Source organism: Lynx canadensis, chromosome C2, assembly GCF_007474595.2.
Source record: "Lynx canadensis isolate LIC74 chromosome C2, mLynCan4.pri.v2, whole genome shotgun sequence".
NCBI lineage: Eukaryota > Metazoa > Chordata > Mammalia > Carnivora > Felidae > Lynx > Lynx canadensis.
In genome coordinates, this window is record NC_044311.2 from 147184836 (window position 1) to 147256397 (window position 71562).

Genomic DNA, 71562 nt, shown 5'->3' on the forward strand with positions numbered 1-71562 from the left:
TCAAGTTTTCATTTGGAAGAGTTTAATTCATTACGTTTTTATCTCTATTAAAATGTTTGCGGAGCTCTAATCTGTAAAATCATTTTTTGATATAATAGTTATCTAAGCAGAATGTGACTATTTAGACAACAATTAACTGTCTAAAAACAAATAACAGGGGCACTTGGGTGGCTCATTCGGTTAAGCATCCAACTCTTGGTTTGGGCTCAGGTCATGATCTCCCAGTTCATTCAGGTCATGGTCTTCCGGTTCGTGGGTTCGAGCCCCACGTCAGTCTCTGTGCTGACAGCTTGGAGCCTTCGGGGAATTCTTTCTCTCTCTGCCCCTCTCCCACCCATTCTTTCTCTCTCTCTCTCTCTCTCCCACCCCCCAAAATAAATAAATAAATTTAAAACATTGTTTTAAATTTAAAAACAAATAACAATTTAGTGTAGGTTCCTCGTAGTGTACGGAAGCCCTTTGGACATTAAACTATTAAAATGGGGTAAGTCCAGGGTCACTGTGAGCCGGGAGAGACATAAGCACTGGGTGTGATCACACCTCTTCTTCCCCAAGGTCACCTGCTGATCCTGTCCTGGGTTGGCCCCAGAGTCTAGTTCTAGAGTCCAGAGTTTCTTAACTTGAGGGACCTTTTATGTGGCATTGGGTAGAACTGGAGCTTGCGAGGATTTCAAAGGCAATGAAAAGACAAATAACCCAATTTGAAAATGGGCAAAGGGTCCATAAGACGTTCCTCCAAAGAAGATGAACCAATGGCCAAGGTGCACACGAGAAGTTGCTCAGTGGCCATCAGGGAAAGGAAAGTCACACCACAGTGAGATTCCACTGGATACCCTCCAAGATGCTATAAGGAAAGAGACACCCAGTAAGTGTCCGAAGAGATGGGGAGACCTCAGAACCCTCATGTCTTGCTGGTGGGGTTGTGAAACGGGGCGGCCACCTCAGAAAACGGTCTGGCCGGTCTTTCAAAGATGGCGCAGAATCGCTATGTGACCGGGTGATTTCACTCTTAGGTATGTGGCCAAAGGGAGAGGAAAACCTATGTCCATACAAGAGCTTGCATGTGTAGTAGCCAGAAAGTAGAGAAAACCCAAATATTCATCAACAGAGGAATGGATAAGTAAAATGTGGTATATGCGTGCAATACGGGGAGTGAAGGATTAATACATACAATGGCAGAGATGCGGCTTGAAAACACACGCCCTTCTCATTGCCTGCAGGCCCTACACACTACTGGCCTGGCCTTCTTGTCTCTGCATTCATATGCTCTGTCCTCATGGCCGTGCCTGGAATGTGCGAGCATGGGTATGTCCCAGAGCCTCTGCGCCCGGCCTTCTCTGTGCCCAGAACACGCTCTGCTTATACAGCCTACTCATTTCATTGCCTTTCTGCTGCAATGTCTCCTCTGGGGAGAGATCTTCCTTCTCACCGTCTCTCATCCTGCTTTTTCTTTTTTTTTCATAGCACATATCACTACTTGACACGATATTAGGCCATTTCGGTTCAACAAATATGTCTTTGCACATTTGTCTGGGTCCACGCTAGGCTCTAGGTTCCACGAAAGCAGAAACTTTGTGCGTCTTGTTCACTGCTGGATCCCTAGCCCTTAGAAGGGTGCTTCTTAGCACTTAATAGGTGTTCAAGATCTACTTGTTGAATACATGAATGAATGAATGAATGCCCGGGGTCATCCAGTAAATCAGTGGCAACTTCAGGTCCAGAGATAAAGTCTTCTGTGGCCCTTTTCCCGGTGGCTGTATTACTTCTAGGATTTCCCATCTGCAGAGTCTTGGACAACACACGTACCTGATTTGGAATCAGCACACATACAACCCCTCCTAAATTGTTCGATTTGTGACTCAATTATACCTGTACCCACAGCTAGGACTTTTACAGCATCTGTTTCTTCCCTGTGTGGAAATGTTCGCACTTTCCCATCAATTCTCTTTCATTCGTTCTAAAATGCAGAATTCGTGGCTGAGATTCTACCTGCCTCCTTCCTTTCTCTCTCCTGGCCATGCCCCTTTGCTCCTGCCTTCATCACAGGAGTCTACCTTGCATTAGGGTTTTGGTTTTGGTTTTGGTTTTAAGATATAAGGCAGCTGAAAGTCAGCCTGTGGCAGGAAACGGTCCCAAGCGAGCCTGGAACATGTGCGAATTCTCCTGGGAGCCACCCCTGCCAGCTGCCCACCCCCCGCCCCCCTCCACCCCGCACCTGGAGAATGGACCTCAGGGGATGGAAGAAGAAAGTGGAGCAAAGGGGTCCTTTGCCCTCAAAGGTGTAGACAGTCCAACTTATTCGTTCTCAGACCTTCAGACCACACCGGGGAGCTGCCCTGCTCAGAGATCTTCAGTTGTCTGGAGAAAGGGCAGGGCGGGGCGGGGGGTGGGGGGGGCGGCGCCTAGGTGGCTCAGTGGGTTGAGCGGCTGACTTCAGCTCAGGTCATGATCTCACAGTTTGTGAGTTCAAGTCCCAGATCGGGCTCTGTGCTGACATGACAGCCCACAGTCTGGAGCCTGATTCGGATTCTGTGTCTCCTCTCTCTCTCTCTCTCTCTGTCCCTCCCATGCTCACGTTCTGTCTCCCTCTCCCTCTCTCAAAAATAAACATTAAATGAAAAAGAGAGAGAGAGGAGAGGGAGGGAAGGATCCCTTCCAAGAGCAAAAGGCAAAATCCTTCATCCATTCCGGCAAGCGTGGCCAGCTGGATCCCCCTGGCGCTTTGGATCCTCAGTGAGGAGTCACCTCCGCGGGAGGTCATCAGTTCGCCAAGAACTGCCAAGAACTACCAGAGTCGGTCCACCGAGAGACAGTCCCGAGAAATTCCCGGAGAATCCAGGGAGCGCTCCGGCTGCCAAAGGCTCTCCATGTGCGGTCCACCAAATGCTGGGGGTGGGGGAGGCCACTCATGTGGGATCTCCCAATCGGATGGGAGCCACCAAATGTGGGGTGACCCAACGGGGTGGAAGCCCGCGGGCAGGCGGTGCAAGAATTCACCCAAGGTAGAACATAGGAGACAGAAATCTATTGATACACTGCAAGGAAGTGGCGGGCGAGACAGCAAAGCAGAGACGGCCATAAGAGACTGCTCTCATTCCATGAGTCAGGCTTCCCTCCTTGGCCGTGAGGTTAGAGATGCTGGAAGAAGCATCTGAGAAACTCACCCCCAGGCGCTCTGGGAGAGGGAGGTTGAGTGCCCGCCACGGAGGAACAAAACTTCACATTATATTGGAATCTGATGTGCCACGGGCGATATACTCTCTCTCTTTTTTTTAAGGGGGATGAAATTCACATAACATAAAATTAACCACTGAAACGTGTACAATTCAGTGGCATTTAGTACCTTCACAATGTTATGCGACCACCACCCATTTCGAGTACCACCATTTTCGTCACCCCCCCCCCAAAACCCACACATTAAGTAATCGCTCCTGTACTCCCCCATCCCGTCCCTGGAGACCACCTATCTACTTTCTGTCTCTATGCATTTACTTATTCTGGGTAGTTCATATGAATCGAATCACGTAATATGTGACCTCTTACGTCTGGCTTCCATCCACTCATCCACCAATGGACATTTGGGTAGCTGTAGGCAATGTTCTTTTGAACAGGCTTGCAAGATAAATCTAAGACTAGAATCCAGTGCTTTCTGACTAGCAAAAGGACCCTAAGCTAATAGTGGATCGAAAGACACACTGGTGCGGTCGTGGCATGGGCTGCCTAGATCTGGAAGCGGGAGAAATATCACAAGTGTGTTCATTTTACAATGCGTTGGGCAAGTTCACCTTCCAAGAACAAGCATCCCTTATCGTGTATTTGTCATTAGATAAATTACATTTCTCCACCAAGTCCTGTTTTTCTCCTCCTCTTTCGCCTTCCCCCCTCCCCCTCCTACCTCCTTCTTCTCCTTTTCCTTTCCTCCTCCTCCTCCCCCTCCTCCTCCTCCCCCCATTTCCCCTTCCCCTTCTCCTTCTGTGAGTGAACCTAAGCAAAAGATTTGTAACAGAGGCCACATGGACCATGGCCCATGTGACATAAGCTATAAGGAACGTGCCCCACCCATCTAACAATGTTTCATGTAAAATCAGCTCTAAACTTCTTTTTCGTACCTTGCTCTTCAACACAGCAACTGAATGCCACAATGTCTCTTCTTACATAAAACTGCAGGATAGGGGCGCCTGGGTGGCGCAGTCGGTTAAGCGTCCGACTTCAGCCAGGTCACGATCTCGCGGTCCGTGAGTTCGAGCCCCGCGTCGGGCTCTGGGCTGATGGCTCAGAGCCTGGAGCCTGCTTCCGATTCTGTGTCTCCCTCTCTCTCTGCCCCTCCCCCGTTCATGCTCTGTCTCTCTCTGTCCCAAAAATAAATAAACGTTGAAAAAAAAATTAAAAAAAAAAACAAAAACTGCAGGATATCTCATGATTAGGGTTAATGGCAGAGCCTCGACCCTCCAGGTCCCCACCATGTGATTAGGCTTTTCGGGTGGCCCTCTTGACTATCGACTGCTGGCCACTCAGCTGACATGGTTCCCTTTTTCTCTCTCCGTCCTTGCTGGCATCAGTGTCCCCAGAACTTCCCAGAAACTCCTCAGGGGACCTCCGTCTTTATTCTGGAAATACAACGCAAATGCATCAGGATTAAGGAAGAGATCAGAGCTTTGGCTTCAAAGCCTGTCACTTTACGTGTGTAACAAGTGTCCTGAAAAGACTGGAAACGAATCTCCACCGTATGCGCAAAACATTCGGATGTGCTAATTAAGTGTTACATCTGAAAAGAATGAGACTGGGGCGCCTGGGTGGCGCAGTCGGTTAAGCGTCCGACTTCAGCCAGGTCACGATCTCACGGTCCGTGAGTTCGAGCCCCGCGTCGGGCTCTGGGCTGATGGCTCAGAGCCTGGAGCCTGTTTCCGATTCTGTGTCTCCCTCTCTCTGCCCCTCCCCTGTTCATGCTCTGTCTCTCTCTGTCCCAAAAATAAATAAACGTTGAAAAAAAAAATTAAAAAAAAAAAAAAAAGAATGAGACTGCTCCTTGGTGTTTAAAATTAAATGTTGTAAATTTAATTAAACAAAAATTAAATTAAATTATTAAAATGAGGGGGCACCTTCTTGGCTCCGTTGGTGGAGCACACAACTCTTGATCTTGGGGGTTGTAAGTTCGAGCCCCACACTGGCTGTAGAGAGTCCTTAAAAACAAAATCTTTTTAATTTTTTTAAAAAATTAAGTTAAATGAAGTTAAATGACGTGGACCACCTTCCGCTGCCTCTGCCTGCGGTGCGATGCCCAGATCCAAGCACGACAAGAAAGTTTCCTTCACCAAAACTGCCAAGAAAGGCTTAGAACTGAACTAGAACCTGACAGGAGAGCTTTGGAAATGTATGGACATGTACGAGTACCGTTTCAGCGTCTCCGTGGCTGGTCTCCAGGGATCCAGCCGGCGGAAGGACATCCAGAATGCCGGGCAACATAGCCAGACGTTCTTTGGCAAAAACACAAGTGATGATGGCTGCCTTGGTATGAAGGCCATCTGACCAGTACAAAGACACCCTGCGTCAGGTCAGCCGGAGGTTCAGGGGTGACGTCTGTCTCCTTTTCACCTACCGCAGGACGAGGTGAAAGTGGTTCAGGAGACACGGGGAAATGGACTTCGCCAGAGCTGGAAGCAAAGCAACTTTCACCATGACCCTGGACCCCGTGGGGGGGGGGGGCACCCATGGAGCCACAGAGGAGGCAGCTGGGCCTGTCCAAGATGTGCAAGGAGGGCGACGTGCTGACCCCAGAGCAGGCCCGCGTGCTGAAGCTTTTTGAGTGTGAGATGGCTGAATTCAAGGTAACCATCAAATACACGTAGGATGTGCAGTCCAGGAGGTTCCAGCGGCCGGGAGATGACTTGGCTGAGAGCGCGTCCCAGCTGGCAGGAGAATCAGAAGAATCAGAGGGGGTAAGACTATGGCTGACAGGGGCTTGAGGCCGGGACGCAGGGAACCACTGCCCCGCTGGGGGAGCAGCTGTCTAACTGTTTATTTTGCTGTGAATGCAGACAAAGGAGGGCGAGGGACAGATTGTTATTCTACAAGAAATAAAAGTGCAGGGTGGCTCCCTTTGGACAGCAAAGAGGACTTTTCTTAGAATAAAGGCCTTGGCTTTGGGCTTTTGTTTGGATTCCCAAGATTCCCCTCTGTGTACTTGGAGCCAGCTTCCAGCACTGGGCTCCTGCGTGGTGGCCGGGGACGTGACGGTCATCACTTCTCTACCTGGGCCCTCCACACTGCCACCCTACTGGAAAAGAGGGTTTGCGTTTGCCCAGAAATACAGGAACCCTGGCTGCCCCCTCTACCCCTTTCTTTCTCTCCCTCCTCCCCACACTCCTTACCATCCCCCCCTTCTTCCCTCCCAAGCCAGGGCCAAGAGTCTTTTTTTTTTTTTTTTTAATGTTTACTTATGTATTTTGAGAGAGAGAGAAATGTGAGCAGAGGAGGGCCGGAGGAGAGGGAGACAGAATCCCAAGCAGACACCATGCTCAGTGCAGAGCCTGTCACCGGGCTGTATCCCTCAGCCATGAGCTCATGACCTGAGCCGAAATCAAGACTCGGATGCTGGGACACCTGGGTGGCTCAGTCGGTTAAGCATCCGACTTTGGCTCAGGTCAGGATCTCACAGTTCGTGAGTTCAAGCCCCATGTTGGGCTCTGTGCCGACGGCTCGGAGCCTGGAGCCCGCTTCGGATTCTGTGTCTCCCTCTCTCTCTGCCCCTCCCTTGCTCACACTCTGTCTCTCTCTCTCAAAAATAAATAAACATTTAATAAATTAAAAAAAAAAAAAAAGAGTTGGATGCTTAACCAACCAAACCACCCAGGCATCCCCACGGATGTAAGAGTCTTACAGAAGACAGGAAGCTTTTACAGAGACAAGAGTAAAGCCACTGCTGCAACTCTGAGTGGATATAAAAACTGTTCCACAACAAAAAATGAACATGAAAACTCAAAACTAAATGAATTAGGTTAGTATTTCACTAGGTTCAAAGAGCAGCCAATGTAGAATATGCTAGCCCAAAGATGACTATATAGGTAGAAAACTCTAAATATCCTATCATCACTAATAAATTACCTTGACAATCTACTAGCTTCAAATAATTATATGGAAAACTACATAGATCGTATTAGAAGATCCCTTGAAGAGAACAGACTGTAAAATATAATCGTCTAAGCTAGGGGAAGAAGAACATCAACGCCCTACAGCAATTGTTCCGGAAGTGTGTTCCCTGGACAAGAACAATCCCCCGGAAACTTACGAGAAGCACAGACTTTCTGGTCCCACCCAGATCTGCTGGATCAGGGACTCTTGGGGTGAGGCCCAGTAGTTTAATCTGTGTTTTAGTAAGCCCTCAGGTAATCTTGCTGCACACCAAACTTTGAGAATCACTGCCTGAAAATATACCTACTTTGCTAATCGAGTATAAAATTTGCAGGTTTTTGTGTTACTGCGGCTTTCTGGCTTTTCAGGAGTAGAAAAGTACCTTGTTATAGTAGAGATAAACAGATATGAAACCCCATCATCAGCAGAAGGGATTCTTTGTGACAGCGGGAGCCTACATTTCAACTAGTCCTGAAGATTTGTGTTTGTTGTGGTTTAACAGTCTAAGAGACAACTCTGCAGGTTCTGGGTGTCGAATTCTTCCTGCCACAAGCCAGATCGAACACATTCTAAGAAGCGCAAGAGTGGCAATTTGTTCCTCTTGATCAATATCTCCTAATGAACTTTTAGAGAGAGGAGAGTAGGGCTTTTGGTGTAAAGAGGTATGGGAAGGGTGTCAACCTTCGGCCCATATTCCCATTGACCTTAATTGGGTAACTGCCCCACTCCCTCACAACCAAGAAGATCCTGAGATGACCGTTGAGATCACGTAGTTTTTCTGGGGGGTGCAGGACAGCACCAGAATGGGAGGGGAAGTGATACCCGGAAGGGAAAACTGCCAATAAGGCAGCTCTCAAGGTGGGTGAGTAAATCTTCATCCCGCGGCGAAGCTTAAGGAACTGGCATAGAGCACATTCCTCAGAAATGGACTGGCCAAGGGGTGAGGGAACTGGGGTATTTATACCCCCACACGTCATTCCTAAGAACTTCTGGCACACGTCCAACAGAGGTCCAGGTACTTGCCACCAGAAAATGCTGCCTGACGTACACAGACAAGTAAAGGGGATCCCAGGTGTCATGGATTGATCTCCCATAGCATTAGTACCTGCAAGGTCGAACGACAAAGTCGGGTCCAGGTCTAAAACTGGAAAATGAAGAGTCACTGCTTGAGACGGAGTTTTATTTTGTTTCATTCCTGAAGCAGCAAATAAGCTTTTCGAATGATGGAAATCAGATAAGAAACAGATGGGTACACATGTCTCACCACTGCTTCCTTTGTGCCTCCAGCTCACAATTTTGTGGTCTCAGCAGTTGTACTGAGAAGAGCCTACTATTGGGGTTGATGACCTTTGATTGCCTCGGACACACAATTTGTCCTGCTAAATAAGACATCAGTTACGGTGCACAAGCATCAGGTTTGTGGGGCTTTTGAAAAGGAAAAAATAGCCTTTGGCCTTTACAAAATATTTTTTTAATGTTTTTTTATTTTTGAGAGAAAGAGACAGAACGGGAGAGGGGCAGAGAAAGAGGGAGACACAGTATGTGAAGCAGGCTCCAGGCTCTGAGCTGTCAGTACAGGGCCCGATGCGGGACTCAAACTCCCAAGTGGTGAGATCATGACCTATGCTGAAGTCGGATGCTTAACCGTGGCTCCCCAGCCTTTGGTCTTTTTAAATATAAATGGACACCTAAAAACCACGAGACAGTGAGAAAAACTAGCAGCATAAGGCAGAAAGACAAAAAAAATAAGCAAACAGAACAAATTGACTCTTGAAGAATTAGAAAGTTGGAAAGAAGAGAATGTCACAAAAACACAAATTCTAAAAGACCTGACATGGTAGAGTATCCATAAAACAAAGACAGGATGTTATTTTTTTAAGAAAAGAACAATAAGGAAATACTTTTGAAAATTAAACACATAATTGCAGAAATAAAATTTTCATTAGAGGTCAAGGAAACCAGAATCAAGAGCGAAAATACAAAGAGCTAAAAACTAGAGAGAACAGATTAAGAGACATCAAGGGCGAATCAGGGAAGTACAGCGTTCTACTACGAAGGAAAAAAGCAGAAAAAATGGAAAGGAGAAAGTATCTAAAAAATAGTACCGTCTGGGACACCTGGGTGGTTCAGTCGGTTAAGCATCTGGCTCTGGCCATGATCTCATAGTTCGGGGGTTCGAGCCCCACTCCGGCTCTCTGCTGACAGTGTGAAGCCTGCTTAGGATTCTCTCTCTCTGCCCCTCCCCCACTCCCACGCTCCGTCTCTCTCTCTCAAAATAAATAAACTTAAAAAAAAATAGTACAACAACGGGGCTTCTGTTTCTGGCTAGTGTGGAATAACGCAGGCCAGATTCACTCTCCTGACTTAAATTATCAATACGCAAAAAGACAAAATATATTTTAGATAGATAGTTGTTAGATAATAATAGGCAGCTCAAGACAGCACTGCTGAGAAAGGAAAAACAAACAAGATAAGCTCTGTAATTGCCCAAGCTGACTTCCTGGAGATAATTTCCAGCCCTCGGCACAGGAGGGAGGAACCCAGAGTCTTGTGAATTGAGAATACGGAGTCCAAGCAAGCTGAGACAGTTGGATCTGACAGGGCAGAGTGCCAGAGAGGACAATGCCGCGCCCAGAGAAAGCTCTGGAGGTCTGCAAAGGGTCCCCCGAGGTATCTGGTCACATGAAGTGATCAGAGCATGTATTGTGAGGAAACTGGAAGCGAGGGAAAGAACCACCCCCCCAAAAACAAAGATGACCAACCCAACAGGCTCTTACAGGATGGGAATAGTTCACCGGCCGGAGTGAAAAGCCTCATAATTCATGGGGCATTGGGAAGAGTACTCAGGAGAATATGAGTGGGGCAAATTGAGCCCCACATTAAACACTTCCTTGGGGGCGCCTGGGTGGTTCAGTTGGTTAAGCCTCCAACTTCGGCTCAGGTCATGATCTTGCGGTCCGTGAGTTCAGGCCCCGCATCGGGCTCTGTGCTGACAGCTCGGAGCCTGGAGCCTGCTTCAGATTCTGTGTCTCCCTCTCTCTTTGCCTCTCTCTGACTCATGTGTGCACACACGCACACACTCTCTCTCTCTCAAAAATAAATAAACATTAAAAAAAAATTGTTTTTAAATAACACTTCTCTGGTACCACCTAACAAAAGCAAGCCTCAAGAGGACAAAACTATTTCCAAGTAACTTAACTACATCCCAGAATGAAACTGAAGCATATTTGTAGGAATACAGAAATTTCCAATACCCAATAATGTAATATTTACAGTGTCTGTCATCCAATCAAAAATTGCCAGGCATGCAAAGAGGCAGGCAAATACAACACAGAATGAGAAGGAAAAGAAGTCAATAGAAACAATAAATAGAATTAGCAACTCAGAATATTAAAACAGTTACTGAAATCATATTTCATATGTTCAAGAAGGTAGAGGAAAGCATTAGCATGTTAAAGAGAGACATGAAAATTTATTTTTAAACTTATTTATTAAATAATACGTTTAGTTTTAACTTATTCATTAAATAATAAGTTTATTTTTTAGCTTATTTATTAAACATAATTTATTTTGGGGGCACCTGGGTGGCTCAGTTGGTTGAGTGTCCGACTTCAGCTCAGGTCATGATCTCGCAATTCATGAGTTCGAGCCCCGCGTCAGGCTCTGTGCTGACAGCTTGCTCAGAGCCTGGAGCCTGCTTCGGATTCTGTGTCTCCCCCTCTCTCTGCCCCTCCCATGCTTACGCTCACTTGCTCTCTCTCTCGATAATAAATAAATGCTAAAAAAAGAAATTAAAAAACAAAACATAATTTATTTTTAAAAACCCAAATCAAACTTCTAGAGATGAAAAACACAACGTCAGAGATGGAAAATATACTGAGTTAGGGTTAACAGAGATTAGACACTGCAGAAGAAAAGATCAGTGCGCTGGATCACATCGAAACAGAAACTACCCAAAACTAAAGCCAGGGAGGAAAAAAAAGAAAAGAAAAGAAATGAAAAGGATCCCAGCGAGCTACACCAGAATTTCCAGCAACCTAATATATGTGTATTTGGAAAGAGAAGAAAGAGAGGGCGGGAAAGAAAAAAACATGTTTGAAGAAGTCATGGTAGATAATTTTCTAAACTTGATAAAAACTAAAAACCCACAGATCCAAAAAGCTCGCAAGCTGCGTTTCCTTCAGCGGAGGAGGGACTCCAGGTTTTCAAATGGGAAGGGCCCGCTGAGTGATGTCAAGCAATCAAGTGTCCAGGGAGTCAGCTAGGACAAGAGCCCAAGTGCAATAAAAAGCAAGGCTGTGTTCATGTCCTGCCCCAGGCCAAACAAGAGAGGCGCACCGGCTTGCAGTGCTCCCTTTTCCCCCAGAAGTGCTCAGGGAAGTGGAGTAGGTGAAGCACCCGGGGTGGGAGAGCTCTCTCACCGACAGAGGCTTCCGAGCAAAAGAGACTGGGGAGAGTGGAAAGGGAGTGAATCCACCTGGAGGTTTCTGGATTACAAATATGTATCTGAGCCTGGCTGTCCTGGGGCGGCCCGAGTTTTTGTCTGCAACGCCCTCTCTCAGACTGCAGTGCCCTGCTGTCATCAGGGAATGCCACCAAAAAGGCATGACCACCCACTGACCCGTGAGCTGGACCAGGCCTCTCAGAGGCTCCTTGGAATGTGGGTTTGGCTCGCCTTGCTCCAAGGACACAGTCTTGAGATCGTGACACACTATTGAAAGCCCCCGCATGGTGTATGGGACTGAACCCAGTTAGGGCCTCTTTATCAAGATTTGGTTTCAGGGCGGGAGTGTGGGGATCCATTCATCTTGCTGCCGTCCAAGACAAGCCTCGTTTGTAAATCCACCTTGCTTATATTTTTTGAGAGACAGAGCACAAGAGGGGGAGGGGCAGAGAGAGAGGGAGACACGGAATCCGAAGCAGGCTCCAGGCTCCGAGCTGTCAGCACAGAGCCGGGTGCAGGGCTCGAACCCACAAAACCGTGAGATCATGATCTGAGCTGAAGTCTGTGCCCGACCAACTGAGCCACCCAGGCTCCCCAGTTCCAGTATTCTGTTTCAAGGATGCTTAGTTACCAGCTGGGAAAGGCAGGGCTGTCCTCCAGGGTATCACATACAACTGGTATCTTTTTCTCCATGTGGGCAGTGAATATGCAGGCAGTACCCTTACCTCAAGCTACACTGAACACAAGGCTTCAAATATGGCGTTCCCTTTGCTTGGAACACTTCCCTCTTCTTTTCCTCACTGGCTGCTACTTATACACCCAGTCTCCACTTGAACACCTCTTACCCCAGGTCTCCTGCTAAAATCCATATCCTTCACCACCAAATCAGTTGAGTGTCCCTACCGTTTGTTTTAATGTTATTTTCTTATGTAACTGTCTGCCTGCTGGGATAAGGAAAGGAGTAGGGTGATAAAGCATTCACGAGAAAGGCAATTCTGAAGCTTCCAGAGCAGGGCTGCTGAGATTCCTCCCTGCCCATCCTGGAGCTAGTATTTGGATGCTCTGAAAGTTCGCTCCACTGTTGTTCAGCTAGTCACTGCTCAGCTAGGTTCCTGTACCATCCTCTCTGCCTAAAGTAAACTCATTCTTCTGGAAGATTCTAGAGCAGCAGTTTCTAAGCTGGGGTTTGTGTTGGAATAGAGGGCCTACCGGGGTCCGATGAAATTCGATTTGCCTTGTTAAATAAGAAATAAATTAAGCTTCGCTACTATTTGATATGTGGTCTAGCACAAGTACCATCACTTAGACCAAACGTCAGAAGATCATATGTCACATTCAGTGATGTGTGACAACCTGAAAGCGGACTGGGAGTATCACAGAGTGGAAATGTGCAGTGATGCTTTCCTCCATTCACTTTTTTTTGTTTTAAGTTTATTTATTTTGAGAGAGAGAGAGCAAGTGGGGAAGGGGCAGAGATAGGGAGAGACAGAATCCCAAGCAGGCTCCGCACTGTCTGTGCAGAGCCTGACGCAGGGCTGGGACTCATGAACTGTGGATCTTGACCCAAACTGAAATCAAGAGTCAGAGCTTAACCGACTGAGCCACCCAGGTGCCCCGCCCCTGCTCACTTTTGAAGTTTGTGACTATGTCTAGCTGTTTACTTGGCCTCATTAAGTGTGTGTACAGATTACATTTGCTAGCTCTAACTAACTAGTTTTAACGAACTCAGGAATGGATTCTTGCAAATAAACTGGAATTAAAGATAATACTATTAACACAGTGAATAAGATAACGTCAGAACTTCCTCTTCCATTGGTGGTATGAACTTTTTTTCTTTTTTTAGCACCACATTATGTTGCAAAAACAATGACAATCTGATCAGACCCTTAAAGGAGTTAGGAAAAAAAAATCATCACAAAGACTATTTGAAAAATGTCTTTTATGCTAATTTTATTAACCACTCACCTTGCCCTAAATCATATTAGCCAATTGACAGTGTGAACCATTGCCTTAGGAAGGCCATAAAAGCAAACCTCTACAAGTGTTTCAAGAATATGTTTAAGTCATGTGATACTTGGTCACTCCAGGTCTTTGCAAAGTTTCATAATTGAGGACAATGTTTAGAAGCTGCCTTCGATGTTCTCATTTAACAGCCAAAAAACAAAAAGCTGCATGTCATAGGGAAATATTTGCTCTGCTTGCCACTGTATGATGATGCCTATTCCTTTGTCAGCAGATCTATTAGAAGGTGTCTAGAAAATGTGGCTGAAGGCTTGAAGAAGCAAAAATTAAACTTCATCATGTGAAAGTTTGCCATATAACTCCCTGGTAGGGGTACCTGGGTGGCTCAGTCCGTTGAGCATCCGACTTCTGTTCAATCTAGCTTTAAATGTAAAACTGCTCCAAAAAATAAAATCTATTAGTTAAAAAAAAATTGTAACAAGTAAGGATAGTGATGAACTATAACCTCTGAGAACACCGCACAATTTATGCAGTACTCCAGCCAGGACTGTGTAATCTAAATCTAATCTTTACAAGCATCGGACAAGCCCAAATTAGGTAGCGTTCTATAAAATAATTGGCCTGTATTAAAAAGGGGGGGGGGCAGTGTTGTGAAAAACCAAGAGCAGGTAACAGATCAAAGAAAGCATAAAGAAGTTCAGGGAAATATTCCATTTGAATTGGAGAGAGAGAGTACAAATGTGGCAAAATGTTAACAATTTGGTGAATCTGAGCAAAGGGGTAGGGAGGTATTTTCATTACTTTTGTGACTATTCTTGTAAATTTGAAATTATTTCAAAATAAAAAGTTAAAAAAAATGTTTTATGGAAGAACTCCCAGTGTAACCTCTGACGAATCATTTTGACTTGAATAAAGGGGGTGGAGGGCAAGTTCTGGGTTAAGGTCACAGAACTGGCACCACAGGGGAAATTAATTCATGTTTTATCCATAGACAAACCCCTACAGCAAGTAAGTCAAAATGAATACTTAGAATATTCCTTACAATATATTGTATTAAGATGGGGAAAGATGCTGAAAATCTTCTGTGCAATGCAAATGCTGTCAACTTAAAGATGAATTATGGGGGCGCCTGGGTGGCGCAGTCGGTTAAGCATCCGACTTCAGCCAGGTCACAATCTCACGGTCCGTGAGTTCGAGCCCCGCGTCAGGCTCTGGGCTGACGGCTCAGAGCCTGGAGCCTGTTTCCGATTCTGTGTCTCCCTCTCTCTCTGCCCCTCCCCTGTTCATGCTCTGTCTCTCTCTGTCCCAAAAATAAATAAACGTTGAAAAAAAAAATTAAAAAAAAAAAGATGAATTATGTATTTTTTTTAACCTTCTCTCTGGCAACTGGGTAACACTAGCATGTTCTGTAGCAACACTGAAAAAATGAACCATTAAATCCTTTAAAACTGCTTTTATTGGGAGCAAATGAAAATCAAAAGAAATTATATAGGCATATACTATATATAACTCTTGCATTATTTTTTTATGTGTACTTATTTTGAGAAAGAGACAGTGTGAGTGGGGGAGGGGCAGAGAGAGAGGGAGACAGAGAATCCCAAACCAGGGAGACTGATGGGGGGTGGGGGTGGGGGAGGGCTCGACCCCACAGAACTGAGTAACTCTTGCATTTTAAAATACATTTGGAAAAAATAAAAAATAAAATAAAATAAAATAAAATAAAATAAAATACATCTGGAGTGTTTCCATATGGATGTGATTTATGTTGCCAAAAATGCTGTGTGCATCTGTAAAAAAAACTCTAGCTTCCCTTTTTTTTTTTTTTTAATTTTTTTTTCAACGTTTATTTACTTTTGGGACCGAGAGAGACAGAGCATGAACGGGGGAGGAGCAGAGAGAGAGGGAGACACAGAATCGGAAACAGGCTCCAGGCTCTGAGCCATCAGCCCAGAGCCTGACGCGGGGCTCGAACTCCCGGACCGCAAGATCGTGACCTGGCTGAAGTCGGACGCTTAACCGACTACGCCACCCAGGCGCACCTCTAGCTTCCCATTTTTAAAAGTGGAGGAGGGGCATCTGGGTGGTTTAGCCTATTGAACCTCTGACTCTTGATTTCTGTTCAGGTCTTGGTCCCAGTGTCATGGGAGCCTGCTTAAGATTCTCTCCTCTCTCCCTCTGCCCACCCCCTCTGAAACATTAAAAAAAAAAAAAAAAACAGCTAGGGTAGGGGGGACCTACCAACATATTTTAAAATATTTCAGATGGACTGTTTCAGTTCATGAAATGTTTTGGGCCCATAGTTTTAAATATACAACTGCAACCTATTCCAACCAGTTTGCAAGAACAATTTGGACAACAGGAAATGGAAATTTTAATAAAAACCTTAAGTCAAAAAGTCATTGTAAAGTCTTTAAAAATAAGTATGATTTAGTAAGTGCAACCAGGAATTTCCCTTTTCCATTTGGCCCCACATATTCTCGTGGGTTATTTTTCCATCTACCACATCCTTAAAACAAAGAACTGACTGGGACGCCTGGTGGCTCAGTCCCTTAAGCGGCGACTTCAGCTCAGGTCATGATCTCCCAGTCTGTGAGTTCCACCTCTGTTAGGCTCTGTGCTGACAGCTCAGAGCCTGGAGCCTGCTTCAGATTCTGTGTCTTCCTCTCTCTATCCCCTCCCCCACCCTCAAAAATAATAAACATTTAAAACAAAACAAAACAAAACAAAGAACTGACAAACTCAGAATTAAACCTAAGTTTCCTGAATCACAAAGTAGTAAGTTTTTGGTGTAAAAACAAAAATGAGGCTTAACAACTGGTTAGACTTACTAAAAATCATTTCTCACTTAAAATGGCTGAATCTCATGGTATGTAAATTATACTTCAACGTTGTTCACAAGGCAAATACCAAGTGCATTGTTCTCTACAAATATTCATTTTATCACATAATTGATAATATCCTTTAGTTGTAACTAACAGCTAGCTTTGCTTATTTCATCTCTCATCCTTTATATTTTTCGTTTTGCGTATTTCAATAATGTACATAATCTGTTATTAAAGCATTTAAATAACCATTTAAATGGTGGACCCACAGTGTTTACAGCTAAGGGAAAACGATCGATCAAAAATGCTTAGAGACCGCTGTCTTGGAGACCACCCCAAGCCCGGAGGCCGTCAGGACTCTCTCCCAGGGTCTCGGGGGCCCCTCGGCCAGGTCGCCCCGAAAACGAGTGCTCGAGACATCTTGGTTTACCTATGGACACTCTTGCCCTTCGTTCACAGCGCTCTGCACGGAAACGGCCTGGCCCGCTCAGCGGCTTCCTCATTCCTGCCTCCCTGAACCCCCAAGCCGCCCTACGCGGCATTTCCAAGGCCTCCCGCCGCAATAAGAGGACCAGAGGCTGGATAACTCCTGGGCCCTAAGGCCAGTGCAAGCGCGCGCCGCATTCTTGCGAGGGTCAAGGCCTCCAGTTGGGCGTGGTGTTTCCGGAATGAGAGGTTGAGCCGCCATGGGCGGTCACTGGCGGGAAAAAGGAGGAGTGAGGAGCACAACATACTGCCCACCGCCACTCGAGGAGCGAGCGTCCGGCCCACCTCCCTCCTCGCGGGAGTCCACCAGCGCCCCAGACTCGTAGCAGGGGGACCCCGCGCAGAGGGCGGGGCGAGCGTGGGGGGGGCGGGGCGAGCGCGCGTCGGGGGCGGGCGCGGAGAGGCGGGGCGGGCGCGGGGTCAGGGGTGGGAGGCGGTCGCGGACAGGAGGTGACTGTGCAGTGGGCGGGGCGAGGGGCGGAGCGAGAAGCCGCTTTTGCGCCGAGGGTTGCCTTGCGTTGTGGGGTTCTGCCCGAGGTGACCGAGGATGTGACTGGCCCGGCCGGCGGCGGCCAGCGGAGGATGTTCTCCCTCCTGGGCGCGACGACCCTGATGCTGGTTGCTGGAGCGCCGTGGACTTTGCCCGCAGCCGCAGGTGAGAGACGAGGGGTCCGGGGTGGGGGGTGGGCATCAGGCTGGGCGGTAGGGGCGTTGGAAGCCTCCGCCCTTGGAGGCCGGTGGAAGGGGCTGATGTCTGGGAGACCTCTGCTCGTCCGTGGTCACAGCGCTCAAATCGAAAATCAAGAGGAAATAGTGTTCGAGGATCCTTCCACGCCGCTTGCTTGGGAGCCAGCGCCCCCGTCCCCCGGCAGGGGACGCCCTCCCCGCCATCCCTCCCCGGGTTCCCACCCCCGCGGTGCTGGGTGTTTAGAGCCTTCCTGTCGCCTTCGTGTCTCTTTGAAAAATCCGGCAGCTTGACTAGAGCCTTAAAAAATAACCAGGGCTTCTGAAACCGTGTCTCAATTCAGTAAACAGTTATTGAGATCCTAATGTTGCTCTCTTTCAAAGTCATAAAAATATTCATACTTTTTAAACCTAGTAAATGCAATTCTGGACCCTAGCTTCAGAAAATTATCCAACATGTGGGAGGAAATTTAATATGGGAGGATGTATGTGTTTGGATTTATGTCAGACTTAAGAAGATAGTAAATCATTTCTGACCATCAGTAGGCATGTGAAAAGCTGGAAGCGACCAATTGTGTAAATTGTACACGGTACAAAGGTGAAATAGACTTGTTGTCAAAAGGAGATTGCTGACAGTAATAGGACAAAATCTGAAATCGAAGATGCTACTTAATGACTATTTCCAAGTCCTTTTGCATTTTTCAGTCAATTATTTGGTGGTCTCCCAAATGCCAAGATGCCCCTAACTTCAGGGTCTCTCTCCTTCAGCAGTAGAAGCACTGCATCCCAGAGGAAATCCCTGGTTCTACCCCATCAATGTCCTCTTGTCTCAAGGCTCAGAATTGCTGGCATTAGACTGGTCTAAACTGGAGACTATAAATGCTTTCGGATCTTTTATTGATTCCCATAAACCCAATCACTGCCCTTTGGCTGCATAGAATCCAGAAAATTACAACAAACGGGATGGGAATAAAGTTTAGAGGAGTGCAATAAGGAAAAGTAGTCTCAGTGATGAAGTCACAGAGAAAATGAATATAAAAAAGAAAATTGAGGGAGGGGAGACTCAATAAGGAGCTCCCCAAAGTAAAAAAAAAAAAAAAAAAAATTTCAGATGTTTTCTAAGATGCCTCCCCTTTTGACTGCATACCATAATATCTCCAGCTGGAAAATAGAGGAAGCAGTCCCAATAAAGAAAGTTCTACATGTGGACTCCTATGGTCGAAAGTCTGCAAGGAGATAATTGCTTGCCTTGAGGCAGAAGTAAAGGCTAGAAATACGGTAGGAATACATTTTAAAGCCAGTCTTAACGAAAGATCAGTCCTTTGTGATGTTGAAGAAATTCCTGTGAACTCAGCATTACGCTACTGAGAAATGCAGGTTAAGTATGAAGCTATATAGACCCTGCCCTTAAGGAATTTGTAATCTGATGGCAGATACGTGCGTGACACAAAGAAGCAATTGAGTTTTGTTTTTTAGTTTGTTTGTTTGTAACATCTTCTTTCAATGAGTTTTGAGGTCCTGCTAGATGTCAGGTACTGTATTGAGTATCTACTTTAGTGTGAAATTAAGCAAATGGATTCCTGTTACAGCATATAAAGAGCAAGGTTAGTATGGGCCGCAGTATTTGAGCTTCAGTATTGGAGCTTCCGTGAGCTGGGTCTGGAGTGTGAGAGGAAGAAAAATTCAGGTTGGAGGGGCCAAAAGGGAAAAATAAGAAGACAGGAAATCCAACTGGGGGAAGATTTGTACTCAAAGCATAAGAAATAAAGCAGATCTCTAGATAGAAGTCCTTAAAAATAAACAGAAGAGGGGCGCCTGGGTGGCTCAGTCGGGTAAACATCCGACTTCGGCTTAGGTCATGATCTCGCAGTTCACGAGTTCGAGCCCTGCATTGGGCTGTGCTGACAGCTCGGAGCCTGGCGCCTGCTTCAGATTCTGTGTCTCCCTCTCTCTCTGCCCTTCCCCAGCGCATACTTTCTCAATAATAAATAAAACATTTAAAAAAAATTTCTTAAAAAAAAAAAAAACAAAAACAGAAGGGTTCAGGCTTGTTAATGAACACCTTTGCAAGTTCCTGTAGGGCTCGGCTGACATGATCAACATTCATACCTCTATCTCTCGATTTTGTCATGTGAATATTTGGTTTCTGTCAGTAGCTGTTCATTTTGAATCACACCTGTCTCATTCTCTATCAGAATATATGAAGCGTGAACATAGAATGTGAAACCAAACTGAGGCTGTTACACAGTGGAACCCTGTATCCTCTCATTGCTTCTAAGATCAAAGAAAATGTTTATACAGACTATTTTTTCTTTTTTTTTTAACCTTAACTAAAGAATACTTTTAGTGCTAAAAAATGCCAACTGTAATCTGAGATTTCAGCAAGTTGTAATCTTTTTGCTAGTAGGTCTTTTTTTTTTTTTTTAATGTTTAATTTATTTTCGAGAGAGCACAAGTAGGGGAGGGACAGAGAGAGAGGGACAGAGGGAAGAGACTTGAACCCACAAACCACGAGACCGTGATCTGAGCTGAAGTCGGACGCTCAACCGACTGAGCCACCCAGGCGCCCCAAGGTCTTTTTTTTTTTTTTAATTAATTAGTTTGTATTTATTTATTTATTTTTGTCATCATGATGAGGGCATTAATCCCCATCTCCTAGTTCACCCATCCCCCACCTACCCTCCCTCTGTTAACCATTAGTTTGTTCTCTACAGTTAATCTGTTTCGTGGTTTGTCTCTTTTTTCCTTTGCTCATTTTGTTTCTTAAATTGCACATATTAAAAGAAGGGGCGCCTGGGTGGCTCAGTCGGTTGAGCGTCCGACTTCAGCTCAGGTCATGATCTCACAGTCTGTGAGTTCGAACCCCACGTCGGGCTCTGTGCTGACGGCTCAGAGCCTGGAAGCCTGCTTGCGATTCTGTGTCTCCCTCTCTCTCTGCCCCTCCCCTGCTCATGCTCTGTCTCTCTCTGTCTCAAAAATAAATAAAAACATTTAAAAAAATTTTTAAACTTGCACATATTAATGAGATCATACGGTATTTGTATTTCTCTGCCTGACTTACTTCGCTTCGCATTATATTCTCTGGCTCTCTCCGTGCAAATGGTAAGATTTCATTCTGTTTTACAGCTGAGTAATATTCCATTATACCTACACACCACATATTCTTTTTCTGTTCAGCTACTGACAGACACTTGGGCTGCTCCCATAACTTGGCTATTGTAGATAAAGCTGCAGTAAACATAGGGGTGCGTGTATCCTTTTGAATTACATTTTCACATTTTTTGGGCAAAGAGACATTTTTTCAAATAAAAGACAATTTCCCTTTGTTTCTTTTCTCCAGCTTTACTGAGATGCATTTGCCATATAAGGCTAACTTTTTGCAGATTAAAAAAATCTCAGCCTTTCTCCAGCTTTCTCAAATGCAGAGATATAATTAGCAGCCTCCCTGGGCCGCAAGCACTCATTGGGTTTTTGTTTTAGATTTTTGTATATGCTTTATTATATTTGAATGCATTCACTCTTTGATCAGTGATGTGAAAGGAAGACTCGCATTTTAAAGAATATGCACGGTGTATATGTAACTGTGTTCTTTTTTGTTGCCTTTATGTATAGGGGGAACAAATCTAAAATCTCCTGAAAATGTAGAGGTCCACATCATTGATGATACCTTCACCCTGAGGTGGAATGGGAGCGATCCAGCTGGCGGGAACGTGACTTTCTCAGCAGATTATCAAGTGTATGTGACTCTACTGATTGGTTTGCAAGAACCACCTGAATAATTTCAAACCATTGTAACCCTGTCATTTACTTCTCAGGGTTGGGAAACCATTGGCTTTTCCGTCTTCTAGAGGAATTTTATGTCTGTGTGATATTTATGCCTTCGTTTCTACAAATTCATCTTTGGGTGTTTCAGCAAAAGAGGTTTGGGGCATAAGGACGGCAGACAGCTTCTGTAGACCACGCTTTTCTCTTCTAGACGCTCCGCCTTCTTTGAGTATAAATTAGGGTCGGAACTTGAACGTGTCTTGAGGACATGGGAGAGGGCCCCAAAAGGTCTATCCATGGTCTTGGAATAGGCCACCCGCACCCTGCCGGTCAGGCTTTACTATCTCCATTAGGCACAATGTTTTCATTTTAGATACAGGACCTCGCATTTCCACAGACCCTGTTTCTGGAGTTTCTGTCTCCTCCCTGGTGCTAATTTCCTACATAATAGCTGCCAAGATAATTGGGCAGGTGGGGAGTTGGAGAAGAAAGGATTACAGAAGGAACACAGCTCAGGAAGCACAGTACTTTGCTTTGGGTGTCCTGGGTGTTAAGTGATCCCTGTCCGGGGTGATCTGTGTCCAAGAAAGAGCGGCCGGTAATTGGGCGGTGAAGAAATGGGGTGCAGGACCTCCAGAACCAGGACGCTCCCACTTCAACCACAGCCCCGGCACCCTCCTTCTCCCATTGATTGTTCTTTGGAGTTTTGTTTGTTTTTTTAGGTTTATTTATTTATTTTGAGAGAGAGAGAGAGAGAGAATGAGCAGGGGAGGGGCAGAGAGAGGGGGCAGAGGATCCGAAGGGGGCTTCTGTGCTGACAGTAGACAGCCTGACACAGGGCTCGAACTCACGAACCGTGAGATCATGACCTGAGCTGAAGTTGGACGCTTAACCGACTGAGCCACCTGGGCACCCCCTCCAGTTGGTTGTTAATAGAACTGTGAGATTAATCCCACAACTTTAGTAATTAGCATGTGTGTACTTGTGCATGTGTACATATATGTGTGTGTGCGTGTACACACACAAACTTGTATACGTACATACGTGGTTTTTCTCGGAATTAATTATTTAAGAATTTAGCTCTAGAAACTCTTGGGGCGCCTGGGTGGCGCAGTCGGTTAAGCGTCCGACTTCAGCCAGGTCACGATCTCGCGGTCCGTGAGTTCGAGCCCCGCGTCGGGCTCTGTGCTGACTGCTCAGAGCCTGGAGCCTGTTTCCGATTCTGTGTCTCCCTCTCTCTCTGCCCCTCCCCCGTTCATGCTCTGTCTCTCTCTGTCCCAAAAATAAATAAACGTTGAAAAAAAAAAATTTAAAAAAAAGAAACTCTTTAAGTTGAACTTGGAGTTTTGTCACTTTTGTTCTTTGCTCTCGTTGAGAACTTTCTCATGAAACAACTGCTTTCAGTATAACAAAGGTCATTTCGGATACTCTTTTTTTTTTTAATTTTTTTTAACGTTTATTCATTTTTGAGAGACAGAGACAGAGCATGAGCAGGGAAGGGGCGGAGAGAGAAGGAGACACAGAATCCAAAGCAGGCTCCAGGCTCCGAGCCATCAGCCCAGAGCCCGACGCGGGGCTCAAACTCACGAGCCGCGAGATCGTGACCTGAGCTGAAGTCGGATGCTCAACCGACTGAGCCACCCAGGCGCCCCTAGATACTCTTAATTAAAGTTACCCTTTTAATAAAGAATAGTCATAGACAGCGCTCTTGTACTGTCGTTCCTCCGCATCCTGTTGCTTATCCTGAATTCTCCAGCCCATAATAGCCTTTTACCCTTTCTGACTTTAGCATCGAATGCATTATTTCACGGTGTTCTTATTCTACCCTGTTCTACTAGCTTTATAAATAATCGCCTTGTAAAAATATGCCAGACCAACAGTTTAAGGAGACAGTGTGGCGATGGTGTAGTGTCATGCGGACTTGGGCCAGGCTGCTTGGGTTTAGAGCCGTCCCATGCTACCTATTCTGTCCCGGTTTTCTTGCCTGTTACGTTGTGATAATAAAAACTAATATGACCATATATGTTTATCATCCAAACCAAGACATTTTTCGGAGTTAGAAGGGGCAGTTCATTTTAGATAAGCGAGAACAACAAACTACAACCAGCACCACCCCAGGCACGCTGAGATGGGGCACCCCTATAATAATGTATCTAACTCTGAAGGCTGTTAGAAGTATATAGAACAGTTGTATGGAAGGTGCCCAGAGCACTGACATGGAGTAAATGATCAGTGGAAGTGTAGTTAATCGCAGCAGCAAACAAATATTTTTTAACGTAGTGTTTCTCAGAACATAGGACACAGGCACTGGTGATAAATGCCGCATAAAAAAGCTGTTAGGATTCCAGCGTCTGTAGAACACATGCTAAGACATCAGTGTTTGTGACCTATATCTACAGTTCATTATGATGTATGTAGTGTTTAGTATTGATTCTTTCATTCAATAAACACTGAGTGCCTCCTGTGCCGAATCCTCCTGTGGGTGCTTAGAATATATCCGTGAATAGGAAAGACAAAGGTGGCAGGTGATTATGTTATGACACTGGTTTTATGAAATGAGTTTTGTGTTGGTTACATAATCAGTTTCAAATTCTGTTTTGTTCCGATCTAAATACTTTTATGATAAAGTTGAGTTCGGGGTTTGTTTTTTCTTTAAGTAACATAAAAGCAGCTACCTCTGCATTAGCTCCCTCGTCTACAGAAGCATTGGAATCAAGGATGTAAGTGCATCTCCTGGAACAGGAAAGAGGTAAAGAGTGAGAGTGGGTTAGAACCATGTCAAGACTTGGTTTTAGAAGTTTTATAAGGTCAGGGCCCCTGGCTGGCTCAGTTGGTTAAGCGTCCGACTTTGGCTCAGGTCATGATCTCACTGCTCGTAAGTTCAAGCCCCACATGGGGCTCTGTGCTGACAGCTCAGAGCCTGGCACCTGCTCTGGATTCTGTGTCTCCCTCTTTCTTTGCTCCTCCCCTGCTCATGCTCTCGCTCTCTCTCTCTCTCTCTCTCTCTCTCTCTCTCAAATATTAAAACAAAACAAAACAAAAAAACCCACAAAATTTTTATAAGGTTTTCTGTTTATATTAAGAGTTTCTGGATTTTTAAAAATAGATTCTGGGGATGCCTGGCTGAATCAGTCAGTTGAGCATCCAACTTGATTTCAGCTCACATCGTGATCCCAGGGTTGTGGGATCTAGCCCTGCGCCGGGCTCCATTCTGAGTGGGGAGCCTGCCTAGGATTCTCTGTCTCTGTCTCTGTCTCTCTGTCTCCCTCTCTCTCTGCCCCACCCCCACTCTTTCTCTCTCAAAATAAAAAATAGATTCTGGTGTGGAGAAGTGTCTCAGGAATGGTATCATTAAATGCCAGCTCTACCCTCACAGCTCAAATGAGTAAAATAAAAAAGGGAAACCGGCTAGGAATGAAGCTTTCCACATGCTAGTGTATGTTTTTGGCAGATTTTTCAAAGGTTTCTTTTTTGAAAAATGAGATAGACTTGTATTGGGGTCCTCAAAGAACTTATGTGGATAGATCACCCCTGGAGTCTGTTGTCTTAAAGCATTTTTATTTCCATGTATTTCCTTTATTTATTTATTTATTTATTTATTTATTTATTTATTTGAAAGAGAGAGAACGTGCACCCAAGTGAGCTGAGCGTGGAGCCTGACGCAGGGCTCAATCCCACAACCCTGGGATCGTGATCTGAGCTGAAATCAAGAGTCAATTGCTCAACTACCTGAGCCACCCAGGTGCCCCTTAAAGCATTTAAAAAAAATTTTTTTTTTTTAACGTTTATTTATTTTTGAGACAGCGAGAGACAGCATGAACGGGGGAGGGTCAGAGAGAGAGGGAGACACAGAATCTGAAACAGGCTCCAGGCTCTGAGCTGTTAGCACAGAGCCTGATGCGGGGCTCGAACTCACGGACCGCGAGATCATGACCTGAGCCGAAGTCGGATGCTTAACCGACTGAGCCACCCAGGCGCCCCCTTAAAGCATTTTTAAAATGAAATCTACAATATTCTCCTTCCCTCCTCATCCCCCTCCCCTCCGAGGAGCAGCTTAGGCTGGAGCCATGAATTCATCTTGACAAAAATGCCTTCTCACCAGATAGTTCCTCTGCCTGGTTGAAGGTAGACAGGGCTTCACATAGGCAAAAAATTTCGAAACCTGGCAAGTTTCCTCTCACCTTCCCGTCAGCCTCCTCGGTAGGTCAGGCAAAGTGACATGTGGCAACGTGACCCTTTCCCTTTTAGGCCCTCCTTGCCAACTTGATTTCTTCATGTTTTTTGAAGAATCCAATATTGATCAGTTCTACTTTTGAATGGACTAAATCCACTTCAAAGAATTTGTTAATTTTTGTTAACATTTTAAGTTCTTTGTCTCTAGTGATGTAGCAGAATTACTGCAATCAGCGAGCCAAAGGGACGGTTTGGTCTTGATGAGGGCAGGGGAAGTTACCAAACCATGCTGATTCTGAGGTCTTTCTTTGGTCTGGTAAATCTATTCGTAGGACAAGTTTAGAAGGGCGTCATTGGGGCGCCTGGGTGGCTCAGTCAGTTGAGCGTCCGATTTCGGCTCAGGTCATGATCTCACGGTTCATGGGTTCAAGCCCCGCATCGGGCTCCGTGCTGACAGCTCGGAGCTTGGAGCCTGCTTTGGATTCTGTGTCTCCCTCTCTCTCTTCTCCTCCCCTCCTTGCAGTCTGTCTCTCAAAAATAAAAATAAACATTTTTTTTAAAAAATTTTTTTAAAAAGAAGGGCACCATCAAATCCAGTTACCAAATTTTCGATAAGGAAAAGATCCAGAAATACAAGGCAGTTGGCCAGAAGTCACACAACTATTCTTAACAAAGTTCGCTGTTACCTTACATGTTATTTCTTTCTCTGCTTTTTTGAAATCCTTCCTAATACAAACCGTCACAAAATTATAGAACTGTAGTAAAAAATTAACTCTGTCACGGGGTTCCTGGGTGGCTCAGTCAGTTAGGTATCCAGCTCTTGATTTTGGGTCGGGTCTTAACCCCACAGTCGTGGGATTGAGCCCCACACTGGGCTCCGTGCTGACAATGGAGCCTGCTTGGGATTCTCTCTTGCACTTGTGCATGCACACTGTCTCTCTTTCTCTCTCTCTCTTTCTCTCTCTCTCTCTCTTTCTCTCTCTCTCAAAAACATTAACTGTCAGAATTATTCCATTTTATAAATAATAACTTGGTATATATGTATTGAAAAAGTGCAGAGTGGCGGAGGAAAACGTTAACAGGACCTCAAATAGAAAAAATAACTACTTAGACCAGCTTTATAATGTCAGTAAACAGAGACTGTGTTTAACACTTGTATTTACATATTTTCTTATGCATTTATTTGCCTTTTTATTTTAAAGACCCAGAAATAATACTTGGCTAAAATTGCCTGGGTGTCAATCTGTTACCAGTACCAAATGCAACTTTTCTTCACTCAAGCTAAATGTTTACGAAGAAGTCAAATTGCGTGTAAGAGCAGAGAAAGGAAACGAGACTTCTCCATGGCATAACGTTGACGCATTCACCCCATTTGAAAAAGGTAAGAAGTTGCCAGCTGAATTACAGTATATGCTTCATCAAATCTCACTGCAGCAGCTCACTTCATAAGCCTGTTCATTTGCACGATGTGAAGTCTCCCATTTAAAAAAAAAAAAAAAAGCGGGCCACCTAGGTGACTCATCGGTTAAGCGTCCGACTTCGGCTCAGGTCGTGATCTCGCGGTTCGTGGGTTCGTGCCCCGTGTCGGGCTCTGTGCTGACAGCTCGGAGCCTGGAGCCTGCTTCCGATTCTGTGCCTCCCTCTCTTTCTGCCCTTCCCCTGCTTGCTCACATTCTCTCTCTCTCTCTCAAAACCAGATAAATATTAAAACAAAAAAAACTCCCAAGAATGATCTGTATCCCTCTCTGCACTTCTCTGCCTGCCGCTCAGCCTGCAGCCTTCTACATCAATTCCGTCCCTCATCACTACACAAAACCACTCTCGTCCAGTACCCTGGTGACGTCAACGCCGAGTGAGTCCCCAGCCCTGTTCTAGATCTCCAGGGCCCTGCTCCCTCCCAGCACTCCTGCGCATCGGATCCCTCCTTTGCCACTTTGTTCCGGCCCCCCTGACCTTTCAGGGCCCCACTGCTCACGGGGCTCGGTCCTCGCCTCTTCTCTTTCTACGCTCATCCGCTGCTAATCTGGCTTTCGAGCCCATCTGTATGCTCTTGAGAAAGGCCCACGCTTACACCTCCAGCCCCGCTCTTTTCCCCTTGCCTTTAGACTGGTATCATCAGTTCTCGAATTCAGCCTCCCTGCATAGATGCCTAGGGGTCATCTGGCCAAAGCTCTTGATTTCCTCCCCTCAAAACCTGCTCTTCTAGCAGTTTTTTCCATCCCTTCTAAGGACAGCACCTATTTATTCGCTCGCTCAGGCCAAGAGTCTTAGAGTCCTCCTTGGCATCCTGCCTCCAGCCTGCCAAGGAATTCTGAAAGATCAACCTTCAGAGCATGTCCCGAATAGGATCCTTTGTCACTGCACCCCACCCCCCACCCCCACCTGGGCCAGCCTTCACTAAGCCACTCCCACTTGCCACTTGAACTTCTGCAGTAGCTTCTTCCCGGCCTCCCTGCTTCCTGGGACGTTAACTAGGATGATCTTTCCACAATGTAAATCACGGCGGCATGGCTCTCCTCCGATCTCACCCCGACACCGATTAACTACATGTCACTGATTTAACTACATGAACTAGGAACTACTACGGAGTTCTTCCTTTGTCATCTGGCTCCCAGCTACTCCTCTGATCTCCTTTTCAACCATTCAGCCATGCAAGCCTCTTCATCATCTCTTGCAAAGGGGGAGCACATTCCCACCTCGGAGGCTCTGCACTTGGAGCACCCTCGGGCAGGAATACCTTTTCCCTAAATGTGCATGGCTGCCGCCCTTAAGTGATTTATGCCTCTGAGCACCTGTCTCAGAGAGGCTTTTCCGGACTAATTTACCTAAAACAGCCCTTGCCACCGTCCTCTATCCCTTTATGTCACTTCATTTTTCCGTATAGCACACCACATTGTATGTATTCGTTTATTCGGGTGTTTGGGCGTTTTTTTGGTTTTTTCGATTGTCTTTTTTGTTTGTTGGTTGGTTTTGTTTTTTGCCATATGCCCCACTGAAATGTAGGCTCTGCGAGGGACTTTCTCTGTTTGACTATGCCAGGCACATATGAAGCACTTAGAATTATTTGCCAACTGAATGTTTTGACCTTGTGTTAATGAAATTGTTATAATAAATACGCTTGTCTTTTTACAGCTCAAATTGGTCCTCCAAAAGTACATTTAGAAGCCGAAGATAAGGCAATAAAAATAAACATCTCCCCACCTGGAGCAAAAGGTGGTGTCATGTGGGCTCTGGATAGTTCGAGTTTTACATACAGCTTAGAGATCTGGAAAAACTCTTCAGGTGCCGAAGTGAGCATGACTTTTACCTTTGTTCAGCAGAAGGGCAAAAGGACGTGGATCTGGTCCAGATTTTGACTGTATACTTTTTTTTTTTAATTTTTTTTTTTCAACGTTTTTATTTATTTTTGGGACAGAGAGAGACAGAGCATGAACGGGGGAGGGGCAGAGAGAGAGGGAGACACAGAATCGGAAACAGGCTCCAGGCTCTGAGCCATCAGCCCAGAGCCCGACGCGGGGCTCGAACTCACGGACCGCGAGATGGTGACCTGGCTGAAGTCGGACGCTTAACCAACTGCGCCACCCAGGCGCCCCGACTGTATACTTTTTAACAGCAGAATTCTATTTGTTTTATTATAGATAAAGACTAAAACTGTGTATCCCAGAGACAAAATTTATAAACTCTCACCAGAGACGACTTACTGTTTAAAAGTTAAAGCAAGACTTTTGCCGAGAAAAATTGGTGCCTATAGTCCAGTGTATTGTATAAAGACCACAGGTAAGGAGGAAGTTATGCTTTAGATTCAGTAACTGTATGTCCGGATGGGCAATCTGTTAATTGTGGCATTTTTCCCCCTTGGGTTGCTGGAGGTTATATGATGGTTTAATAGATGTTAAAACAAAAACATTATCACCGCCATTACATAAGGGGGAAAAATGTCACAGTGTTTGGGATTTTTTTTTTTTTGTCTCAAGTCCAGAGGAATGAAAATTCTGCCTAAAAGTCTAAATAATTTCTAATGACAAAAACTGATTGTTATTCGCTCAGAATCCACAAAGTAGCTGCCAGAGGAGCAGTTAGTTTTCCAAAAAGTATACCTTGATAAGTGAAATGTTCAAATGTGAAAGCATCCTGACATATTTCGTCAATGACATCTTGCCAGTAATGAAGGTCCGGGGTTAGGAGCTTAGATTTGTTTGTTATTTTGATCAAAGTTTTATATGCTTTGTTTTCAAAATCAAACAACACAGAAGGGTTTAAAGTTTCCCTCTCCTGCCCCCTTACCCCTGGTTCCGTTTATAAGTGACGAGCACTGCTCTCAGTTTGTACATATTCTTTCCTGCCGTGGTCAGGGCTCGTGTAAGCATACGCACGGACCTACAGTTTCTTGGTTTTGGCTTTCAAAAAAAAAAAATTGGATCCTGCTAGATCTGTCTTTCCACTTCCTCGTTTAACCTAACGCACTGAGGATCTCTTTGTACGAGAGCACATACAGATCTATCACATTCTTTAAGTGGCCGCACCATACTGCATTGTGTGAACATATACCAGAACTCACTTAGCCGTTACCTCGTAATAAAATGTAAGCCTTTTATTTTCTTTGCCGTGCCGCTAAGAATTCTTACCATACGTTATCTCCCTAAAGTAAAAATGCATGCTTTACTGTGTAATCTTTGTCTTCTAGTTGAAAATAAGCTGCCTCCACCAGAAAACGTTCGAATTGATGCTATAAATGACATCTGTGTTCTTAAGTGGGATTACGCATCTGAAAACATGACTTTTCAAGCTCAGTGGCTCCAGTAAGTCCTAGTCCATTAGTTTCCTTTTGCACAGTTTATTTTGCACAGTTCGTTATGGTTCCTTTCGTTCCACTTCAGCCCCCCACTGTTCCGGGCACACATGCTGACTGATGGAGACGCGTTACCCTATATTGGAAACGGGATGTTTAATACCGGTTCCTGCTCTGCCGGTAACTGACTGGATGACACTGAGCTAATCCCTTACTCTTTTGGCCTCACTTTCCTCATTTGTTGTAAGATGGGCACACTCTCATAATATCTCGAGTGCCCCCTGGCTCTTTTTCTTTTTCCTAAGTATGTGTCTCATTGTGTGTGTCATTTCCCCATTCTGCAGTACTTGACACGTGACCCTGACCTGTTCTTCAGAACTCGCTTTTTCCGGGAGTCCTTGAAATGATCTCGGTCCAGCCACTCTGCCTTGCTCAAGTCAGCCTTCCCATTTTCTTGACGACTTCATTAGTTTTGACAGGGGTTTTTAGTGATGACTTCAGTGGGAAATGGAGAGAGCCGGGAGAACTGTGCTCTCGCCGACACTGGATGACGTCTAGGCGCCGCAGAAGTGGGTTGAGAGAGAACTGCACGCGGTTCACATTGACCGGGAGGTTGTAGGGGATAAAGAGGCAAATCAGGTGGAAGGAGAAGGGGGCCGTAGGGGAGGAAAGGGATGGGAAAGAAAGCTCTGTTTAGAGCAGAGGGATAGAGGGACCAGACACAAGGAAAGAAAGAGCCAGGAGAGAAGCGAGAAGCAAACAGGGCAAAGGGAAGTGGATACTGACTCTGCTGGACTTTCTCTGTCCTTCAGTGTTGGTCGTGGAATAGAAATGTGCCCCCGTGCCTCCATGCATGCCCATGAACCCTCAGACGGACCAGGAAACCGTGCAGTAGTCTTTTGTGTTCACCTCCCTCCCAGCAGGATGCTGAATGATAGGGCCACAGATGAGAGAGGGATGGAGGTTTCCGGTGGCCCGTCTCGAATTGTCTTTTGGGTACTTGGCCCACTGCACAGAGCCCGGAAGGGACTGTAAAGGGGCAGCCGAATACGGCCCGTGGTTCCTGAAATCCAAAGCGGGTAGCTGAGGTTGCATAGCAAGGTGTGATTTGGGGCTGAGGAGTGGTGTACAAATTAAAAGGTGACAGAAATCGAAAATGCGAAGGTGGGAGTGGGGCTGGAGAGGCCAAAGGAGCCGCGTGGAGGGGGAGGAGATGTGAACAAGGCCTGGATTGGTGAATCACATGTTTTAAATTTTTTTTTTTTTCAACGTTTATTTATTTTTTTGGGGACAGAGAGAGACAGAGCATGAACGGGGGAAGGGCAGAGAGAGAGGGAGACACAGAATCCGAAACAGGCTCCAGGCTCTGAGCCATCAGCCCAGAGCCCGACGCGGGGCTCGAACTCACGGACCGCGAGATCGTGACCTGGCTGAAGTCGGACGCTTAACCGACTGCGCCACCCAGGCGCCCCGAATCACATGTTTTAAACTGGCCGAGACGGGGCACATAAGGCAGAGCTACACCACACGGGAAACTCGGGCTGCGAAGAGATTTAGAACTAGGTCAGCACGCCTGGGTGGCTCAGTCGGTTAAGCATCCGACTCTTGATTTTGGCTCAGGTCGTGGCCTCACAGTTTGTGAGTTCAAGCCCCGCATTGGGCTCTGCGCTGACAGTGCACAGCCTGCTTGGGATTCTCTCTCCCCCTCTCTCTCTGCCCCTCCCTCCTCTCTAAATAAGTAAACTTTAAAAATGATAGATAGATAGATAACATTAGGTCAAGGTAAGGGGGAGGTACAGTTTTCTATTGCTCTGTAACAAATTACCACAAATTTAGCAGTGTAAAGAGGGCTGTTACCTCCCACTGACTTCGGGTCAGGGGACCAGGCCTGGCTTACATGGTCCCTCTGCTCAAGGGGTCCCAAGGCAGCAGTCAAGGTGTCATCTGGGGCTGTGGTTTCATACAGCCCTCATAGAGGACCTTGGCGTCCTCTCCTACACTCATGTGGTTGTTGACAGAATTCATTTCTCAAAGCTATAGGACTTGTGGTGACCTACTCCTTGGAGGCCATCAGGAGAGAGAATCTCAGATCTCTAGACCTCTTTTTGGGGGCTTGTTTGATGAGGCAGGTCCCTCAAGCTTAGTGTCATTCAGTTAACAAAGAGTCTGCTGATTTGGGACCTTAATTTCATTTGCAAATCCCTGTATCTTTGCCATAGAATGTAACCTACTCAAGAGTTCATGGATTCTGCCCACACTCAAGGGGAGGGAATATATAGGACATGTGCACCAAGGGTGAGAATCTTGGGGGCCATCTTGGAATTTTGCCTACCATGTGGGAGAAGACCCGCGTTGAGAACAGTTGAACCTTTGGTCATGGGAGAGAAGTGGGAGAGAAAGTTGAATAGGTAGGATGGAGTAAGATAAGCTTAGCCTCAGACTGCCTCTAGGCATTTGGGTGCTGTTCAGAATTTTACATTGAGGGATAGGTAACATGAGGTCCATATTCAAGGAGGGTGAAGGTTGCTGCATTGTATGTGATGCAGTGAACCATTGAAACCCCAAAGACAGGAGAACCAGTTAGGAGGCTATTGTAGTTCCAAGCTTGAACTGGGATGCTTCGAGTCGTTGGTTTCTGAGCAATTTACTTGACCTCCCCAGGCTCAGTTAGGTGCCCACATTCTGTTTAGACTTGCTCTTATCACCCTGTGGTGTACATCTCCCATTATAACAGGCAGCCATTGGTGTGTGGGTGGATGTTTCACAGCTGGTTTTCCAGAAGAAGAAAAAGCCTTATTTTTAATGTTTGCCAGTTTTCATGATGTAAATGCTCCCACTGTGGTCACTTTTTTTTTTTTCTTTTTACTGTGTTCACTTTCAAGCTTCCAACATGATGTCACCGAACATGACGTTGGGAAGAAACGCACAGCAAAACTCCATTACATAGTATGTCCACCACATAGATACAATAGGCGTGAATAGCTTTGAGCACAGATAATAAAATATAGTCAAATAATTAGGACAGAGGACTTTCGAGCCAGGTTGTCACCTGTGCTTCTGACCCACCAGCTACAAATTAAAAAAAAGAGACAGAAAATGAAAAAAGAAGAGAAGAGTTTTGAGTATTTTTATTTTTAATGCAAACTCTTTGTGAGCTTATACAATTTGATGATTTTTTTTTAATATCTTATTTACTTTTTGGGAACGTGCAAGTGGGGGAGGAGTAGAGAGAGGGGGACAGAAGACCCAAAGCAGGCTCTGCACTGACAGGGTGACAGCAATGAGCCCGATTTGGGGCTCGAACTCTCAAACCCGGAGATCATGACCTGAGCTGAAGTCGGACGCTCAACCCACTGAGCCACCCAGGGGCCCTGCAATTTGATTTTTAATAATGGCTTTTAATAATGGGTTCGCAGCATTGCTGACTATTCAGCAGCTGTTTTTGTGTGCTGGCACTGGTCAGCCCCGGCACACCCGTGCTTTATCACATTCTGGAACAAGGTCTTCGGTTCTCTGCGTCATATGGACGTCTCTGACACCGTATTGCGAGACACTGAGGGTGGGGACTGTTTACCTCTGTAACCTTAGTCCCTAACAGAGTATCTAGCATATTATAGGTGTTTCATAAATACTTAATTGAATGATTATGTTTGTAATAAAAATTTTTTTTTTTTTTTTATCTTAAAAGTGCCTATTTTAAAAAGATTCCTGGGAACTCAGGTAAATGGAAACAAATGCCAGGCTGTGAAAATGTCAAAACTACCCAGTGTGCCATTCCTCAAAATACTTTCCAGAAAGGAATTTACCTTATCCGTGTTCAAGCATCTGATGGAAATACCACATCTGTTTGGTCTAAAGAAAAAAGATTTGATGCTCAGTTACAAAGTAAGCCAGTAGCTTTTCCTCCGGAATGTGTTTCTCTGATTTGATGCAAATTCTTAACGCTGTTTTCCTAAGTCCCAAGTTGAGCATCGTGTCTGTACATTTTTTTCCTAGGTGTCCTCGTTCCTCCAACCATTAACGTGAAACCCACGAATGATGTTTCCCTGCGGGTCTTTATCGGCGCTCCAGAAGAGTCTGAAAACAAGTCTGTGAACCAGCATTACTCACTAATTTATGAAATCGTATTTTGGGAAAACACTTCAAATGCTGAGGTAAAACACACACACACACACACACACACACACACACACACAACAACAACAACAAACTATGTGCTGCAAGTTTGTAATGTAGGGCTGTAAATGTGATTTGGGTAAACAAAGTTTGAAGTTAAAATTTTGGCAAAATTTGTAAACTCTAATAATGTTAGCATCTTTCCATGTTTTGCGTGCTAGTTACGGATCGTCTGCGTCTGGGCCCGTTTGTTTTTAACACTCAGATCCCTGAGCCCTTTTACTACTCAAATCAGAATCTCCAGAGGTAGAACTCAGGAATTTGTGTTTTTAAAACGATTCCTGGGTATTTATCTAAACCAGGGTTGCTCAATGCTGTTGACCTTTGGATTGGATCATTCTTTGTGGTCAGAGTTGTCTTACACATTATGGACGCCAGGATCATCCCTCCCAGTCAGGACAACCAAAAAAACCTTTAGATGTTGCCAGATATCCATTGGAGGCAGCGTACCTCCAAGGAGGTGAAGAATCTTAGATGGTACAACGGTTTGTGGCCCTCCAGGAGGAAACCATGCCTCCAGAGTTCAATTTCGCTCAACAAAATCAATTTCGTGGCAAGGGAAAGGTTAGAGAACAGTCGTCTAAAAGGCTCCTGAGCTGGGGGACTCATGAAAAAAAAGATTAAGAAACATGGGTTCAAATACTAAAATTCAAAAACCATGGGCAAAGATAATATACAACAGCAGATAATCCACATTATTTCTAGATCTCTTTTCCCTGTGGAATTACAATCAAGCGCTCAACCTTTAAAAATCTTAGGCAGTCGAGTGGGGTGAATTCTGTAACTTGACTTCATTTTCAGTTGGAAATCTAAGAAGATTCCAGTGACTTGGCTGCTTTCCTTTTAACTATCTGAACACACTGTAACCAAAGCATAATTTAGTACACTGAGAATTAGTCAGTTCTCAGTTATCCCTACATCAGGAAAACCTAAATATGTGTCTCAAGCCACCAAATTGTGTAACCTTACGCAAGGTGCTTTACCTCTCTGAGATTTTGTTTCCTCTTTTGTAAAGTGGTGGTAGTCATAGTAACTACATTTTTTTTGAAAGGATGTTTATGTTTATAAGGTTTAAAATGAGGCAACATCTGAGGGGTACCTGGCCAGCTCAGTCGGTGGAACTTGTGACTTTTGATCTTGGATTGTGGTTTGAGCCCCATGTTGGGTATAGAGATTACTTAAAAAAATTTTTTTTAATTTTTTTTTTTAAATTTTTTTTTTTCAACGTTTATTTATTTTTGGGACAGAGAGAGACAGAGCATGAACGGGCGAGGGGCAGAGAGAGAGGGAGACACAGAATCGGAAACAGGCTCCAGGCTCTGAGCCATGAGCCCAGAGCCCGACGCGGGGCTCGAACTCACGGACCGTGAGATCGTGACCTGGCTGAAGTCGGACGCTTAACCGACTGCGCCACCCAGGCGCCCCTTAAATTTTTTTTTTAACGTTTATTCATTCTTGAGAGACAGAGAGACAGAGCATGAGTGGAGGAGGGGCAGAGAGAGAGACAGGGAGACAGAATCCGAAGCAGGCTCCAGGCTCTGAGCTGTCAGCACAGAGCCTGATGTGGGGCTCAAACCCACGAACTGTTGAGATCATGACGTGAGCCGAAGTCAGACGCCCAACCTACTGAGCCACCCAGGCACCCCTTATTTAAAAAATTTTTTAATCTTTTTTAAAAATTGTTTTTAATGTTCTTATTTATTTTTGAGACCGAGAGAGACAGAGCACGACTGGGGGAGGGGCAGAGAGAGAGGGAGACACAGAATCGGAAGCAGGCTCCAGACTCCGAGCTGTCAGCACAGAGCCCGACACGGGACTCGAACCCACAGACTGTAAGATCATGACCTGAGCTGAAGCCGGACGCTTAACCGACTGAGCCACCCGGGCGCCCCTAAAAATCTTTTAAAACGAGGCAACATATGAAAATACCTAGCACATGACTTGACAGATAGTAGAGATTAAATAATTTCACTGGCCATCTTGTCCTGTCTGGCCAATATGGCAGTTATTACACTCATGACAGCAACTCCTATTTATTGAAAGCTTATTAAGCAGCAGATACTGTGGTAAGTAATTTACGTCAACCGTCTCAGTCATTCTTCCACAGAACGACCCTGCCAGGCGATCTGATTGATGGAATCATTCAGCAGACACTTGGGATGGAGTGTCCGTCCCTTATTCCTTCCCTGATTGATGCGGAGCTTTCGACAGTGGAACGTGGCTGGGTGTGATGTGAGCATAGTTTGGCTTGGCACTCAGACTTCTCTCGTTTGCCAGGAGGGAACAATGCTCCACCTAGTTTCTGGTCCAAGGAGGATGAGGGACTCATGGAGGAGACTTAAACCTGACCCACCGCCTCCAAGAGGGCTCCCCAGCCAGTCAGAACATGTTGGGGGGGGCGAATAAATGTGTTTTCAGCCACAGGACGTTTAGTGTTATCATGTAACACTGCACGTTACTTCGTTGTCCTTGTTTCGTGATGTTGTTACACAATATTATGGTGGCCATACCTGACTACTACAGGGAGGCGCAATAATTGTCTTCGTTTTACAGATCTGGAAATAGGGCAGGGAGAAATGAAATAACTTCGCCAAAGGCCACATAGCTATACGTGATACCTTAATACAGGCAGTTTAAGGCCAGAACCCCCCACTCCTGAGCAGAGGAAGTACAATGGCAATTAATCCAAATCAACGGCTACTTATAAATTAGAGTTGTCTTAGGACTCTATCTTACTCTTTTTTTTGGAAGCAGCATTTTTAACTTTGGTTTGGTTCTGATGTGTCATCCAAAACAAATTTATATTTCTTAAATGCACTCCAACTAAGTGGTTAGGAGGGGCCAGTCCTAGACTGGATACTTAGAGAATTCAGGAAAGTGACATTCCCTATCTGATTTCCTAAGGTAACTAAATTTTATCAATGATCTCCTTATATTTTTTATAGAGAAAAACTCTAGAGAAAAGAACTGACTTTACTTTTCCTAACTTGAAACCACTGACTGTATATTGTGTCAAAGCCAGAGCACTCACTGAGAACGAAAGGTGGAATAAGAGCAGCGTTTTTAGTGATCCTGTGTGCGAGAAAACAAAACCAGGTCAGAATCTTTCATTATATCTTTAAAAAAATTGTTTTCATGTTTATTTTTGAGAAAGAGAAAGAGAGAGAGAGAGAGAAGACCGAGTGTGAGTGGGGGGAGGGGCAGAGAGCAGGGCAGACTCAGAATCTTAGGCTCCAGGCTGTGAGCTGTCAGCACAGAGCCCGATGCGGGGCTCGAACCCATGAACTGTGAGGTCATGGCCTGAGCCGAAGTCGGACACTTAACCAACTGAGCCACCCAGGTGCCCTCATTGTATCTTTTTTTTTTTTTTTTTTTTTTTTTTTCAACGTTTATTTATTTTCGGGACAGAGAGAGACAGAGCATGAACAGGGGAGGGGCAGAGAGAGAGGGAGACACAGAATCGGAAACAGGCTCCAGGCTCTGAGCCATCAGCCCAGAGCCCGACGCGGGGCTCGAACTCGCGGACCGCGAGATCGTGACCTGGCTGAAGTCGGACGCTTAACCGACTGCGCCACCCAGGCGCCCCTCATTGTATCTTTTTTAAAAATGTAACTAGACTTGGGGCACCTGGGTGGCTCAGTCAGTTAAGCATCCAACTCTTGATTTCGGCTCAGGTCAGTGATCTCACGGTTTGGGAGTTTGAGCCCTGCATCAGGCTCTGTGCTGATGGCATGGAGCCTGCTTGGGATTTTCTCTCTCCCCCTTTCCCTGTACCTCCCCTGCTTGCTCTCTTTCATCAAAATAAATAAACTTTTTTTCCTTTTTTTTTTTTTTGTTAATGTAACTAGACTGGGGCGCCTAGGTGGTTCAGTCAGTTGAACATCTCTTGATTTTGGCTCAGGTCATGATCTCACGGTTCATGAATCCAAGCCCCACATCGGGCTCTGTGCTGACAGTGTAGAGCCTGCTTGGGATTCTCTCTCTCTCTCTGTTTCTCTGCCTCTCCCCAGCTCGCTCGCTGTCTCTCAAAATAAATAAATAAACTTTAAAAATAATTCAATTCACTGAGATTGTAAGATATTTCCTTTTTGACTACTTTAAAGGAATAAAGAGAATATTTTCTTCATGAACTACATGAATCAAAAGTAGACCTTGAAGTTAAGTCTTTCGGTTTTAGAAAATATTTTTCTTTTCTTTTTTCTTTTTAATGTTTTATTCTTGCGAGAGAGACAGAGCACAAGCAGGTGAGGGGCAGAGAGACAGGGAGACACAGAAACCAAAGCAGGCTCCAAGCTGTGAGCTGACAGCACAGAGCCTGACGCAGGGCTTGAACCCACAAACCACGAGGTCACGACCTGAGCGGAAGCCGGACGCTCAATCGACTGAGCCACCCAGGCACCCCTAGAAAATATTTTTAATGCACAATTCAGTGTTTTTGAATGTGTTAAATTTCTTCCAGTGCCCACATAATTAATTGCTCTTACCGGTTACTCCTTAGCATTTAATAAAACTATTTTTGACTTTTTGTTTTTTACATCATTCTTAATACGATTGTCACGCGGAAATCGCTTAAGTAGCTCAATTGTGAATGTTGTTATGAGGGAATGGTGAAGTCCCATGTTGTATTTTCCAGTTCCTAGTGTTGACCTGTAGGTACTTACTCATCACAGAATGGTTTTAATTAGGCAGCTGTGTATTACAGAAATGCTAGAGAATACTTGGCACGTTGGGAGCCACATGTCAACGTGGCCTCCTTCACTAAGCCTCTCTTACTTCACTGGCCAGGCCACCATCTTTAAACGGAAATGGGTTGCCCACAGCTTCTGTATGCTCAGTGTTACCAGAAATATTTCTAAGGGCGTATGGTCACGTACGTTTTATGTTTCCTTTCACTTGGCTACGTATTATGCGCACACAATGTCAGCACTATTAACGTGTTTGCGTGTCAAAACTTACGTTGAAGCTAAACATCACCTATTTCTGTTTTAGGAAGTACTTCCAAAACGTGGCTCATAGCTGGGATTTGTGCTGCCTTATTGTCCATCCCGGTCGTCACTTACGTTCTGAAACTATTCCTGCGATGTGTCCGTTATGTGTTCTTCCCGTCAAGTAAACCTCCTTCCACGATAGATGAGGTATGGTACTCTTCTGTGTCGCCAGGTGGATTTTTCTTAAAATGAACGGGAAGTACGTTTCGCGTCAACAGAATCCATACTTTTTTCTTGTTACGCAGAAACTAATACAGACTGGGCTGTTTTCTTCAGCTTCCAGTAAATTGGCTCTAGCAACAGCCATTTAACATCACACAACATGGACTGGTAACATGTGTCCGTCATCTCCTATTACTCTGTCAGTCTGGCCCCTGTGGCATTTGTTTTTCCATTGAAAGGCTTGGCAAAACATAAGAGACTCTTAAAAACTGAGAACGAACTGAGGGTTGATGGGGGGTGGGTGATGGGTATGGAGGAGGGCACCTGTTGGGAGGAGGACCGGGTGTTGTATGGAAACCAATTTGACAATAAATTTCATATTAAAAAAAAAAAAAAGAAAGAAAGGCTTGGTAGTCACCAAAAGCCTACCACATTGTCGTGAGTTGCACAAAGCGTATTCTGTAGATGACATCACAGACAGGGAAATAAGGAGAATGAGCCTCCTCTCGCGACACCTCGCAGGTTCCTGTTTGGCACACCTGTGAGGGGAGGCGATTTAATTAATGAAAGCACTCGATGATCAAGGCCCAAGCGCAAGGACCTGGCCTGGGGATGGTGGGTTCACCTAGGTGGGCTTCAGGCTGCCTGCCTCGAGAGTGTTGTTCGGGGCTCCGGCTTTGCAGCTCCAGAGACGTGGAGGCGAATTGTTGATCAGCCACAATCCGTCTGCACATGTTCACTCTGTGAGCTCCAGCCGATCACTGAAGAGAACCTGGGCGAGTGCCCTTACGGGGTAAAAATTTCCAGACACCCTCGCCACAATCCCAGAGCACGACCCCCCCCCCCCCCGGCCCCCCGTTCCGTTCTCTCCCGCGCTCACCGGGCCCCTGACCCTAACGGTGCTCAGTTGTACGTGACCTCACAAGTGGCCGTGTTCTAAACCTTAGACTGGGGTCAGTAGGCTCTTAGCTGACTTTTTTTTCATATGCACGCCAAAAGACAGCTTTTCTCGGTACTGGATGTAGGAGACGGAAGCTAGGTTATTAGTAGGAAACTGTTAACTCTTTTAAACAACCTGTTTCCATTCCTCCCCTTCTTTAAATCAGTATTTCTCTGAGCCGCCACTCCGGAACCTCCTCCTTTTCACTTCTGAAGAGCAAACTGAAAGGTGTTTTATAATCGAAAATACAAACATTATCACCGCAGTAGAAGAAACTGAGCAAATCGGTGAAGATCACAAAAAATACAATTCCCAAACCAGTCAAGATTCGGGAAATTACTCGAACGAAGACGACAGCAACGACAGCAAAAGCGGCGAAGACTTCCCGCAGCAGGTAGCCGAGTGACCGGAAGCGAGCCCTACACCCTCCGGAAGTTGCGTGGGAGGCACGCCGGAAGTGCGAGCTGCGTCGCTCGGTCCCTCCGCTCCGGCTTGCTGGGGAAGGAAAACATCTCCAGGTCGTAGGTCCTAAAATACAGGCAAGCAGGTGACGGCGGTATTTGCAAACGGAAGAACACAGATCGGGACACACGTTCTCTGTATTCTTTCCCACGTGTGGAGCCGTGACCGAGGGTAGTTAATTGTGTTCCTGTCGGGTAACACGGTCACCGTGCTGCCTGTGGCCGCGCGTCACCCATTCGTTCGCCATCCTCCATTCCCAGTGTGATAGTTCAGGATTTTTCGGGGAGCAATTAGACACTCTTGTAGGCCCTTGGGAAATTTCCTTAGAGAAGCCGGGTTCCGTTACCACTGGTTTTCTGGAAAACAGCTTAGTCCAGAAAACATCTGCAGATGCCAGGAATGGGATCCGTAACATTTTCAGGGGACTTCTCTCCGGGTATCCCCGAAACACTGGCTCTACATCACAGTTACCTCTCCCTTCTGTGGTTGAGGCTTCAAAACAGGTAATCTTTTGCTAGACATTAACACTTGCCGATTCAGAACTTAATTCACAACTTAGTAGAACAGTAGCTTCTGAATTCGCAGCCACTAAAGTTACAGAGAAAGGGCAAACTGTCTAATTAGAGAAGTTAGGATTTTTTTTAGCAGAAGGAAGTATGTAGAGGTGAGCCAGGTGTATGCAGGAAGGCTTGAGACCAGAATTTGCTACCGATAGAGTAAGAAGTAGAAGATAATGCAGTAGGAGGAAAGCAGGTGACTTTAATGAAAAATAAGAGTAATGTGTCTAATCAACTTTTAATTATTAACGTGCCGTGTGGTCGCTTGTTGCTAGGCTCATGTGCCTTTTTTTTTTTCTCCTTTCTCAGTTTTATTGAGATGTAATTGACCTGTAACTTACCTGTGTCGTGTTTCAAACCCGGCCAGCTTCTCTGTGTGTGTAGCTGTGTTCAGGCATCCCTTCTGTTTCGTTTACGTGTGCTCAAGAAAAGGAAAATGTATTGCCGAGGTGGGGAAGAAAATGTAACTGGAAGGAAAACCTAATTTTAAGAATTACGTGTTTTCCAAAGGCCACCTAGAGTTTATATTTAAACTATTCGCGGAGATCCTTCCCTTAGGAAGGAAGTCTGGGAATTTTGGTGGCCTCTGAAGGGAGAAGAGATGGGAGTGACATTGTGCGCTGGGACATCCGTAACCTAAGGCCAGTATTGTGTACGCGGTGGTCCCCACGGAGGTGACAGGTTCCTCCGTGGGGAAGAAAAGGTTGAAGGCAGCTGCCGTGTGGAAGGCCGTACACCTGCACGTCCTGCGCTCTCCGGGCGTCCTGCGCTCTCCGGGACCTGCCGTCCAGGCTGCGGGCAGAGCGCCGCAGGGGTCAGGAAGGCCCTGGAGCCCCTCTGAGACACAGGCCTGCGCTGGGGGGATCCCTGAGGTGACCCGCACACATTCACTTTTTGATCTTTCTGACCGGAGACATTTCCTTGCAGGCAGACCTTCTGGGTTGGCCCTCTGTTTGTAGAGGTGATAGGAACGTGTTCAGACACCCTGTCCCCCACCCTGTGGCGTTCATGCCGAGCTGATGGCGACGGTCCCGGCCAGCACCCAGGCCCTAGATTGACCCTGGCAACAAAGCTGGGCCCTACGATGTGGCAGCGTGCGTCTTCACCTCTGTGGTGTTGGGTGAGCACACGTCTCAGCAGCAGCAGCAAACACAAAGCTGCTCGGTTTTGCCCTCGTTGTCTAGACCTGAAAATACAGTTCCTTTCCATTCCTCATTATGGTCTGCTTGTAACACAGCCAGGAGGTGCTTCCTTGCAAAGTGAGGAGTATTTTTCCCGAAGAATAGTTTGCTTGGAAGTATCGTGTCCTCGGGGGTGCCGAGAAAATGCCTCGTGATTACAATATGGATTGTTCTCGGAGAGGCTGAATGTAACCTAAGAGTTTGTGTAAAAGATTTGTATCATCGCAGCCAGAAATCTTTATTATAGATTGATATCCATTGTAAGTAGTGCCATGGGTCCGTAAACACATACCTTCATGTTTATATTTACCCTTGCCCTCACGTATGACGGGGGCCATATTCCATTGTTAGGACAGCCATAAACCACTTACTAGTGTAGATTCTAATTCAAAAATTAGCAATGCTGCTCAGAACTATGCATCTTAGAGCATTTTAGAATCTGACCAGAAATTTACAACCGGTAAAGTTATTTTTTTAAATAGAATTTGCAGTTTGGGGGCGCCTGGGTGGCTCAGTCGGTTGAGCGTCCGACTTCGGCTCAGGTCACGATCTCGCGGTCCGTGAGTTCGAGCCCCGCATCGGGCTCTGTGCTGACTGCTCAGAGCCTGGAGCCTGTTTCACATTCTGTGTCTCCCTCTCTCTCTGACCCTCCCCCGTTCATGCTCTGTCTCTCTCTGTCTCAAAAATAAATAAACATTAAAAAAAAAAAAAATTAAAAAAAAAAAAAAGAATTGGCAGTTTGTTATCTTTTTCCCAGCCTGTGACCTTTAAAGCAGCCCCGGATTGCTCTTAAGAATTCTGAGTGTACAAAAACTTTCCTCCCTCCCCTCTCCTTCCCGTGACTCTCCTGACATGTTACATATTTGTTTTTCATGTGGTATCTGTCTGCCCCCATGAGACCAGAAGCTGTATGAGACCAGACTTTCTCTTACTCATTGCTGTATCCTCAGCAGAAAATAATTATCTAATGTGTGAAATCTACAGTTTGAACCACGTGGGTGCCTCTGACAATGTTTGTATGTTTGTTGAGTTTGTTGGAAGGTCATAGCCATGTTTTCAGTGTTTCTTTGCAGTAAACTTGCATCCTTTATTCATGTTTTTGTCTTTAAACCCTGTTACTGTGAACAATTCTATATAATAAACACTGGGGCCAGAAGGCTTCAATTTTGTTGTTGTCATGTTTAGACTTAATAAACTTCCATGTACAAGGGCTCCTGGGTGGCTCATTTAGGCGCCCAACTTCAGCTCAGGTCACGATCTCACGGTTCGTGAGTTCGAGCCCCGCGTCGGGCTCTGGGCTGATGGCTCGGAGCCTGGAGCCTGCTCCCGATTCTGTGTCTCCCTCTCTCTCTGCCCCGACCCCACTCATGCTATGTCTCTCTCTCTCTCAAAAATAAAACATTTAAAAAATAAATAAACTCTCATGTACCAGATGCCACAACTGATGCCTTCACACAGTGCTCAGAGCAAAGGGGGCCGATGCCTGTGCCCAGAGTGCTGAGGCCCAGTGCCGAGGATCCTGAAGGAGCCACTGCGGCCATCCTGCGTCCCCCAGCCCCTGGACAAGTCGCTCACTTGCTTGCTCTTTTCCTTTTCACAACCTCCACCTCAGACACGTGGATGGAGCCCAGCCTTGGATAAATCTGTGCGATGGTGTTGCGTGTGCTTCTTTCCTGAACTGAACTGCCTGCCTTTTACAAATATTTCTTCTCCGAGTAAATTCAGAAATTTCTGACGACACTCCCCAATCCCGTATGTAAACTGATCTCTCCTGCCACTTGGACACATTTAATCTGAAGTTGAACACAACTGATACTCGGACCGGGGACCCTTCAATAATCTGTTTTTTATAAGCTTTCTCAAATTTTCTTTTCAAAATGGACAGTACTTTTTCAAAATACTAATAAATTCATCTCCGATGCCCAAGAACTGCCCTGTTAACCTAACAAATACCAGTAACATCCAATATTTTCTCACCGCATTTTTTCCTTGGGTTTAGGTGACCACAGAATTCTAGGTCTTGCAGGCCACATAAATATATGTGGAATATATGTCATAGGCTATTTATATTGATGGAAGAAAAAGAGGAATAGCTTTTCCCTCCCCTGAGGGAAGAAAAAGGCAAGAAGAGAGAATTTGATGCTTTTCGTGCGAAGGATATACCAGTTTCCTACCCTTTAGGAGGCCGGTCCCAACTTGGGACTCACATTCTAGCAGAGGATATCTTGCAGATGAAGTAGTCATTGATGAGGGAGAAAGCAAAAATTGACAGGCCTAGAAAAATTTGAGGAAGAGAGAGGGCATGGGGAGATTGTTCCTCTCAGTCGCTGGTTTAACGTAAACTGCCCTTCTCACGGTGAATCTCGCTGCCCTGAACCCGATCCTCAAGATTTCCTAGCTCCATCAGAGAGGAAGGAGCTGAGAGGAAAGCAAATGAATGAATGAATGAATGAATGAATGAAAACGTTTCCCTATCTCTCAAGTAGAAAGATGGTCCCTTTTTCCAAAAGATTGGAGTTAGTCCTTAAATATACAACAAATAGCATAGTTGCATAGCCCCAAATATTGTAATGCTTTGCCACTCTGGAATTTTAGTCATAAAAAGAGATGATAATGACTTTTACAGAATAAAGGGGTGCATCATCCACTCTGAAATCTTCCTAAAAGACCCCTACTCATCCACCTGCGTCGTCTTTGTGACCCTGGGCACCTGCACATTTGTCTAGCTTGCTGCCTAGGAGAGATTTCATAGCGATATGCCTTCGTATATCCTTCTGCTAAATGGCGAGCTTCATGGAAGCAAGTTTCTTTTTTTTTTTTTTTATAGCTCTGTGGCTGACACTCCGTGTTTCACCAGTGATGGAAGTGGGGCATTGAAGGTACATAAACTGACCAAGTCCACCACTAGGGGAAGACAAGTCACCCTGTTCAGGTTCACAACCAGCTGGTATCTTAGAAAGAGATTCCTAAAGGGCCCAGTCATGAGGAAACACGAAGAGAGCAAATGTGCAGCTAAAGACTATATAGGGTTCGAGTGGCTAGATTTAGCAAATAAAAATACAGAACACTGAGTTAAATCTGAATCGAATTTGAACTTCAGGTAAACAGTGAATACTTTTCTTAGTACAAGTGTGTCCCAAACATTGTATGGGATATACTTATGCTTAAATAATTTGGTTTTGTTGCATAATGCTTTGAATACTTTGGCGTTTACTTCTAGAGGGATTATTAGGAGTTTTTTTAGTATAAAAGTGTATCCTTCCCTCTTTGAACTCTAAATGACTCCTACCACGTAGCCGTGTAGAGGTCATCTTTGGATTCCATCTATAATTTCAGCTGAACAACAAATACCTTTATCCCAAAGTTTATGTCCCGTGCAATATTTGGGACATGTTTATGCTAAAACATTCATTTGTTTATCTGAAATTCACATATAACTGGATGCCCTGCATTTTTAATCTGGCAACCCTGTTAATGTTAGGTTTCTGAAGTACTATTAGGCCCTCTCAGACCCTTAGGCCAATAGAAGTAATGCTTCCTAGAGAAATGTATAGTAAGTACCTGTTTTATTTACAATTTGAAACAGTGGTTAAGAGAGTTAATACTGCAAACATGATATAGCCAGAAAAATTAATTTCAATCTAATTCTCTCCCCAGGAGAAGGTGTTGGGGACAGCAGGGGAGGTCTGAATCCTGTGGGGGTGCAGGCCTTTCTGAGGAATTTGACCTGCGGCCCACTTTGCTGCCAGCATTTCTCACCCGGCTCTGACTGCGTGTTTCATATCCCGGTTATTTTTATGCTGCTTTTGTCTTTCCTAATGGACTGTGAGCAACTTGAAGTCAGGGGCCGCGTGCCTTTGTCTCGGATTTTCCTTAGGCCAAGTGGCGCCTGGCCTGTTGTGAGTGGTTGCTCGACAGAAGGGATATTGATTTTTAACTTCAGCTGTTTTCTTTTCTTTTTTTTTTTTTAATGTTTATTTATTTTTGAGACAGAGAGAGACAGAGCATGAATGGGGGAGGGGCAGAGAGAGAGGGAGACACAGAATCTGAAGCAGGCTCCAGGCTCTGAGCCGTCAGCCCAGAGCCCGACGCGGGGCTCGAACTCACGAACCGTGAGATCGTGACCTGAGCTGAAGTCGGACGCTTAACCGACTGCGCCACCCAGGCGCCCCACAGCTGTTTTCTTTAGAGTCGTTTCTTCCCACCACCGTCCAGGAGCAGGACAAGTTGGTCAAAAAGCAGGAATATTCTGGATTGCATTGACTTGGGGGACATTTCTCTTGTGTGCCCCTTTTCCGGGCAAAGACAGCCTTTTTTGCTCAACCCTTTACTCTCCTTAGCACCTCTTACTAAGAGATCAATAAATGTACATGAATAAACGGACTTTCACACCTCCCCCTACTCTCCCCCATTCAGGAAATGGGCTCGTGGGGCATCCTTTGGCTCAGACCAGAACTCGACGAGGTGTCTCGGGCCCTTCTTTCTTCCTCCTTATCCAACCCTTCACCAAGTCTCCTTCATTCTGCCTCCTGAGTAGCTCTCGAATCCTCCCATTTCTGTCCCTGCCACCCCACGCTAGTCTACACCCGCATCTGGGCTCCCACACACCAGCCTCCTATCTACACTTCCTCCTCCCCATCCTTCTCCAAGTCGTCCCTCAGTCGCTGGTCCTTCAAAGAAAACATTCAAGACGCATCAGATCCTTCTCCGTTGCCCTTAGGTTAAGCTCCAGCCCTTCCACACCTCACGGGCTTCCTTTCTCCAGCCCCACCTGCGGCCTTACTTCTGTTCCTCGAATTGACTGTTCTCTGACGAGGCCAGAGCCTCCCGTGCTGGCACTCCGTACCTGCACGTCACCCGAGAGATTACTCACTTTTTTTTTTTTTAATGTTTATGGATTTAAGAGAGACAAAGAGAGAGAGAGAGGGAGTGAGCGGGGGCGGGGCAGAGATAGAGAGAAAGAATTTCCACACTGTGAGCGCAGAGCCTGACGCAGGGTTGAACTCACGAAGCGGGAAATCATGACCTGAGCCCAAATCGGACACTGATCACTTAGCCCACGGAACTACCCGGGCGCCCTGAGAAATTACTCACTTAAATACCTTCCCCCTACTCGACGGTCAGCCCCCAGAAGGCAGGGACAGCCGGTTATGCACACCACAGTGATCCCAGCATGCAACAGCAGGCCTGGCACAAGCGGGTACTTGATCAATACATGTTTTTGAATGAATGAATGAATGAATGAATGCCTTTACTTGCACCCACGAATCCATCCTAGCAAATGGCTTCGGGCCTGGAATGGGAGACACAGGGGAAATCAAGGCCAAAGAGGTCGCTGTGAGAGGCAGGTCTTTGTGTCTCCTGCCAGTGCCACCGGAAAGCGCCCGCCACGGGGGAGGCACTGGACCAGCACGTGGACCGGTTCATTCACTCTTCTCATGGGGGTCAGCCAGCCTCCGCCTTCGCCGCCCCCGGTTTTTGCAGGGGGGCGGGGGGAGGGGTCGTGACCAGCCGTGAGAGAACCTAGCCAGGGGCCCAACAGAATGGGCGAGGCTGATCGTCCAGCCCCACAGCAGCCTGCAGTGATGCTGAGCGCCCCCCACAGGAACATCTTCCCCCCCCCCCATGCTCTCACCACCCGCCCATTCCCGCCTGGAGGGGCAGCAATTCAGGTTTACTGGGATTCATGCCTAGCAGTGCCTCGATTATCCAGGGGTCAAAAGAGCGTGTGCCAGGGGCGCCTGGCTGGCTCAGTTGGTAGTGCGTGTGACTCTCGACCTCAGGGTTGTGAGTTCGAGCCCCGTGTTGGGTGTCGAGCTTACTTAAAGAAAAAATAAAGTATTTTAAAGTATTTTTGTAAAAAAGAGTGTGTAGCTGGGGTGCCTGGGTGACTCAGTCAGTTAAGCGTCTGACTCTCGAGTTGGGCTCAGGTCATGATCATGGTTCATAGGATCAAGACCCATATTGGGCTCTGTGCTGACAGCCTCTCCCTGACTCTCTAAACAAACAAACAAACATCGGGGCGCCTGGGTGGCTCAGTCAGGGGAGCGTCCAACTTCAGCTCAGGTCATGATCTCACGGCCTGTGAGTTCGAGCCCCACGTCAGGCTCTGCGCTGACAGCTCGGAGCCTGGAGCCCGCTTCGCATTCTGTGTCTCCCTCTCTCTCTGCCCACTCCCCTGCTCAGACTCTGTCTCTCAAAAATTAAAACATTAAAATAAATAAACAAACATTTAAAAAAGAGTCTGTAATAGCCTTTTGTTGTGTCAATGTGGCCATGCTGAAGTTATCTTTTCCTAATTTCCTTCCTTGCCTGCTTCCAAGTTAGCGTTTGCCACAAGAGCAATTTCCAGAGGTGTGGAGGGCAGAGGCAAGCGTCTGTCACGGCACAGGAACAGATGGCCTGCCTTGCTGCTCTGGTGTGGGACAGCAGCTGGTCTGTAGACGCCCACCTCTTCCTTCTGACAGCCAGGCCTGCTCTCCCCAAAAGCACAGGCTATAAGTAGTTTTCCACAACATTCTTCACCAACTTCCACAACTGCTGAGGGCCTACTCCCTATAATAAACACCAATATTAGTTTTCAAGTTCCTTTCACGTGGCACCACGGTGACTTCCTCTTCTTCCTCCCTCTTCCACATGAAAGGACCCTGTGACTGCATTGGGCTCCACCCAGATAATCGAGAACAATCTCCCTGTTTGAAGGTCAGCTGATAAGTAGCCTTAATGCCATTTGCTACCCTAATTCTCCCTTTGCCATCAAAACTAACACATTCACGGGTTCCGGAGACTGTGACTGTCATCTGCCCGCTACGATGTCGTATCTCTCAAAGCGGTTCTGCTCCTCTGACTGAATCCTGATAGATTGCCTTAGACCACGGACCCGTTTTATGTCAACGGAGGTACAACAATGGACAGAGGACAATGGGATCCACTCTCCTGCCTTAGGCCACATCACATAGAAGCTACCAGCCCGAGAGACGGCCTGAAACACCATAGCTAAGGCGCCAGCCACCAGACTGCAGGTGAACCCTGAGGGGTTGAAATGCTGGGTTTTCGACAGGTAGCACCGAGGGTTGGCCGTCTAATGCCCCTCTCAAAACCACTCCCAGTTTTCCCCTGGGGAACCTGCACTTTAGATTGGGCTGGACTAGAGGTCCTGGTTTCCTGGTGGGGAGAGGGACAAGAAGGTCTTTTCCAAAAGGACGGTAAGGGCTACACCAAATCTGCAGCTGTGGCTCAAACCTGGGTGTTTTGAGTTCCGCGTACCAACAGACCGCAAGAGGTGAGATACAGACAAGGGTAATTCACCTCAATTCTTACAGGAGATTAAGTTACAACTACATAATGGGGCAAGGAAGGGAGGCTCTGGAATGCTGGGAATCCCCTGGGGCACATTTTGGTGCTTCCGTGCCAGGTGATGACTGGGAACGAGCAATTGCAGGAACAGAGCCTGACAAAGGCCAAGGAATGTGGGCACAACCTTCTCAGAGATAAAGGTCTGGGTTATCACACCAGGCAAGCAACCCAGATCAGAAGAAATGGTGGCTGAGGGGCGCCTGGGTGGCTCAGTCTGTTAAGCACCTGTCTCCTGAGTTTGGCTCAGGTCATGATCTCACGGTCTTGAGCCCCGCTTCAGAGTCTCTCTCTCTCTCCCTCTCTCTCTGCCCCTCTCCTGCTCACACTCTTTTTTAAGATTTTCTTTTTTAAAAATATTTTTTAATTGTGACCAGCCATCACCTGAAGAATCAGTTAGAGCATGAAATTGATTAACGTGGGACACAAGTGGTTCTGAATGGTATAGGGGTTCACTGTAGCAGATGCTGTTGGTGCCACCCTTATTTCCATGGCATTTTCATGCTTTTGAGCAGGAGGGAAATTCCAAATCTCTGTCTTCCAACACCCATTTTACCCAAGGACTAATGAGAGTTGACATCTAGCAGGTAGAGGCCAGAGATGCTGCTAAATATCCTACAATGCACAGGACAACAAAGAATAAATTTTAGAATCAGCTTTCCAGTTTCTGCAAAAAACAAAGAAACAAACAACAACAACAACAACAACAACAAGAAACAACCCAGGTGGGATTTGATAGGGATTGCGTTGAATCTCTACACCAGTGTGGGAAAATAGTGCCATATTCACAATACTGGCTGTTCCAATCCATGAATATGGGATATTTTTCCATTTATTTAGGTCTCTTTTAATTTCTTTCAATAATGGTGGGGTTTTTTTTTTTTCATTTTTAATGTCTAATCCTTATACTTCTTTGGTTAAGTATATTCCGAAGTATTTTATTCTACTTGATGATATTGCAAAAGAAATTGTTTTCTTAATTTAATCATCAAATTGTCATTGCTAGTCTACAGAAGCAAAATAAATAAATAAATAAAAACACCTTGGGGTCAAGGGAACCAAACCATTTTATTGAGGGGTTTTGGGAAAAGTTGAAGGGCTAGGAGGACACTAAGATCTGACTTCCTCAGCCTGGCCAGGATCTTCCCAGCCTCACAGCTGCCAAAAGCTAGAAGCCAAATTTTTTATATATTTATCTTGCAACCTTACTGAGTTTATTTATTGGTTCTTACAGTAGTTTTGGTAGATTCCTTAGGATTTTCCATCCTTATTGTGCCCCAAGACGAGATTACATCATCTGTAAACAGAGACAGTTTTACTTCTTCTTTTCCAATATGGATATCTGTTATTTGTTTTGCTTGTCTAATTGTCCCAGCTAGAACATCTAATGCAATGTTGAATAAAAGTAAATAGTGTCTTTTTCCTGATCTAGGGAGAAAGCTTATGGTCTTTCACCATTAGCTTTGATGTTAGATGTGGGGCTTTTTGTAGATGCCCTTCATCAGCCTGAAGAAATTCCCTTCTTTTTTTAGTGTGTTTAGTGTTTTTAATCATTAAAGGGAGTCATATGTCATATTATGTTTGTCAAATACTTTTTCTGTGCCTACTGAAATGATCTTTTTTTTTTCTTTTGGTCCTTTATTCATTTTTGTATGTTAAATCAACCTGCATTCCTGTAATAAATCTCACTTGATTATGGTGTATAATCCTTTTTACACATTACTGGATGCAGTCCGCTCATATTTTGTTAAAGGTTTTTACATTCAACTTCATAAAGGATACTGGTCTCTGTTGGTTTTGGATGCCATCGTTTGCTTTTGGTATTAGGGTAATCCTGGCCCTCATAAGATGAGTTGGGAAATATTTTCTTCTCCTCTGTTTTTGGAAATGTTTGTGAAGAATTGGTGTTAATTTTTCTTTAAATGTTTGGTAAGGGGCACCTGGGCAGCTCAGTCGGTTAAGGGTCCAACTTCAGCTCAGGTCATGATCTCATGGTCTGTGAGTTCGAGCCCCTCATCAGGCTCTGTGCTGACAGTTCAGAGCCTAGAGCCTGCTTCATCTTCCATGTCTCCTTCTCTCTCTCTGCCCCTCCCCTGCTTACACTCTGTCTCTCTCTCTCTCAAAACTAAGTTAAACATCAAAAAAATTAAAGCTTAGTGATTTAAAAAAAAAATGTTTGGTAAAATTCCCCAGTGATACCATGCTGATTTGAGCTTTTCTTTGTGGGAAGTTGGATTGTTATGGGATTGGCTTATTAACCCAATTTTTTTACTTTCTATAGGTCTATTCAGATTTTCTATTTTTTCTTGAGTTAGTGTGTATAGGTTTCGTCTTTGTAGGATTTACCCATTTCATCTACGTTATCTGATTTTTTGGCATATGACTGTTTATAATATTCTTTTATAGTCCTTTTATGTCTGCAAGTTTGACCATTTTTTTTATTAAATTTTTTTTAACGTTTATTTATTTTTGAGACAGAGAGAGACAGAGCATGAACGGGGAAGGGTCAGAGAGAGGGAGACACAGAATCTGAAACAGGCTCCAGGCTCTGAGCTGTCAGCACAGAGCCCGACACGGGGCTTGAACTCACGGACCGCGAGATCATGACCTGAGCCGAAGTCGGCGGCTTAACCGACTGAGCCACCCAGGCGCCCCAAGTTTGACCATTTTTCATCAGATCTGTTTATTTAGCAGGATGTTCCTCAAATTTGAGAAATGTCTCCTTTAAAGGAAAAAAGCTTCTTTGGCATCTCCCAATGTTGACAATTTTTTTTATAATATTCCTTAAATATGTGTGAATTTAAAACTAATCATAACCTTCAGTTTGTAGCTCTCACACAATAAAACCAAATCTAATTTATAAATTAATTATAATCAAAACTGAAAAACAACACAATTAAAGCAAAAATCACTAATTTAACATTTGAGTTCAGCATGGCTTGTCTACCATACACCCTGCAATGAACCAATTCAGCCATGACTTTTTTTTTTTAATCAAACTATGATGAATGTCTAATCGTACAACGTATGGTTAATGTCATTTGGCCCTCATTTGGCTGAAGCAGTCATATTAAGTTCATCTTTTTTCATGGCCCATTACCTGAAAATAGTCAAAATAGTACTATTGTGCCCCAAGAATATCGTAAACACAAACATAACAACAAGTTCATTCTGATGATTCCAGAATATGCCCATATTATATTTTAAGCTTACTACCAAAGTGAAAGCAAAGTTTTTCATTTCTGAAAGAAAGCTGACAGACCCCACAAATAAACCTACAATCTGGAAAACACTGGCTTGGAACTTTGCTTTAATGGAGTGCCTCAATGCTTTCCAAAGGGCTCCACATGAATCCTTAGCCATTATTACCTTCAAAGGATACTTATTCCAACTATGGTTACACAGGGAGTTTCTTGAAGTTCTATTTGTGAATATTTCCTCTTTTTAAAAAATTTTTTAATGTTTTTATTTATTTTTGAAGGAGAGGGAGACATAGAATTTGAAGCAGGCTCCAGGCTTAAGCTGTCAGCACAGAGCTCGGTGCGGGGCTCAAACTCACAAACTGTGAGATCATGACCTGAGCCGAAGTCAGATGCTTAACTGACTGAGCCACCCAGGCGCCCCTTTGTGAATATTTCCTCTTGAGCCATCGGGAAAAGAAAGCAAAAGTGAGAATCTTGTGCTGGTCACCATGACATGACCCAGAAATGGTTTCGTTGCTGGGTTTACTAAGCAAGAGAAACCAAGATAAAGCAGTTGGGCAAATACTTAGCCATCACCTTCCCTACTACAAGCGTCTTTGCCTTGTACTGAGCAGAACTTTGTAGTAAATGAATCCTTGAGAAGGAAGCCTCACGTCCATAGTAGCAGCTTTGGAGAGGATGGGAAGAAATAAGTCCTGTTTGGGAGCCGAGTTGGACCAGAAAAGAAAGAGCCCTAGCCCTGGGGTATGATCAACACAATGCACATCCTGCTAGTTGAGATGACTCATTAAGCTCTGACTCAGCCCCTTAGACTCACCTGTTGAACAAGCAATTGAAGATGAGGGTACAATCAGTCATGACACAGGGCAAGTGACTAGTGGACAGAAGCCAGACCACACAAGGTCACACCTTGAAGTCACAGAGTGCAGTGTGGGCACAGTGTTTGCTATCACCTCTTCCTTCTTTGTCCACTGAACCCAGTAAAGAGCCTATGAATGACCTATGAGTTCTCTTTGTACAGAACAGGTGCGAATATATTTAGTCCGATGGACTCGTGTGGGAAAGTTTTGGAAGAACTTGAGTGTAGTGGTTTCCTCTTGTCTTAATTCAACTAGTTGACTCGGGGGCCATATAGAACAGTGGTTAGCCCCTATTGGAAGACGAGAGAGAAGAAAAATGACTTTTCCCAAAATAATAGGCAAATTACTTTGTTATATATACTCCAAAATTCTCTTCCGAATTTCTTCTCAACAAACCAAGAGACTGAGTATCTTTATACATTTTCCTTGGAGGGTTCACTTCAGGCCCAATGTTTATGTTATTGAAAATTATTCTACTTGCATCTCATAGCCCATCTGTTCAGACTTATGCTAAGACTTTTGCAATGTTTACAGAACTCTCTGACCATGTGGCATGATAAGGGGAACATGGGAGAACTTTCTATTAGAGGAGGAACAGGAGTTAGGTCCTTCATTTTCACCATCTGGCATCTCTTTCCTCCCAATCACATAGCACATGTATGGTTTAGGCATTCCCCAGAGAGCTCGCCTGAAAATTGCTCTGTCTTGTCTAAACGTGGTTGAGAGTGTAGCAAAGCATTGGAGAGGGCTCACTCATCTAGCCATCCCCTTAGCTGCATATAGAAAGCAACTGATGGACTTTGAAATACCCTATGAATGTTCCAGGAGCACCTGGGTGACTCAGTTAAGCATCTGACTCCTGATTCTGGCTCAGGTCATGATCTAGGGGTCATGAGATTAAGCCCCACGTCTGGCTCCTTGCTGAGTATGGAGCCTGCTTGAGATTCTCTCTCTCTTTCTCTCTCCCTCTGCTCATTCTCTCTTTCAAAACAAGAAAGAAAAAAAAAGAAAGAAAAGAAAAAGGAGAACCCTATGAATGTTCCTTTGCTAAACAATAATCCGACATTGTTACTCAGGCTTTTCAAAAGGCATGACCCTTCTCATCTCCATCTCTCCCCTTTTTCTCCTCACCTACAACACTCAAGCTACATTTACCCCCTTTTTGTTTCTGGAAACTCCCTCAGTTTTCATGTCACTTCCCCAGAGAGACCTTTCTATAGTCCCTCTACATAGTCCCTCTCTGTAGTCCCTGGCCTGACTCCTGGACCATTTTCTTCACAGTTCTTATCACACTTTGTCATTGTTTTTATTTGTTTGGTTACTAGAATCTAGGCTGAAAGAGGCAGAGACCAAGTAAGCTTTATTCATCAGTATGTATCTAGATCCAAGCACAATGTCTGGAATATGTAGGCACTCAATTCATACCTGTCAATGAAAGAATAAATAAAAGACATGATAACGAAAATTTTCTTTATTTTCTATAGAATAATGGCTAAGAATGTCATCTACCATATTACCAAATAATGTTCCAACAAAGTTTAACCGAAATAAAATTCCCCATGAAAGTGTTTATATTTCCACCCAGAAACGAAGCCACGAATGTATGGCCAACTAATTTTTGACAAAGCAGGAAAGAATATCCAATGGAATAAAGACAGTCTCTTCAGCAAATGGTGCTGGGAAAACTGGACGGCGACATGCAGAAGAATGAACCTGGGCCACTTTCTTACACCAGACACAAAAATAAACTCAAAATGGATGAAAGACCTCAATGTAAGACAGGAAGCCATCAAAATCCTTGAGGAGAAAGCAGGCAAAAACCTCTTCAACCTTGGCTGCAGCAACTTCTTACTCAAGACGTCTCCAGAGGCAAGGGAAGCAAATGCAAACATGAACTATTGGGACCTCATCAAAATAAAAAGCTTCTGCACAGAGAAGGAAACAATCAGCAAAACTAAAAGGCAATCGACAGAATGGGAGAAGATATTTGCAAACGACATATCAGATAAAGGGTTAGTATCCAAAATCTACAGAGAACTTATCAAACTCAACACCCAAAAAACAAATAATCCAGTGAAGAAATGGGCAAAAGACATGAATAGACACTTCTCCAAAGAAGACATCCAGATGGCCAACCGACCCATGAAAAAATGCTCAACGTCACTCATCATCAGGGAAATACAAATCAAAACCACACTGAGAAACCACCTCACGCCTGTCAGAATGGCTAACACGAACAACTCAGGCAACAACAGATGTTGGCGATGATGCGGAGAAAGAGGATCTCTTTTGCACTGTTGGTGGGAACGCAAGCTGGTACAGCCACTCTGGAAAACAGTATGGAGGTTCCTCAAAAAATTAAAAATAGAACGACCCTATGACCCAGCAATTGCACTACTAGGTATTTATCAAAGGGATACAGGTATGCTGTTCAAAGGGGCACACGCACCCCCATGTTTATAGCAGCACTATCAACAATAGCCAAAGTATGGCAAGAGCCCAAATGTCCATCGATGGATGAACGGATAAAGAAGATGTGGAATATATACACAATGGAGTATTACTCTGCAATCAAAAAGAATGAAATCTTGCCATTTGCAACTATGTGGATGGAACTAGAGGGTATTATGCTAAGCGAAATTAGTCGGAGAAAGGCAATATCATATGACTTCACTCATACGAGGACTTTAAGAGACAAAACCGATGAACATAGGGGAAGGGAAGGAAGAATAATACAAAAACAGGGAGGGGGACAAAACATAAGAGACTCTTAAATATGGAGAACAGAGAGTTGCTGGAGGGGTTGTGGGAGGGGGGGATGGGCTAAATGGGGAAGGAACATTAAGGAATCTACTCCTGAAATTATTGTTGCACCATATGCTAACTAACTTGGATGTAAATTAAAAAATAAATAAATTATTAATAAGAAAAGAAAAGAAAAGTGTTTATATTTCCAGAGTGTTAAATTTACGACACACTAACACATTCATTAAAGTTGTAGGATACGAAATCAATACACAAACATTGCTTATATTTCGAGCAGCAAATGATCTGAAAAGGAATTTAAGAAAACAGTTCCGTCTGGGGCGCCTGGGTGGCTCAGTTAAGCGTCTGACTTCGACCCAGGTCATGACCTCCCAGTTCCTGAGTTTGAGCCCCACACTGGGCTCTCTGCTGTCAGCACAGAGCCTACTTCTGATCCTGTGTCCCCCCTCCCTCTCCCTACCCCTCCCCTACTGACTCTCATGTGTGTGCGTGCTCTCTCTCTTTCTCTCTCTCTCTCTCTCTCAAAAATAAATAACCATTAAAAAAAAAAAAAGAAACAATTCCATTTACAGTAGTATCAAAAAGAATAAAATACTTAGGAATAAACTTAACCAAGTAGGTAAAAGATTTTTTTTTTCTATTCTCAAGTTAGTTAACAAGTTAGTTAACTCCTGGCTTCAGGAGTAGAACCCAGTGATGCATACATACAACACCCAGTGCTCATCCCAAGAAGTGCCCTCCTTAATGCCCGTCACCATTTTCCCGTCCCCCTCCCCCCCTCCCCCCTAACAACCCTGTTTGTTCTCCATATTTAAGAGTCTCTTATGGTTTGCCTCCCTCTCTATTTTTATCTTAGTTTTCTTTCCCTTCCCCTACGATCATCTGTTAAGTTTCTCAAATTACACATATGAGTGACATCATATGATATCTGTCTCTCTGACTGACTTCTTTCACTTAGCATAATACCCTCCAGTTCCATCCATGTTGTTGCAAGATTTCATTCTTTTTCATTGACAAGTAGTATTCCATTGTGTGTGTGTGTGTGTGTGTGTGTGTGTGTATCACATCTTCTTTTTTTTTTAATTTTTTTTAACATTTATTTATTTTTGAGACAGAGACAGAGCATGAACGGGGGGCGGGGCAGAGAGAGAGGGAGACACAGAATTGTAAGCAGTCTCTAGGCTCTGAGCCATCAGCCCAGAGCCCGACACGGGCCTCGAACTCACGGACTGCGAGATAGTGACCTGAGCTGAAGTCGGACGCTCAACCGACTGAGCCACCCAGGCACCCCCACATCTTCTTAATCCATTCATCAGTTGATGGACATTTGGGATCTTTCCATAATTTGGCTATTGTTGATAGTGCTTCTATAAACATTAGGGTGTAAATGCCCCTTCAAATCAGCACTCCTGTATCCTTCAGATAAATTCCTAGTAGTGCAATTGCTGGGTCATAGGGTAATTCTATTTTCAAATTTTTGAGGAACCAGCACACTGTTTTCCAGAGTGGCTGCACCAGTTTGCATTCCCGCCAACAGTGCAAGAGGGCGCCCCTTTCTCCACATCCTCGCCAACATCTGTTGTTACCTGCGTTGTTAATTTTAGCCACTCTGCTCGGTGTGAGGTGGTATCTCAGTGTGGCTTTGATATTTATTTCCCTGATGATGAGCGATGTTGAGCATCTTTTCATGTGTCTGTTTGCTATCTGGATGTCTTCTTTGGAAAAGTGTCTATTCATGTCTTCTGCCCATTTCTTCGCTGAATTGTTTTTCACATGTTGAGTTTGGTAAGTTCTTTATAGATTTTTGATACTAACCTTTTATCCAATATGTTATTTGAAAATATCATTTCCTATCCCATCAGATGCCTTTTAGTTTTGTTGATTGTTTCCTTCACTGTACAGAAGCTTTTTATCTTGATGAGGTCCCAATAGTTCATTGTTGCCTTCATTTCCTTTGCCTTCAGAGACACGTCAAGTACGAAGTTGCTGAGGCTGAGGTCCAAGAGGTTGCTGCTGTCTTCTCCTCTAAGATTTTGACGGTTTCCTGCCTCACATTTACGTCTTTCGTTCATTTTGAGTGTATTTTTGTGTATGGTGTAAGAAAGTGGTCTAGTTTCATTCTTCTGCATGTTGCTATCCAGTTCTCCCAGCACCATTTGCTAAAGACACTGTCTTCTTTCTGTTGGATGCTCTTTCCTGCCTTGTCGAAGATGAGTTTGCCATATATTTGCGGGTCCATTTCTGGGCTCTCTATTCTATTCCATTGATCTATGTGTCTATTTTTGTGCCAGGATCGTACTGTCTTGATGATTACAGCTTTGTAATACAGGTTAAAGTCTGGGCTTGTGATGCCTCCAGTTTTGGTTTTCTTTTTCAACATTACTTTGGCTACTCAGGGTCTTTTGTGGTTCCATACAAATTTTAAGATTGTTCTAGCTCTATGAAGAATGCTGGTGCCATTTTGATTGGGATTGCATTGAATGTGTAGATTGCGTTGGGTAGTATTGACATTTTAACAATATGTATTCTTCCAATCCATGAGCATAGAATATTTTTCCATTTCTTTATGCCTTCTTCAATTCCTTTCATAAACTTTCTATATATATATATATATATATATATATATTTTTTTTTTTTTTTTTTAGTGTTTATTTTTGAGACAGACAGGCAGAGCACAAGCGGGGGAGGAGAAGAGAGAGAGGGAGACACAGAATCCAAAACATGCTCCAGGCTCTGAGCTGTCAGCACAGAACCTGATGCAGGGATCGAACCCACAAACCACGAGATCATGATCTGAGCTGACGTCAGACACTTACCTGACTGAGCCACCCAGGTACTCCAGCTTTCTATAGTTTTCAGTATACAGATCCTTTACCTCTTTGGTTAGGTTTTATTCCTAAGTATTTTATGGGTTTTGGTGCAATTGTAAATGGGATCGATTCCTTGCTATCTCTTTCTGTTGATTCATTATTGGTGTATGGAAATGCAACCGATTTCTGTACATTGATTTTAGATTCTGCAATTTTGCTGAGTTCGTGGATCAGTTCTAGCAGTTTTTTAGTGGAGTCTTTCCGGCTTTCCACATAGAGTATCATGTCATCTGTGAAGAGTGAAAGTGTGACTTCTTCTTTGCCAATTTGGATGCCTTTTATTTCGTTTTGTTGTCTGACTGCTGAGGCGAGGACTTCCAACACTATGTTAAACAACAGCGGTGAGAGTGGACATCCCTGTCGTTTTCCTGATCTCAGGGGAAAAGTTCTCAGTTTTTCCCCATTGAGGATAATATCAGCTGTGGGCCTTTCATATATGGCTTTTATGATGGTAAGTTATGTTCCTTCTATCCCGACTCTCTTGAGGGTTTTTATTAAGAAAGGATGCTGTATTTTGTCAAATGCTTTTTCTGCATCAATTGACAGGATCATATGGTTCTTTTCTTCTATTAATGTGATGTATCACGTTAATTGATTTGCAAATATTGAACCAGCCCTGCAGTCCAGAAATGAATCCCACTTGACCACAGTGAATAATTATTTTTTTTAATGTTTTTTTTATTTTTGAGAGAGACAGACAGAGAGTGGGGGAGGGACAGGAGAGAGAGAGACACAGAATCCAAAGCAGGCTCCAGGCTCCGAGCTGTCAGCACAGAGCCTGACATGGGGCTTGAACTCATGAACCGTGAGATCATGACCTGAGCTGAAGTCGGACACTCAACCGACAGAGCCACCCAGGTGCCCCGTGAATAATTTTTTTAATGTACTGTTGAATTCAATTTGCTAGTATCTTGTTGAGAATCTTTGCATCTGTGTTCGTTAGGGATATTGGCCTGTAATTCTCCTTTTTAGTGGGGTCTTTGGTTTTGGAATCAAGGTAATGCTGGCTTCATAAAATGAATCTGGAAGCTTTCCTTTCATTTCTATCTTTTGGAACAGTTTGAGAAGAATAGGTATTAACTCTGCTTTAAATGTCTGGTAGAATTCCGCTGGGAAGCCATCCGGCCCAGGACTCTTATATGTTGGGAAATTTTTGATAACCAATTCAATTTCTTCACTAGTTATAGGTCTGTTCAAATTTTCTATTTCTTCCCACTTGATTTTGGTAGCATCTGAGTGTCTAGGAATTTGTCCATTTTTTCCATATTTTCCAGTTTGTTGGCATATCATTTTTCATAGTATTCTCTAATAATTGTTTCTATTTCTGTGGTGTTGGTTGTGATCTCTCCTCTTTCCTTCATGATTTTATCTATTTGGGTTCTCTTTTCTTTTTGAGAAATCTGTCTAGGGGCTTATCAAGTTTGTTTATTCTTTCAAAAAACCATCTCTTGGATTCATTGATCTGTTCTACTGTGTTTTTTTTTCTTTTATGGATTCTATACTGTTTATTTCTGCTCTAATCTTTATTATTTCTCTTCTGCTGCTGGCTTTGGGCTTTCTTTGCCGCTGCCTTTCTAGCTCCTTTAGGTGTAAGATTAGGTTGTGTATGTGGAACCTTTCTTGCTTCTTAAGATAGCCTGAATTGCAATGTATTTTCCTCTTAGGACTACCTTGGCTGCATCCCAAAGGGTTCGGACTATTGTGTTTTCATTTTTCACTTGCTTCCATATATTTTTTAAATTTCCTCCTTGATTTCTTGGTTGACCTATTCATTCTTTAGTGGGATGTTCTTTAACCTCCATGTGTTTGGGGGCTTTCCACATTTTGTAGTCTTTGCTGCTTTCCACTCACAGAATTCCACCTTAGGACCTCCTGTAGGGCTTGTTTAATGGTCATGAACTCCTTTCGTTTTTGTTTGTCTGGGAAAGGCTCCATCTCTCCTTCTATTCTGAATGACAGCCTTGCTGGGTGAAGGATTCTTGGCTGTATATTTTTCCTATTCAGCACATTGAATATTCCCTGCCACTCCCTTCTGGCCTGCCAAGTTTCAGTGGATAGGTCTGCTACTACTTTTATGCGTCTGCCCTTTTAGGTTAAGAACCGTTTGTCCCTAGCTGCTTTCAGAATTCTCTCTTTATCTTTGTATTTTGCCAGTTTCACTATGATATGTCGGGGTGTTGATGAGTTTTGTTGTTGTCGTTGATTTTGAAAGGAGTTCTCTGTGCCTCTTGGACTTCGATGCCTGTTCTCCTTCCCCAGATTAACGAAGTTCTCAGCTATAATTTGTTTAAATAAACCTTCTGCCCCTTTCTCTCACCATTCTTCTTCTGGAACTCCCATGATACAGATATTGTTTCATTACATGGAATCATTTAGCTCTCTAATTCTCCCCTTGTGATCTAGTAATTTTCTTTCCCTCTTTTTTTTTTTCAGCTTCATTTTCCATAATTTTATCTTCCGTTTCACCTATTCTCTCTTCTGCTTCTTCCATCCTCGTTGTCACTATATCTAGCCTATTTTGCATCTCATTTATAGCATTCCTAATTCATCATGACTATTTCTTAGGTCTTTGATCTCTGCACTAATAGATTCTCTGCTGTCTTCTATGCTTTTTTCAAGCCCAGACATTAGTCTTATGACTGTTTTTTCTAAATTATATCTCTTTTGAGCAATTCTCTGGCTGTCATTTCTTCCGGAATTTTCTTTTGAGGGGAATTCTTCCATTTCATTGTTTTGGCTAGGTTTCTGTCTTTTACATGTTTTATTTATTTATTTATTTATTTATTGAGAGACAGAATGACAGAGTGTGGGCACGCGCGTGAACAGGGGAGGGGCAGAGAGAGGGAGACACAGAATCTGAAGCAGGCTCCAGGCTCTGAGCTGTCAACACAGAGCACGATGCAGGGCTCGAACCCACGGACCGTGGGATCATGACCTGAGCCGAAGTCAGATGGTGAACCAACTGAGCCACCCAGGCGCCCCTGTGTTTTGTTTTTTTTTTTTTAATTTTTTTTTCAACGTTTATTTATTTTTGGGACAGAGAGAGACACAGCATGAACGGGGGAGGGGCAGAGAGAGAGGGAGACACAGAATCGGAAACAGGCTCCAGGCTCTGAGCCATCAGCCCAGAGCCCGACGCGGGGCTCGAACTCACGGACCGCGAGATCGTGACCTGGCTGAAGTCGGAGGCTTAACCGACTGCGCCACCCAGGCGCCCCACCCCTGTGTTTTAATAGCTTGTTATGTGTCCTACACCTGCAAGTACTACTATATTAAAAAGGGGTCATACACTGTCCAGGGCCTGGCCCTTCAGGAAGTGCTTTGGGGATATGTTGCGGGCACTCTGTGGTGGCGTTTTGGCTGCTCTATCCCACTGGACAGTCTTCTACAAAGCTCCTCCTTACTCGTAGTGGTGGAGTGTTTGGAGCTTTGACCAGGTGTGCTTAGATTTGTTCGTTGAAGTAACCCTGGAACAAAAGGAAAGGGGAAAAGGAAGGAGAAAGCCTGATCCCATACCAAGAGAAAAATGAAAGGGAAGAAAAGAAGACCAGGCAGAGAGTCAAAAAAACTAGAAGGCTTAATCCAGAGAGAGATAAGGGAAAATAAAGAAGATATAGAAAAGGTGTCAAAAGAATTGAGTAAAAATGCCTGGTTAAATAAACAAAACAGAAAAAAAGAAATATGTATATAAAATAAGACTTGACCCCAAACAAATCAGAAACTTTAAGTCTGATTCCTAAAGAAAAAAAGAAGAGGGGAGAAAGAAAAAGAAAAGAGAAGAACAAACAGGTAAACCAACAAACAGACAAGCAGACAGACAGACAGACAGACAAAAACGAAAAGCAGTTGTCTGTTGGTGCCCGGACCGGTGGCTGTGCTGGTCTGGAGGAGGGGGCCGCCTGGTTTGGTCAGGGTCAGTCCCACTCTGAAAGATAAGCAGTTACCAGGCAGGGAGGGGCGGGGTTTGGTGTGAGCGGGCCCCGCCTCCACTGGGGGCCGCCGTGCTGCCCCCTGAAACCCGATCCTGTTGGTGATGGGGAGAAATGGCGACCCCCCAATCTCTCCTCCCCGATGGATGTCTCAAACCACACGGTTCAGGCCGCCCTCCCAGAGCAGCGCTGGTGACAGGCTTGTCCCGCTCTGCAGTCTCCCATGGCTCCCAGGTGCTCGGCTGGGATTCAAACCCCCCTGTCTTACAGGGCCCTGCACCAGGAGGGCCCTGTGTGGGATAGCGCCACTCTGCCCTGCCGATTAAAGGCCTTTAGTGTCTGCAGAGTCTTTTGTCCTTGGTAGGGGGGCCATAAACCCTCTTCCACAGTACTGGAGGGAGGGGACTGCTCTGACCTTAATACAGCTGCGTTTGAGGGATGAGGGAAATCCCGGGCCCCCTACTTCTCTGCCATCTTAACTCCTCCTGACATTTCTCAGAAGATACACAAGCTGACGGACAAGCATGAGGAAAGATGCACAGCGTCACTAACCTTTCGAGAAACAGAAATCAAAACCACCATGACGCCTCGCCTCACACGCATTGAGGGAGCCACTATCCAAACAGAAAAGAGCCAGTGCTGACGGGCATGCGGAGCCATGAGAGCACCCCGGGCACTGCTGGTGGGGATCGTGAAATAACAAAAATTCAGTTGAGTGAGCTTTAAAGATCTCATTGGCTTTCTTAGTCAATTCGTTGATTGGGCAACATCCCATCTAGCAAGTAGAGGGGAGCTCCAAAGGGCTACAGGAAAGGAGTGGAAAAAAGGAAATTATTAGCAAAGAATCCATCGTTTTAGGCAAGGTCATCCTCCCGAAGGGAATGGAATGGGCCTATCCGTATACTTCTCAGTGCCGACCAGGAAATTCCCATGTTGATGGGTTAAAGGTAACATGTCTAAGGGGCTGGAACTGCAGTCAGGTCAAGTATTAAGTCTTGGTTTACCGACTTGGGGCCTTAACTGGAGTGACGCCCTTTTAGGCCTGTGGTTTTCTTGTTAGCTAACAAATAGGATCTTGGAGAGAGAGAGGACAGCCATGTTCACTGCAGCATTATTCATAATAGCCAAGCGATGAGAGCAACCCGGATGTCCACTGATGGACGAATAGGTGAGGAAAATGTACGTCCATGCAATGGAATATTATTCAGCCTTTAAAAAGGAAATCCTTCACATGCGACAATATGGGTGCCCCTTGAGGACATAACGTTGAGTGAAATAAGCCAGCGACAAAAAGACAAATACCCTCTGATTGCATTCATATGAGGTCTCTAAAGAAGTCAAACTAATAGAAACAAAGAATTGGGGGGGAGGGGTCCTGGTTGGCTCAGTGGGTAGGGCGACGACTCTTGATCTTGGGGTTGTGATTCCCAGCCCCACCCTGGGTGTAGAAATTACTGAAAAGGAAAGAAAAACACAAAGAATGGCAGTTGCCAGAGGCGATGGGGAGGGGGAAATGGGGAGTTGCTGTTCAATAGGTACAAAGTTTCAGTTTTGCAAGATGAAAAATTTCTAGAGATCTGTTGCACAATGATGTGAATGCAGTTAACAGACCGTACATTTAAAAATAGTTAAGAGAGTAAATTTTATGCAACGTGTTTTTAACCACGGGTTGTTTTTTTTTTTTTAAGTCTGTAATTGTTTTGGAAAAGAAAATAAGAATTTAGAATTTTTATGTGTTTATTTTTTACTTAAAAGGTTTCAAACACAGCTTAGCAATTTTGCAAGTCTGGATATGCATACTTTGGCTTTGATTGATGAAGAGCAAACCTTCACATTATTACATCTCATGGGAGATTCTTTGTGTTTTATTTCCTTCCAACAATGGAATTAAAGAGTCAGGTTTGGGGGGTGCGTGGGTGGCTCAGTCGATTAAGCGTCCAGCTCTTGATTTCGGCTCAGGTCATGATCTCACAGCTGTGGGATTGAGCCCTGAACCAGGGTCCAGACTGACAGCGTGGGGCCTGCTTGGGATTCTCTATCTCTCTCTCTCTCTCTCTCTCTCTCTCTCTGCCCCTCTCCTACTCGCACTTTCTCTCTCCAAATAAATAAACTTTAAAATAAATAAATAAAATAAAGAGTCAGGTTTGGGAAAATCATCTGAGTCATACACAAAGTGAATCTAAATAGACTGAGAGAAAACAAACCTAGATATTCTAAGAATAGAGGCTAATCAATGAAAAAAATTGTCATGATTTTAATAAAAAAGAGATTGAGGGCAGACTTACATCATCTCTCATCTTTGGTTCCTGTACATTCTTTCCTCCTTCTCTAAAGGGAGTTTGTTCTCTTCTCTGCCATTATTTGAGCCGCCCAGAATACAGGTCTCGATGTGTTGCATTATAAGATTTATTATATGCAAATCTCTTTCCAAAGCAAGAATGCAGTTAGTCACACAGGCTTTTGTTCATGTTAACGCAAAGCAAGTACTTCCTCTTTCCTCTTAAATAGTGAAATAACAAGTATGCCCAGTGCTTCGGCGGAGAAGAGTGGGTAATTTGGATGTAGGAAGACAGTGGTTTTTAAACATTTTGCCTGTGCATCCCCTAAAAGGAATTTGTCCTACCTCACACATTTTAAGGGACATCTAAAATAGTAAGGTGAAATAGTTGCAAAGGACGCACTTTCCGGTAAGATGTAAAAATTAACATTAAAAGCAAACTTGCTTTATCACTCTTATAAATATATCCAGTGGAATCTAATGCAGAAGCAATTGACGTCCGCCATCACCTACTCTGAAATTACAAAAAAGGCTTCTTTTTTAAAAAAAAATTTTATTTATTTATTTTTGAGATAAAGAGAATGCAGGGGAGGAGCAAGGAGAGGGAAACAGAGAATCCCAAACAGGCTCTGCCCTGTAATCATAGAGCTCAAAACTTGGGCTTGAACTCATGAACCATGAGATCATAACCTGAGCCAAAACGAAGAGTTGGCCACTTAACCAACTGAGCTATGGGGTGCCCCAGAGGCGTTTATCTTAATGTAACAGATTTCTTGATTCCCTATCATCCATCTTTGCAACAAAAAAGTATACAGATTGACACATTTCTTTCCAAAGTTTCTATGACCATAGTGTCTGTTAAAAAAAAGACCTCGGGGCGCCTGGGTGGCGCAGTCGGTTAAGCGTCCGACTTCAGCCAGGTCACGATCTCGCGCTCCGTGAGTTCGAGCCCCGCGTCGGGCTCTGGGCTGATGGCTCAGAGCCTGGAGCCTGTTTCCGATTCTGTGTCCCCCTCTCTCTCTGCCCCTCGCCCGTTCATGCTCTGTTTCTCTCTGTCCCAAAAATAAATAAACGTTGAAAAAAAAAAAAAAAGACCTCACAACTGAGAAATCAGCTGATAATATGCTCAACCGACTGAGCCACCCACGCGCCCCCAAAATAAAATACTTTTTAAAAAAAGACTCTGACTCTTGATTTCACTCACAGTTCATGGGATTGAGCCCCACACTGGGCTCTGTGCTGACAGCGTGGAGCCTTCTTGGGATTCTCTCTCTCTCTCTCTCTCTCTCTCTGCCCCCACCCCTCAAAATAAAATAAACATTAAAAAAAAAAAAGAAATGCATCTCTTGAGGAAATGGATGGAACCTCTTCCTTCCATTAGTGCAGGTATGTGTGAACATATGTTACTTCTTGCCTGATGGAGACATCGCCGATCTTGTTTTCAGTATTAGGAGGTGAAGTTTTGCAATGAGAAGAAACTCCTCACAGGAGTTTTGCTGAGTCACTGCCGCTTGAGTCTTTGAATTCCTTCTGAGTTATAGGTCAGAAGCCACTTAGTGAACGTTCATCAAAAATTATTTCACTTCAGGGTCTGGCTCAGTTGGAAGAGTGTGCGACTCCTGATTCAGGGTTGTGAGTTCGAGCCTCATGCTTGGTGTAGAGATTACTCAAAAAAACAAAAACAAAAAAAACAAACCTTTCCATTCAGATGTTAAGCATCAACAGCTGCTAACACCCCAAAAGAAAAGACACTACCCAACATTATGCACCTCACGATAGAGGAACGCGTCACCGTCTTTGGAGCAGACTTGCCAAAACATCAATCCTCATCTGATCGAACCTTCGATCCGATCTCCGATCACCAACGTACAAGAAACGAAACATGCCAGAGGACGGCATACGGATGCAAAAACCCAGACCGTGAGCAATTGATCTGGTTTCATTAACAACTCAAGTGCAGGGAAAAAGAGACTTGATCCGTTTTCCATTTTGATTTAAACAAGCAAACTTCAGAGAAGGAGAAACCCAGAAAAACAGGGAGATGGTGACATGTATGAGACACAAAAAAAGTTCTAGCGCTACCTGTATTTTTATAATATGGGACACTAACTCCTTTTGGGTGAGGTCATGACATCATGGTTCCTTGTATTTTGAAGACACAACCGGGAGTTCGCTCCTTGGTGAGTTCCAGGTAGAGACTACACCAGGTGGAATTGCCATACAAAGGACACTTTGTCTGCAGGAAATAAGGAGATCACTGGGAAAAACTTCCAAAGCCTCGACTCCCTGAACAGGGCGAGTGGGTTCCTTTTCTTTAGGGTTAGGATGCATATTCCACAAAGTATTGCCACTGTCTGTAGAGGTGGGCGTAAAGTCATTCATGCGCCTTAGGAAATATACATTCTGTGCCGCTAATGAGGTTTGTGCTCCTCCTTGGGTTTTAACATCATGATGATTTTAACATTATAATGAAGCCCAGGTAACTGTCAGACTAGGGGAAGGGGCTATGAGCCTGCTCGGAGAGAGGCAGATAAACTGGGCTGGGTCTCGGGCTCGTGATCTTGGGTAAGGAACGCAGGGCCCTGCTTACTTTTGAAACGGCATTGGTCTCTTATCTGGTTAGGCTGTTTTCCAGGCTTGGTGGAGACTGTTAGGTTTTACATTCCCTTCATTCCCTTAAAATCCTTAACTCCTGGGGTGTTTGCATTTCTTGGTCACTCTCACACCTCCTAGGAAGTTCTGCAGGAAGTAGAACTTGGTTGGACAAGTAGGGCACAGATCACGTAGAGAGGAGGGGGAAAGAGGTGGGGGTCTAAAATGACTTCTCTGGTGCCACTAAAGCTATGTCTCATCTTCCTTTCTTTTCTGGGGGCTGCTAACTTGTTGCTTACAATGACACACACTGAAATGTTTACAGGTGAAGCAACACTGCAATGTTTATAGATGGCAGAATATGACATCTTCAATCAACTTCAGGGTGATGCACCCATCAGAAGTGCAAAGTTTATTTCCTCACCTACCCAAATGTTGCCAAGAGATACCCTGCCAACAGCTGTGATTTCAGGGAGAACCCTCAGTGAACTCCTGCCTGGGGCAGCCCACATCCAGGGTCTTGGCCATGTAGGGGTCTTGGAACGCCTCTGAAGGGCCATTTCAGCTTCAGCACCCCTTTTCCTTCCCCTCCCGTGCAGAGTAGATCCTGCCAGCACTCTCGCTAAGCTTCCTGCAACTAACCTTCATCTCAGAGCCTGCTTCTGGGGGAACCGTTCTGCAACAAGATGAACAAGATGGGCCACGGGTTGATAATTCTTGGAGCCGGGCGCGGTGGGCAGAATTCAGAGGAGGTGTCCAATACCCCCACGCCTGGCGTGCACGGTTTGTATAATCCCCAGGATAGTGAAGATAATAGATTTTACTCTCATGATTAGGTTATATTTTATATAGCACAGTTGACTTGAGAGAAGGAGATTACCCTGGTGGGCCTGATCTGATGACATGAGCCCTTTAAAAGCAAAGAGTTTTCTCTGGCTCATCTCAGAAGAGGAAGTCAGAAATCTGAAGCATGAGGATTCCACACGCTGTTTGCTGGGGTGGCTTGAAGATGGAGGGAGCCACGGGCAAGGAGTTCAGGTGAGCAGCCACTGGCTGACAGTGGGTAGTCAGCGTGTAAATTCAGGTCCTCGGTCCTATAACGTCAGGGAACTGAATTCTGCCAACAAGAAAAAGCGTCAGGGAGGATTTGTCCCCCCCACAGAGCCTACAGATGAGAACTCTGTCCAGCAACCTTATCACATGCTGAGCAGACAAGCTGGCCAGGCCTACGTGGTGTGGTCGACAAATCCGTAGGCTTAGAAGTTGGGAGAATCTATCTTAAATGATCAATTACTTATGTGGTTCTAGTACATGCTTATCTTGACCAGGAAGGATTCATGTGATTGCATTAAAATCACAACTGGTTGGAAAGTCATAAATGAAGTTGTTGTTGCTTTTTTAAAGAGAAGATTGGAGGGGCGCCTGGGTGGCTCAGTCGGTTGAGCGTCCGACTTCGGCTCAGGTCATGATCTCGCAGTGTGTGAGTTCGAGCCCCGCGTCGGGCTCCGTGCTGATAGCTCAGAGCCTGGAGCCTGCTTCCAATTCTGTGTCTCCCTCTCTCTGCCCCTTCTCTGCTCATACTCTGTCTCTCTCTGTCTCAAAAATAAATACAAACATTTAAAAAAAATAAGAGAAGATCGGAGGGACGCCTGGGTGGCTCGGTCGGTTGAGCATCCAACTTCAGCTCAGGTCGCGATCTGGCGGTTCGCCAGTTCGAGCCCCAAATCAGCACGGAACCCACTTCGGATCCTCTGTCCCCACCTCTCTCTGCCCTTCCCCCACTCACACGCTCCCTCTCTCTCAAATAAATATTCTCTTAAAAAAAATTAAAGAAAAGAATTGGAAATGAAGCATTTGTCTTGCGTATTCGTTTTCCTCTATACTGGGATTATGCCCTAAACCTTCCTTCTGTAACTGGCCCTGTACCAGCTGAGACTGGTATGCACTTCCTGTAACGCACATCTTTAGGATGATAATCATCAAGAATAAGTATGTGAAAAAAAAAAAAAAAGAATAAGTATGTGAACTGAAGCCTGGGCCTTCCCAGTTCTGTTGCTGTTTGTCATTTCAGGGAAAGGAAGTTGAAAAAAAAAAAAAGGTGCACGCGTTCGTCCTAGGAACCCCTGTCTTGTGCATTTGCGTCCTACACCGTGCAGATCTCTTCACTACCACGTTCAAGCAACACTGACTTAGACTGATTACAAATGTAGGATGTGCAATGCTGTTGTGCTGTTCCTTTGGTTTTAAACAATTATTATGGAGAAGTGCAAATTTCTCTGATTCTTCATTGGTCTCCTGTTGGCCCTTAAAGCCCGTTACCCACTTCCTCCAATGTATCATGTCTGTTTTTTCGAAAATTCCCCCTTGACTAAGCATGCAGCATTTAGTTATACTTCCTCTAATGTAGGGTCACTTGTTTTGCCAAGTGTAGAACTTGAAAAGCAAGAACTTAACTGCCATAAGAAAAATCCAATAGTTTATTGGAGCATGGGAATAAGTAATTTAGAATTTAGATAATTTAGAATTATCGTCAAGCACTTCTTTCTGACGTAGTATGATGTTCAGTTTTGCAGTTAGGCGCTAAACCGTGTTTCAGCTGGCTGTGTGCACTTGGGCAAACAACTTAACCTCTCTGCGCCTAAAATCCAAGAAGTGCTCAGTTAGTGTTAGCTCTCATCAATTTCACCTCGTTATCGTACATCATATCTTAATAAATGTAAAATTGCCTGGCTCTTACCAGTGTCACAGAGATGTTACTAGAATAAGCACTGATGGATCTATAATTTCTAGAACAATTCTTAGGAGCAGGGTTATCTAGAAGATTCTAGAATTATGTGCTGTAGCTACATTATCTTTTATTTTTTTTAATGTTTATTTATTTTTGAGGGGGCGGTGGTGAGGGGCAGAGAGAGAGAGGGAGACACAGAACCCAAAGCAGGCTCCGGGCTCCAAGTCGTCAGCCCAGAGCCCGACACGGGGCTCGAACTCACAG

At 44.8% G+C, this 71562-nt stretch overlaps 1 protein-coding gene and 1 pseudogene across 2 annotated transcripts; both read left to right on the top strand.

Annotated features, from left to right (window-relative positions):
- Nucleotides 1-5165: 5165 nt before the first annotated feature.
- On the top strand, nt 5166-6331 carry LOC115523802 (annotated as a pseudogene).
- Nucleotides 6332-17293: 10962 nt separating this feature from the next.
- On the top strand, nt 17294-43886 carry IFNAR1 (interferon alpha and beta receptor subunit 1). 2 transcript variants are annotated; one of them, XM_030330653.3, is made up of 11 exons: nt 17294-17497; nt 21139-21262; nt 26667-26845; nt 28597-28754; nt 29103-29241; nt 30149-30263; nt 33942-34138; nt 34250-34407; nt 37375-37525; nt 39419-39564; nt 40686-43886. In XM_030330653.3, exons 1-11 carry the CDS (start codon nt 17425-17427, stop codon nt 40923-40925), a joined length of 1680 nt encoding a protein of 559 aa, XP_030186513.1. In that variant the 5' UTR covers nt 17294-17424; the 3' UTR covers nt 40926-43886. The 2 variants fall into 2 exon arrangements, with proteins under 2 accessions (XP_030186513.1, XP_035920191.1); XM_036064298.1 differs by lacking the exon at nt 40686-43886 and adding an exon at nt 39663-39863.
- Nucleotides 43887-71562: the final 27676 nt, after the last annotated feature.

Coding starts and splice junctions, on each gene's coding strand:
- IFNAR1 (XM_030330653.3), top strand. CDS start 17,425: ATGTTCTCCCTCCTGGGCGCGACGACCCTGATGCTGGTTGCTGGAGCG. Junction 21,263..26,666: donor TTCTCAGCAGATTATCAAGT/GTATGTGACTCT, acceptor TTTATTTTAAAG/ACCCAGAAATAATACTTGGC. Junction 29,242..30,148: donor GTATTGTATAAAGACCACAG/GTAAGGAGGAAG, acceptor TTTGTCTTCTAG/TTGAAAATAAGCTGCCTCCA.